A 72,089-nucleotide genomic window follows, 5' to 3' on the forward strand; every position below is an offset into this window, starting at 1 on the left:
TGGTTTTTCAACAAAAAAATGAGATGTAATTTTTATTGTATAAAAAGATCATTGCAAAAATTGATATGTGTTTCTTTGTGTCAATATTTCTCCATAACACCTATTGTATTTATTTCATCGTGTATGGGCTTATGAGGAACTATTGTTTATGGGTGTCCAAGCCTTTCCTTGTTTTTGTGTAGTTTGTCGCCACATAGTATATCTCATTGTTGCTGGATTAGAATTCTCCCACAATTGCTTTCTTCTTTGTCTCCTCAAATATTGCATTGCTTTATTAATTTCAAATATTGTTAGAGCTTCTTTTCTATTAGCTCTATGGACAAACTTTCTACAAATCCATTGGTGTAATTCTTCTAAACTGTTAGCTTTCTCTACTCCTCCACCATGTCTTTATATTTGAAATAGCCAGTACAAGCTTGATAACGAGTTTTCTTTATACCTTGAGTTAACCATATCAATAGCTACCATATTCCTTAGCAAACCAGGGGGTGTGATTATATATAATCTGTATATAATGTGTTGTCAAAGCATAAGAAAGGATGGCAGATTAGTACCACACCTTCAATCAAGTGATTATACAAGTTTATCAAAAATTATGAAAACAACAAACCATGTAGTGGGTAATGTATCGATCTGTCCATGCACTAACCATTGACTCGTCCAATGTTGTTTCAAATCCCTAATAGTCATGTGAGTTCCATATCCACATGTCACAAACTTAAAGATTATATCTAAATATTTTTAAATGTTCTCCTTACGTAATTATACTTCACCACTATTAGCACAGTCTACAACCACATTATGGATGCACTTCCACCTATTGAATTGAATTTTTTGAGTGGACTGTATTACTTAACAAGGATCAACTGAGAGTGGTACATGTAAATATCTTAGTGCTTTCACACCTCCAATGGAAAGTTTCTTTGGCATGTCTCTACCATCCTTTGAAATTTTCTATTTGTAGAATATCTCTATATTCAAAATCAAAATGTTCTATTATCATATGGTACGTTATGAATACTTTATGAGATGGAGGAAGAAGTAACAAAGAGCTTACTTACCTCAATGCGTGTATCCATCTCTTAATGCCACTACTTCTAACTTCATAACTTGAATATTTTGAAGTTTCTTGGTTTGCAAACCCCCAATATTATTTCTTTAAGCCTCAATTGATCTATTTGTTTCTTCACCTCTAAAATAGTATCCTTGTTTTGTTACAATGTGTATTTGCCTATTTTTGAATTAAGACTAAGGTCTAGGTATATGCAATAGGAGGTAAGTCAAGCCATGTAGCCACAAAAAGGGTTGGATGCCCAAGGGGGACAAGAAAACCTTAACCTTAGAATTTATGTATAAAAGAGATGAAAAATAATAGAGCAAGCTATTCATGTGTGTGTAAACTTTATCTTCTAACCTTCTTACTACTCTACTGCCTTGAGTAAGAGTGAAGAAGAGGAAGTATGAGAGTGTACATGTGGAGTAAGGGATACAACAATGAGAAGCTCCTTGCATATTTTCCCCTTCTTCTCCAGCCCATCTTCTTAATTTGTGAAAGCAAGTAAGAATGTGTGATTTAAGAGTGAAAGGAAGTAAGGGATGTGATTCCTGATACTATCTTTTTCTCTTTATCTCCTCAATCTTATCATTGGCATCTTCTCTCTTTCAGGGCAACAATGGAAGTAAAGAAAAGACCAGAGATGTGCACATGTGGATGGAATATGTCACTTGTCACATTTACATGGCCAATATGTTTATGCCATATTTCAATGTCTGCAATCACACCTAGTACCTTTAGCATACATAACATAATTGAAACAAAAATTCCAGTATCCAAAGTGAACATATAGCCAACTCTACTTCCTTTTGCAATAAACTTGTACTTGTTATTAAAGTCTTTCATAAAATAGCCCTTTTGCAATCAATGTGTACTAATTGTTAACATCTTCCAAAAAGTAGCCCTTTTTATTAAATCTAGGTTGTAGTCTTTACTCTACCATCTGACCAATAGACACCAAAACTTTTATGATTGTGGATGGAAAATGTAATAGATCCAATAAACACTTTGTATTATCATCATATAAGGATAAAGAAACTTTTTCAACGTGTGAATTTGGGTGGTATGAATCATCACCCATGTCTACATAACTTGGACTTAATAAATATTGCATCTCTCCAAATGATTCAATATGGCTTGTCATATGATTAGATGCATCTCAATTAACACACCATGTATCATCACTTGTCCCCTTTTTAATTAACAATATTCATCATATGTTGCATGACAAAGAGATGCCCATTCTTATCATCATTTTGTTTTGGGGATGATAAATATTTTCCTTACATACTTTCCTTGCAATTTACCACTGCAAATGGCATCCTTCTTGTCATGAAAATGTGATGCAGTATGACATATTCTTCCATAGTAATAATAGACAAATTCTAGGATTACTTAAACCTCTATTCTTCCATCCACCTCTTCCTCTAGAGTTTTCCATGTCTCTAGAATTATCACAATCTCTCAAAATTTGTATGTCACCGAATTGTTGATTTAACTTGCTTTATTGGTTACCGCTAGTATGTCCCATACCATAATCTCTTGAAGAGGATCTACCACGTTGCCTTCTTGAAATTGAGTAGAATACAAGACCTATTCACCACTTCTTTCTGGTAATTCACCCTGCATATTTATCTCTTCAATGACCATGAGAGATACCCAACTCATCAAATTGTGAAATGGCTCTTGTATATACACAAAAGTAACAAAAGTTTTAGGGGTCTTTTCATTGTTAAGGCTATCAAAAGTAAACAAAACCAAATCATTATCATCTAGTATTGTATCAATGGCTACTAAGACATCTACAATGCACTTCACCTTTAAAACGTACTCATTTAAAAATATCCTTACTTTTTTAAAGTATTTAGCTCTTGTAGACATATTTTTAAAGGTTGTCCAAGTTGCATGTGAAATTTCTATATTGCTGATATACCATAGCATAGTATTATATATGACTATAGATAATCAATACATTATTTTTTTATCTTTTGCATTCTAATTTTTCCCTACCTTTAATGCTTCTATAGTCTCAGGATCACTTAGGTCTGGTTCCTTTTCTTTCTCTAAAACAAACTCATACATGCCTTTTCTAATAAGAAAGTTCATCACATGAAGCTTCCATGATGACGAATAGTTGTTATTGACTAGCTTCCTAATAATAGCCTTTCTACTATTCTCATCCATTATGATAAAACTAAGTATCAAACAACAAGCAAGTCTTCTACAATCTTTTACAAGAAATGCATAGCGATAAACCAAGTAGCCTTTTTCACTAATAATTGCTCACATATAATCCACAACCTATTTACAAATAAACCTTGTGTTTTCTTTTGACAAACACCTCATAGCTTACAAATTTGAAATCTATAGCATGTGCATATGAGAACATCCAATACCATCAAAATTGCAATATATCCAAAAACAATGATTTGCAACCTTGTGGATATAAAATAGGGGTTCCAAAATAGCATCACATGGTTAAAAACACAATAGAAAAGCTCTAAAGGGCATATTTGTAGAACATACGCTATTCTACTTGCACAATAAACCTCACAAAAATCTAAGATGTTTACTCTACATTGATTCTAATACCTCCACATTCACTATCCCCAAGGGAAACAATATGAGAATGGAAAAGCTTCTCATCCATTGCTTGCTTACTTGAATCTTTTTTTATTCTCCTTCACTTCAATCTCTAAAACCGACCTTTTATTAGCGATGCAACTCTAATACTAATTCACGAATCGCCTAGAGGGACTTGCTTAAATTGTTGTCAAAGCACACATAATACATGCAAGGAGAAGTTCATTCAAGAATACAACAAGTGAAATGAAGGCCAAAATGTTTTTTTACTGGTTCTTTTTTCCTTACACACACTATACAATATATACAAAGTATAGATAAGATACAACATAAAGAAAAGTAGCCTACTAAGTCAAACAATGCATAATTTATTGTATTAATTAGTTGGTTCTATAACTATTCTAGTTGTAGATAGATGTAACTAACCAAATATAATATAAGTGGTGAGTTAGTGGGGCCATGTGAGAATCACAATGACTACCAATGTGCTAAGTGTAGACATGCATATCCATCTAACGAGGCAGTCCATCATCAATATCCATACATGTTGAGCTTGTTATTTAACAAAGCAATCCATCATCAATGTCTTTACGTGTTCATCTTGTCATCTAACAAGGCAATCCATTATCAATGTATGTACATGTTGAGCTTCCATCTCAACACGGTTGACACAATCAAAATTACAGTACAACTGAAGACTATTGTACACAACCTTGTGGAGTTAAAATGAGCCCAAACATGCCCTCAACTCCACAAGCATTATTCAAGGAAAAAAATGAGAGAATGTGAGAGCTTCTTACCTATTTCTTTCTTACTTGAATCCTCATGTTTTCTTCACTTCAACCTCCAAAATTAGCCTCTATATGTGGTGCAGCTTTGATACCATGTCACAAATCATGTGGTGGGGGGATTTGCTCAAATTATTGCATCAAACACACATAATGCATGCAAGGAGAAGCTTACTCAAGAACACGAATATAGATGGAAACCAAAACATTTTATTACTAGTTTTCTTTCTTCTTTCTCTTACAATACAACATGCACAATGTGTATATTAGATACAACATAAAGGAAAGTGGCCTTGTAAGTCAAACAATGCATAACTAATTATAGTAATCAAATAGTAGATCTAACTAACCAAATAAAAAAAGTGATGAGTTAGTGGCCATGTGAGGTCTAATGACCACTGATGTGGTAAGAGTGAATATGCAGACCCATCTAACTAGGTTATCCATCATCAATATCCACATATGTTGAGCTTACTATCTCAACAAAAAGTTTTCTTGCTCGATGTTAAAGCATGCACCAAAGGCAAACAAGTATCATTGTAGAGGATATTCCAAATGCCACAACTCTCAATTTGCAAACCTGGTAAGCGCTTGGCCTAGCCATGTCCTATGAGAAGTTGGTTTTCTTTCCGTACAATCCTAGAATGTTAGAGGGATCAAGGGTCAATGTTGCAAGCATCTATCCATCAATTAAATGAAATCGACTATTCCATCAAAGAGTTAAGTAATAGACTCTACCTCAAGGATCAATGTTGCAAGCATCTATCCACCATCAATTAAACGAAATTGACTATTCCATCAAAGAGTCAAGTAATCAATTCTACCTCAACCACCATGATAGCTCAATTAGCTCCATATCCATGATCACCAATAGAGCAACATGACACTGTCTCATCTATACAACATAGATACATGGCCACCAATGCCATAGAAAACCAACCAAGGAAACTCAATGAAGCACATCAAAAACCACCATGCTCTAGAGAAGCAACCAAGGAAACTCAATGAAGCACATCAAAAACGACCATGCTCTAGACATGCCTCTAAAAGTGCTAGATACATGGATCAAATTTCAAAGCTCAAAATATAGTCAAAGCAAAAGGTGAAGAGCCTACAATTAAGAATCAAAAGTCAAGTATCTCCAAGCTCAAACAATCAAAGAATAAGAGTTAGGCCATGGTGATTAGGTCTCAAGCAAATCAAATAGAATAATAATACAAAAAAGCAATGATATGTAAGGTGATAAGAGATATCCAATGATAGAGATATCTAGGCCACTTGTGGTCAATTAGTTTGAATAATACAAGAGTCCCACAACTCAATCACACAAGCAATCAAAAAATGCAAAGACTAGCATAACAACAAAGTGAGAGTAGTAAGAGATCAAAACCACATACACACAAGTCCCTCTCTTAATGTGAAGAAGAAAATATGAAGTGTGAATATATCATATTAGCAAAAATGCATGTTGTTACATCAATCGTCAAAAATGCAAGATCCAAGAGAGGTTAGAGCAACAAGTAATGGGTGTAGGCGACAACAAATACTAGCCCAAACATCACCCACAATAATCAAAACACAAAGTTTCCAACTCCATGAGCAAGGCAAATAGATCACTTAGCTCAACGAACAAGTCAATCAACTGATACGCAAGTGGTCACTATAAGACCCCTTTGAAGCAAGGCGAATAGATCACTTAGCTCAATGAACAAGTCAATCAACTGATGCACATGATTTGCTTATTGTCACATCCACGTACCTAAATTATGTTTGAAGCAATCACTTGAACACTTGAATAAGTAGATTTGAATAGGACGATCTCAATCACTTGTTTGAAGCAATACAATCAAATAAGGCTTGGATGTTGAATCATGGCCCTCTTGCATTGGGAGATGATATAGACTCCTCGTGCAATATAAGGGTTCAACAAGGTGTTGTTTAATGGTAGGCTTGACATAGCCTATGAGTTTGCAAAAACAATCTTGAGAGTACCTTTAGAAGGATATTAACATATGCCTTAATATCATGCCATATCCTTTTAGAACACAAAGAACTTAGTTATGCTAGAAGTTATGTCCAATTACCTACACCAAAACCTTAGACCCAAGAGCATTTTTGAGGTGACTACAAAGAGAGGAATACTTATCACAATTCAACTCTCTTGATGTGATTATGGCATTAAAGCAACCATAACAAAGCATGCACGCATGCACATGCACCAATGCAAGACAACCTAGGCACTTCAAATCAATACTATAAACTTTTTTTAAAAAAGATACCATGACATTACTTGAATAATGAAAAATAGGGAAACTAAGATTTAATACAATTCCAAAGTAACACATCACAACATGATGTGGAGAAGGGGGTATTAGTAGATAGAGAGCTGATACAAAGCACCAATCGAGTTGCTTTATATCATTACTCTAAACTTTAATAAAATATATAATAACATATGCACATACTACAACTATACTATAAACTACTTTGCATTGCCTTTAAATAGGGAAACAAAGATCAATAGGGTTTCTAGAGTGACGTATCGCATGACATGGATAAGGAAACGGGTGTTATGTATCCTAGAGACAAAAGGAGAGTGAGACTAAGTGACACTTCTATTTCTTTGGACTTCTATTTATCGTTGATTAACATTAGCAAATTATCCATCTCATATCTCACATTTGGAATAACCTAAGTGGCTAATATCAGTACTCACTACATTGGGACATGAATGGCCTCTTATTCAAGTCGAGAGTGAGAGTCGGCCAAAGACGGCATATGTGCAAAAATGTTGTATTGAACTTGTTAAAACTTACTCCTTCCAGTAAATTGACCTTATTGCTTGGGAGGATTCGCATACTCCGTCCAGAAAATTAGACTTATTGCTTGGAAGAATTCCTATATCCAAGATCCCTACCAAGTGGAAAACAATTGCCCGAGTACTGGCCATTTTGCTAAGGATATATATAAGGACAATACTTTCCATGCGTTCTAAATTTGCAAGTGTATCAAAGGCTGGCGCTTGGATAAAGATACACAGGAAGGATCGTCAATAAGATTTATTGAAATGAAATATTGGCATTTATCCAGGGGCCTGTTACCCCTTCAAGTAGTTTGGGATACCAAGAATGGGGAGGTCGTTGGTTCTGCTGCTGTGGAGTTGTTATCTCTAAATTCAAATTTTCTAGTTTTGTTTGGTTTAAGGCATAAACGTTTTGCTTCACATCTCTTGCTTCGGTTGAAGAAAATACGTGCTCACAATATAAAACGACATACATATTTCCTTTATCACAAGGCCGTCGAGATTCGCATTGAACTACTCGCCACTGCTACAATCAAGTTTGCTTTCTCTAGATGATTTCCCTTCCATCTTCCTCCTTATGGTTCGACTGGGCCTCTTAATACTTATACCTCCTGGCTGATTGACTAAGCCTTTACATCTCATTATCTATCGCTTTTATACATCTTTTATGTATTGGCCCTAAGAGCATGATACTGTAATGGTAAATACGCACCCAGCAATTCGATTGCATCAAGCTGAGATTGTCAGTGACTAGTATGTATATATATGTATGTATAAATTTTATATATATATATATATGTATATAATATTATATATATATATATATATATATATATATATATATATATATATATATATATATATATATATTGTACTCTCTTCCTCCTCACTTGGATGTGTGAGTTTATTCTTCTTTCTATTCAAAAAAAAATCCAATTCGTTTGGAAGAAAGAATCACATGAGAAGATCCAAGAAACCTTCACAACGTTGAGCTTTACAAGCTGGTCCAATTTTTAAAAAATAAGATGAAAAACAGGCCTCTTTTGTATCATATGACCGACAGGAGGCGTCTTCTGCAGAGATCTACGAGGCTGATGCCTTGCAAATGGGACACTGGTTTTTTTGCCGTAGCCACTGCTCGATGCAAGAGGCATGATGATTGTGGCCACAACTGAGAACACCGAGCTCAATCCCTTCCTCAAATTCTTCCTGCCAACAACATACAGAGAGTTCTCAGATGGCCACACAAGGACTGTGATTACGACCAGACATTCTCAGATGGCCACACGACATGAGTACTATGATTATGACCATACATTGGATATCACAGGTAGCTACTCAGGACACAAGTACTGAGATCATGATCACATTAACTAGCGCATGAGGCCACACGAGTCAAGCCCTTGCACAGAATGCAAGCAAATTGCTAACTTAGCAGCTTACTTGGCATATGCTGCACTTGATGCCATGGTCCTGCTGTGCAGTAGACGTAGAAGCCATGTCTGCAAATGAGAAGTTCTTTGTCTGTAGACACCTTGAGATAGCATCCTTCTCTAGGCCTGTGCTTACATTTCCAATGCTCTCCTCCAAAGCAAGGAGTTCCTGCAAGTACACGCAACAAACCTTAGTCGCTGCTGATATAAGTCTATTGCCAGGTCACTTTTGTGCTTCATCCATACCTCATATGACATGTTGTCAACATCAAGTCGTAAGTCTCTGTGTTGATCATGCAAGGCTAGGCCACCAAGAAGCATATTCGCCTCCATCATAAAAAGCTGCTGTTTTGGAAGAAAGAGACTTCAGTATGCAGCTTGATGACTGCTTTCTACTAGCTCAGACAATCCATCAAAATATCAGACTAAACTCAGGAAGCAAGTTATCAAGAGAGGAACAAAAGATCACTTAACCTCATAAGATATTTCATCTCTCTCGGCCCGCTCTCGATTCGATAAAATCTGCAAGTAAGAAACCATGGAACTTTGAAACGGTGCCATTTTAAAAATGCAGACACAAGTATCATATAGCAGGTGAATCATACAGTGTAGACCTTTTTTACAAGCAAGAAACAGCATGAAAGTTCTGAGCCATATTCTTTTAGCTACCACATTTTCCTTCAAGTACTCTAGATTCTCTATGTGAAGAATACAGAGATCATCAATTTCTGTCACTATGCAATAATTGTACACAGAAATCAACCAGTAAAGATGAATTGGTATACCTCAGAAAGACCTCCAAAAGAGAAAGGTGGTTGAATTTGTTCAAATGGACAAGGTGGAAAATGGCGGAACGGTCTGAAGATAGGAGTCTCAGTGGCACGCAAGTGATGACGACGATTGTCTGGAGAAGAAACTGCTCTATTCAAATTAGGACTCTGAAAGGTGCTTGGATATGAACATAGTGTGTCGGCACTAGAGAACTGCACATCGGGGCTGCTCATATAGGATGAGGGAGATGAGCTCGGCTCAAAATGCCTTCTGTAGTGTGGTGTTTCAAATGGAGAGGGTACTGCTGGAGGCCTAGAAGAAGGTACACCAGAGAAAATAGAAGAGCTTGCATTATGACTGCCATGTCCAAACACAGTCGTTTCACTGGATGATCCAGAATCCACCCAGAATCCAGAAGCATTTGTTCTATTCTCATCCATTGTCCCTGACTGACTCTGCAATGAGCTTAACCCTTTATCACTTCTCCCTCTACTTAGCTTCAAAGGTGGTCCTTCATTATTAGTGCTCCTTGAACTGCCTTCATGCCTATGAATAGAAACTCCGGCACATGCCCTAATGCCATCAGGACCCATTGAGGACTCCCGTACAGCAGCATTGACATTCTCTGCTGTGCTCCTTGAGACCAGAGTATCTGCCTTCATAGAAGCTCGCCTCATAAAGGAAAGCCTTCTGGCTTTGGATGCTGATGCAAGAGCCTCTTTCGATTGTACATGTGACAGTGGACTGCGTGTCGTGCATCTGCTGTTATTTCCTGCCAAGCTAGCCACGCTCCTCAAGCCATTATCTTTATGCTTGGAGCTGCAGGTCTCTGTCTTCTGTTTGTTGAGCAAATGACCTGGTGTACCATTTGTTAAGCAATTTGTGATGGAAGGAAGAACATCCCCAGATGATATGCAGCTGAAGTTCTTCAAAGAGGGTTTGCCACTGCCCTTTCCTGCCCCTGTTGCTTTACATCTTTCATCAGGCTGATTACTTTCATTGATCTTTCGACATCGCAAGCTTTGAAACACCGTTCCTAAGGAGCCATGCTTAGGGGCTACACTTCCCTCAGCTGAACAAATGTTATTGGCACGAGCAAAGCAGCCAGAACCAAGTGCAATCTTGTGGCTTCCAGCTTGTCTGCTAACACTCTTTTGGGAAACATGCACGTTGCCAGATTCTGTTTCTCCACCTTCTTTTCCAGCCTCCATACTGACAAATGACTGCCCGCCATGTATGACACCATTTGACATTCGATCTAGCTCCTTGAAGAGAGATGGTCTGTCTCTGGGAACATGTTCTTCTCTGACATCAGATTTGAAAGATCTGGACCGCCTTTCTTTCTTTGCCTTGAATAAAGCTTTGTTTCGTGTCTTTCTACATTGATAAGTTTCATCTCTTTGCCATTCATCTTCACTTTCACCATGGTATGAGGCCCCAGCAATAGGAGTAGAGTAAGACTTTTGACCAACTCCTTGGCAATCCTCTTGCCCAAGCCCCTCAATTCGATCATGAATGTGCAGTTCTGCCTCAACCTCCGATTTGGGCTCATGAAAACTATGAGACATATAACTTGAAAGGTACCTGAACTGGTCTGCTGACAATGATGATATTGTCGAATAACTCTGAGTTTTTAATATTCTTCTGTTTATGGAGGGCTTACTGTACACTGCTCCCATGCTTGTGGACCTTAAACCTCCATGGTCAAATTTCCCGAAGCTATGACTAAGGTCCCTTTGATGTGATCCAGCAAATACAGATATTCTTCGAGTTTGGTCTTTCCCATGTCGGCGAGACCTGGGCCACTGTTGCATCTCGACTGATGAAAAGCTGCAGTCTTGACCCTTCATGCAGTTACTCTAGAAGGCACAATCATGGAGTAGCAAACCTGTCACACCTGTCACATGCAATTGCTTTCAATCTGTTAGGTGGCACAGTAACAATCAAATAGCTAAAGGATAATGAAAACATTAATTAGGAATTTAGCATTCCCTAGTAAGTTTCATGAGGAGCGCATTATTGGCATTTAACACTCCCTACTAAGTTTCACACAAAACCACAGAGTCTGAGCTCTTACTTGCTGCATAGACTGAGCTAACACTTGCCAAAAGACAGGGTGCCTACATACAGCAGGCAAGACTGCAACGCCATTAAAAACTACCCAAAAAAGTATGGGTGTCAGAAATCAAGTAAACCCAAACCAGGAATTAAACATTAAACAAAGAACTGACTTACAAAGGATAGAACTCCTAATGCTCATGGCGGTACAAGTTGTACAATATCTCCTGATTGTGAGCCCTACCACTCAGTGAAAGACATGATGGAGCTCTAACATTTATTGTCTGTTTGTGATTCTTCAGCTATGGGATTCTTCAGCTTTTGAGTTCATGTCTTCATTTCCTCTTTCACTGCCATTCTGACATGGTATCAAAGCTCAGGTGCCAGCCATGGCCTCGGGCTGAAGGTTCAATCTTCATTGCTATTGCCTCACGAGATAGAGTGAGCACAACACTGTTCCTCAGGATCCTTCCCCGCTGCAGCGTCTGTGTTTACTGTCATGGCCTTGCACGTGTACAGCAGACGATCCCTCTCACCCTCCAACCATAACATCTTGCTGTTGGCAACTCCTGCAGCCTGCCAGATATTGCATTTGGACTGCTATACCCTCATCAGCAGCTGTGTTTACTCCTGCTGCTGTCATCAGAAGCAGTCAGCAGTCACATGTGGCTTATTGGCTTGAGTTTTGGGAGGTCGGTGTTTAGGGAGGGACGGATCATTGTTCACTCAGACATGCTCTACTGTTATGAAGGTGTCAGCTTTAAGTTGAACATAGATAGTACAAGTATGCTGCTTCATCAACAAATATTCTCTCTTGGAAGCTTCATGTATTGACATGGAGATATGGTTCCCACTTCACATGAAGCTTCCATGGTCTTCTTTACTGGGCTGCAGACAGGACTTCAGAGGGGAATCTACACCCACCCTTGATAAGTCAATTTGATGGATGTCTACCCTGTAAGCTTTTGGGACTGTCTTGAATGATGAGCAGTTTTATGTGGTGTTTTCCCACATCCTTGAGCCATCTCTTCTGATCAACCCATCAAATGCAAGAGTTTGGCATGCTTGTCTTCACACATGGATAAAGTTCAGTACCTTTCCCCAAGCGATGGGTTGCAACCGGTGTGGCTAGACAAGAGTGGTTGAGCCTCTTCTTTTATGAAGGTGATCTCAAGTACAAAGGGGAATACAAGGATGCTGATTGGAAGATCTTATTGAGGCTTGGTTGTATGGATTACACCTCAGGTGGCAGGTGGATAAGTGTTGAGCCTTGCCAATGGTACATGATTGTTAGATTCAAACCATGACTATGTGTAGAGAGCCAAAGCCAATATATAAATGCCGGTGTGTGAGCTAGTCAGCTTCACCAAAGCCAAAGAGCCAATGCCCCATACCCGTGCCTGTGAGCCACAGCCAAAGCCATAGACACAATTCCCATGTCCGTAGCCATGCCTTCACCAACATCGACAAACCTTTTGCCCTTTTATATCCTAATATTTCTCTTTTCTAACATGCAATGACTTTGGCCAAATTGGTTTACCTACATGCAAGATTCGGCTCATCTTTTTTGTATGGAGTAACAAGAGGAGAGCATGGCTACCTTATCTTCTTCTTCTCAATCAACATGGGTGGACTTTAGAGATCTTAATTTCCAAGTACTAGTACTTTTAGCCGGGTTTGACTTTCTTTGGAGATCATCCTTTGAGCATCCATTGTTGGTGTATGATCGAGGGAACTCAGCATTAGGCCACAGGACAATAGGGTGAGCTGTTCCAGCTCATAGCCCTTGCATCTAGGGCAGGGGCAGAGTCATTTCTAAATGTAGGTGTTGATGCTTTGTGGCATCCTCATTTTGCAATGTCTTTAGCTTATAGCCATCTCTCAATGACCAACTAGACCATTAGGTTGAGGGTTACCAATGGTGGTGCAAGTTCACAAGTTTCCCTATGTTTCCTTTGCAATAAGTAGCACTACTGGCCTTTTTAAGGAGGCGACCCAACAGTTTTGTTTCTATCTAGAATATGTCCTTGCCACTTGGTGCATGCCCATGAGCACACTTGATGTCGCTAAAAACCTCTATTCATTGCTTGGACTTAAGATTCCAATTTGCAAAGCACTATTTCCCTCATATTACAAGTGGTCTAACCATACCCAATGAAGATGTTAAGCTTGGACTAGTCCAACTTTCCCCTCTTCAAACTTCTCCTTAGGAGCATCTAGATAAGTGTCAATCAAAAAGATAAAAACGATATATTGACGACTTTCTTCCAAGAAAAGGCTCGTAGGGAGTCATGCATGCAACAACAACGATCTAGGAGCGGTAGCTTTGTGAAGCACTATTTCCCGCCTATTATTGGTAGTCTAGCCATACCCAATGAAGATGTAAAACTTGGACAAGTCCAACTTCACCGTCTTTAGACTTCTCCTAAAGAGCATGTAGATAAGTGCCAATCAAAAATATAAAAGCGAGATACTGACAACTTTCTTCTAAGAAAAGCCTCGTAGGAAGTCATGCACATAACAACTACAATCCGAGAGCAATTGCAAACACAAACCACAATGGCCACATCCTCAACCCAAAGAGAGTAAGCCAACCCACAATGCCCAAGCATGGACATGCCATCTTTAATGGTATCATGTTTTATCACTCTACCATACAATTCTCTAAGGACGTGTTAGCATTGACAAGCTCCATTTAAATGCTATGAGAAAAAAATATCGTCAATACTCCTATGTGGTGAATTTCACCCTAATCTATTCTCATAGTTCGAGAGTGAATTGCCCCTCTATCATGCTCCCCCAATCACAAAAGTTCCAAAACACCTTCGACTTAGCCTTCGAAAAAAAACCCCATACGTATTTTAAAAAGTCGTCAACAAGGGGGCACTCCGTATCACGATCACCTCCCAAGGGTTGGCATCCCATACAACCAATCCACACCATCACAATGTACCAAATGTGTCAGCCAACGGGCCAAGAGTTGCGATCACGCAGTGAACATGCACAATAGGGCCTTGAGTCCTATAAAGGGGACTCAGCTGCCCTAAACCCAAAGTGCCCTTAGTGCATTCACACTAAGTCACTTCATGACCTCTCTGACCAATGCTAGTAGTGCCCATCCAAATGTCTAAGGATGTAACACAATGAAATATCCTCCAAGGATCCAACCTGCATATGAGACACAACACAAGCCATACCCGCAAATAAGAGGGACTAGACATCAAGCTCACCTCCAAGCCATAGAGCCAAACGAGCTCACCCTTGAGCCTGGGAGCTAGCAACACTCTGGGTCACCACCATATCCCAAGGGTTGGCATCCCATACTACTAACCCATACCATCCCAATGTATAGGTACATTGGCCAACGACCCAAGAGTCTAAGAGTGATGATCACATAATGAGTGTGCACAATAAGGCATTGAGTCCTATAAATAGGACTCGACTGCCCTAAACCCAGAGTGTCCTCACTGCATTTACACTAAGTCACTTCATGACCACAGTGACCAATGCTTTAGCATCCATTCAAATGTCCACTAATATAACAACTTGCCTTATATACAACTCTAACAAGGTGATAAAAGGCATATCCCAAAATCTAGCAAACCTTCAATCAAATGCACACAGTTAGCCATTCACAAATCCTCATAGTACAAGTGGCCATAAGAAGCATGCCATGCAAGACCCAACTCAAAGGATGACCTCACCACAAAGGCCAATTGCCACCATGAGCTTATAGAGCCGCCCATTTGTAAATTGGTCTATAGAGGCTCAAGGATGGCCTCATCCTCAACCTAGCATATCATGGCAAGTGAAGATAATCACGATACCTAGATATGCAATAGCATAGACAAAAACGAAGGAAACCCCAAATCTAAAGCATAAAGGACCTCATAAAACTGACATATCGTTCTTGATTATTAATCATAAGCGAGCTACTCACTGGACAAAACTTAAGCTCAAGGTCTATTTAATAACTTAAGTGTCCTAAGTAAGCTACATACTGGGTGAAACTTTCAATATAACTCAATTATGCAAACTTTCAATTAAATGAAAATTCTAGGTTGCACCTTGTTTCTTTTGCACTATCTTTGCACCACATAGTCTATACACTTATCCACTACATGCCTAGTGTGAAACCCTTCATAGCCATTGTTGATCGCCATTTAAAGAGCTAAAGATACTAGAATCAAGAGTTCATTTTAATCAATTTATTAACTCCATTTCTCATTCTAATGAAATAAACATATCTTGAAAAAACTCTTAAGTGTTCCCAAGAAGGTATGAAAACAAGTGAAGATCATGACTAAAGTGATTGTTAATCAATTAACAAGTGGGTCAAAAAATAGGAAAGATTAAACTAAAATCCTCTAAAACAATGCTCAAATTCCCTTAGACAAGGTTTCACGCCAAAAACATGGGCGAAATGACCAAAAGCAACCAATAACAAGAACCTAACAAAGTTTCTAATGTTCCCCCATTGACTCAATGTAGAGCTCACAACCAAGGGATCAACATTCCTCCCCTATCCTTTCCCTCCTCATCATCATCCACATCATGCTCTCCAAGGGAACTCAAGCCAAAAATATCATACATGACAAGATCTTTTTAGCATTAACTAAAGAGACATCCACATACCCAAACAAAGCTTCAAGTGTTCCCTCATTGACTTTAAGTAGGGCTCACAACCAAAAGATTAACATTCCTCCCCTCTTCCTCATTAGCATCCACATCATCCTCACCAAGGGAAACTTGAGCCAAGAATATCATGTTAAGCGACAAAGGGTTGATTAACTTTAACTCCCTTTTTTAAGCTCATTAAATATCCCCAAAACTCAAATATTAAATGTATCTAAAGTGCCATATTTAATGCAACTGCCTCAAGTGTCCAAATGTCATCCAAGGCAGCCCACACACCACCTTGGTCAGTCATTCAACTAATGTGTCCATAAATAGGGATCCGTCCAACCACTTTACACACCCCAAATCCCTTTTTCATCCTTCACCGTCATCTTCATCAACCTCCACGATTGCTTCAATGCTTATTCAACACAATCTAGCTATAGTTGCCATCCTTTCAATTGCTGCATTTGTTATCTACTATCGCCAACCCTTGAAGGTCCTCGACTTTTGTGTTTGCTTCATCCTAGAGTCCCCCAACCTGCTAATCACTTATGCAACCTATCTCCATCATCTAAATAGGGATTTGTCCAACTACTTTGCACATCCTGAATCCCTTTTGCCATCCTTCACCTTGATCTCCATCAATCTCCATGATTGCTTCAACTCCTGTTCAATACACTGCAATTGTTGTCGCCATTCTTCAAATTGTTGCATTTTGTTGGGTATATTGTCACATCTATGTTTTCTTAGTGCAAACCCTTGCATATCTCCACATATCATATAGAACGAGAAGCTCTTTCTAACGTTATGTTAAGAAATGTCTGCACTTGAAACCTGCATACTATTCCTAACGTTTACAAATGTTTGCAAGCATGTAATATTCTAATCAAACACGTTTGAATGCGACCATGGGCCCAGATTTCTACTCTTGGGCTTCAAATTGGTAAATGCACCAATAATCTTCTTATTCATAACTAGATTTCCAAGCTTTTTAGTAAAGTTTTCCTTTGTTATTCTTGATAACATCCTAATGTGTGATAAGCTTGTACCTAGCTATAATCATATAGTAGTCATGCATGTAGCAATTGAAGAATACATATATCTATACTCCACAATAACATGGCTTATCAAGAGGAGCACAAGCAAGAGTAAATAAGGCACTACTTGTCCAATCATAAACCCAACAATAGTTACAAAATGCACACAGCCAAACCAACCATGTTAAAATATAGAAAACCACCAATGTTAATAACTTTTTGACTATCTACTAATCCACAACTCTAATCGAGAACTATACTATGCATGCAACTTTGAGGTGGAGATAAACCATAGAACACTTGTTGGAAAAACGCCCAAAATTACTTATACATACATCAAGATGATTCCCATCAATCAATGACTTGCAAAAATTCATACATGATGATTCACATCCCTATGTAATAGTTGAGTTTCTTTGAAACACTTAGCTCTCAAATTGCAAAGTCGTTTCTCCTATTTGAAACTTCTAGAGATCAAAAAACTTTTTAAAATGAACTATCCACATGTTTGTTAGAAATCTCTATACCTAGTGCTTGTTAAAAACAAATAGCCTGAAGAGATGAAAGAATTGATGGCAAAAAGGATTTGCATCTCGCTCTACTTGTCCCTCAAAAAAAAATAACAATATATTGAAAGCTAAAATCCTTATTGGCTCCATGATTTGGAGAGTATGTATTGAGCCACTAAAATTAGGGCTAGCACTAATCTAAAATTACAGTGCATTAATCCCTACTGTATTCTGCTTAGAACAGTCCCCTAAAGCTGCCTGCTACATTTCATCTTCTACCAACCAAGCAAGTTGCTCAACAGCACTTTCCTCAAATCTAAAAGGCTGCATTTTGATCAACTGCTGCTCCTTTTCACAGCCAACCCATCAGAGAAGCTGTGAAACACTACAAGTGTATGAAAATGACTACTACACAATGAATTTAAAAAAGGGCACCAAAAAAAAAAAGAGATTGAAGCATGAAGGAATGCTGAATGAATGAAGGGAAGAGAGACAGTTGAGGGAGCTCAAGGAGCGGAGACTGTCCAACAGCCATTGTCTTTTGTGGAAGGGGGCCAAGGGAGAGTGCAAGAGATTCGTCTTCTGTGTATGGATTTGTATGCAGCAAATCAACAATGTCAATGAAGAGGGATGTTAAAGAGCTGAGGAGAAGGCTGGAATCCTGCCTTGAAACACAAAATGTAAGTGCAAGTCACGAGACTCCGAGATAAAGTTATGCCGAATCTGCTATACACTGATCAGAATGTTTCGAGCTGAAATATGAGAGAATACTCAGCAGGGTGTGAAACTAAATGCAAAGACATATGTCGTTAATGGCTTAAAATGGCACAATCTGATGAATCACTAAATCAGCATGGAAATCAGATCATACAGAAAAATACTATATACTGCTGGAAAGTACAAACAAGATTCTGGAAATGTGTAGGAAAGCAGAGTGTGTGGTTGGCACATACATCATTCAAACACTTGCAACAGTTATTGTGATGATGCTCAAAGAAGCAAACATCCCAATCGGGACACACACACCCCCAATCACTACAAAATCTACATCCCCTTCATCATCCAAAAGTTAAACATCATGAGTCAAGACCATCTTTCCAATGGGACCAGGCATGCATGTCCCTTCATGCAATCTACAAGTAGACATGAGAAGTGCTTCGTGCCAGCACTCATGCCTGAACTGTAAATTCTGCAACCTTCACCATGATTACCAATGGCAGTAGATACAGGAGAAGGACGACAAGGCATTAGGGAAACCAAAGGACTGTGTGGAGATGGCTGGGAGCTCATGCAATATGCAGCCAAGAACAAAAGAAAGGGATTCACATGGTGCAGAGATGGCTGAGCACTCGTGCAAGAGGTAACGAAAGAGTCACATGGCTGGCAAGAAGACAGACTAGCCCGTATGGGTTGAACTGGCAGTCTATGGGCTGCCACATTGCTGCCAAGTCAGCAAGACTGGCCAACTTTTAGTCAGACTGGGGAAGTTGACTGCTGCAAGAGACTCTGACTCAATCCAATCACTATTGTGCACTTCTATGTCGTGTTTAAGTGAGGGATCGAATAGAGGGCCTATCAACTTGAGCTCTAGCTTGGGAACTCTGGGCATCAGGCTGATTGCTGCTCCTATTGACTGTTGCATGTGTTTCTTCTGAATGCAGCATGGCAGGCAGTTGAGACCAAAATTCATTGTTATGCCTCGCAAGGACAACATCATGGTGAGACTCAGGATGCACCACCACCTTCAAGCAGGGATTGACTGGGCCAATTGCTGCTCATATTGGCTATCACATGTATTTACTCTACATGCAGCTTTCCTCGCAACAACAACTCTGGTGACGATACTCTATAAGAACCACAACCATCAAGCGAGAACTGCAAGCCCTGTATATAGAGCCAGTCCACAGCCAGCAGCTGTGGTCCTGCAGGCTCTGCACTCTTGACTCTGAGTATCAAGAGCCCCCTCCACAAAAATTGCAGATGTATCAGTTTTTATGACATGATTGGATCCACTGTGGCACAATACCTTGACAAAGCAGACATAAAACATGTTATAGCTTACGAAGTGGAGTCTAGCATGGCTACATCAGTTTACTCCCAGTAAAAGAGTGACACTAGATGGTGTAATAGCTGTATGTTCAAGTTGGCATCTCTTTTAGAGTAAAGCACACTTTTCAAAGGAACAAAACTAAGAATTTCACAAATGTTAAACGTCAACAATACCAATAATTCACAAGCAGAGAACAACATTGTAGAGCTTAAGACACTTCAGTGTTCTTTCAAGTAGCGTCTCAAATTCCTGAACTGCATCAAAATGAGTTATCAGTTCAATGTGAGTTTCTTGAAATCTGCCTTGAAGAAACTACGTCAGGACTCCTTTTCTCTCGGCTGTTGTTCACCTATTGGAAACCAGTTTGAAAAACAGGACATGCTGAAGGTGGAGCAGTGACTATAACATAGCTGTCCGATATCAAAAGATTGTTAAGATCCAAATTCTCATCCAAAGCACCTGAGAACAGCTTCGGCCATAAGTATCACAGTCAGTGAGATAGCACGTCAGTACTAAGTGCCATTACAATAGTAATGACCGCAAAGAGAGAGTTGTTCACAAGTAACTGCATAGCGATGCCACATTAACAAGCTTTCAAGAATAACGTTGAGCAGACAGATTGCAGGCTTTCTGCATGGCTCACATAGAGGAATGTACGTTTATAGGTGCCTTATTAACATTATATAAGGTCTTTAAATTCCCTACATTATGACGTACATTTGAGAACTATTTAGTTGTTCAGACTTGAAGAAAGCATAGCACTTCACAGCTTAGAAAACAAAGCAAATTTGCTCTAACAAGATACTTGGCCTTCCTGTATTTTCAAGATCGCATCTTCCTTTTAGATCTACACAATCTAAACGAGTGTAGGAGTTGATATCAGAAGGTCGAAGGTCGAAGGTCGAGGTGTATGTTCAGACGAACAAGGAGACCAAATGCAGGATGAAGATAAAGAAGATCATACCCCGTCGAGGCAGAAAGGACACAACGAGCCAGGCCATGGAAAATGTCGCGGGAGGAAAAGACGGCCTGAGCCTGCATGAAAATGAAGTAGACAAGAAGGCAAAAAAAGAGTCTGGACTCTTGACGTTGATCGATGGAGGGAAGCGAAAGAAACTAAATTACATTGAAGAGAGGAGGTGAGAATGTGTGGAAGTATGGGGAACTGCATTGAATTGGGAGGGGGGGGGGGGGTTTGAGTGTGCGTGTCTGGTGCACAGGTGGAGCGTGCGTGTGCGAGAGAGAGAGAGAGAGAGAGAAAGTGACAGAAAGATGGAGAGAGTCTGGGAGGGAGAGGCAGAGGGAGAAGCTTACCTGGAGACCTGCGATCCGCCATTGCTTGTGGAGGAGCTCAAAAACTGGTCATTCCACCAGGACTGACACGGAGAGAGAGAGAGAGAGAGAGAGAGAGGGAGAGTAGATGACCAAGAAAGCAGACAGAGAGCTACCTTGTTTTGTTGTTTCTCATTTTTGCTTCCTTTTGTTTTTTGGAGGGTTTGTTTGGTTGGATTGCGTTTTGAGCTTGCACGGTTCACACTTGCACGGTGGACAAAAGGGTGAAAAATCCCCTTTTCCACCCAGCCACAAGGATTTCCAAAGAGTTGTCCGCCCTCTCATTCACATGAGTGGTGGACAAGGAAAGGAGCGAAACGGACAAGGAAAGGAGCGAAACGAGCATTTTGCTCCACTGAACGGAGCGTTTCGCTCCTTTCCTTGTCCACCACTCCGTTCAGTGGAGCGTTTCGCTCCGTTCAATGGAGCAAAATCTGCATAAACCTGTAATCGGCTTCGTGATCTCTGATCTCTGAGTACTCTCGCATCACAATTCGGCACATGTGCAGCCTACGACTATGAATCCTTCTCACATGTTAGCTGGCTTGAGCTTCGACAGGTTTCCTGTGCCATGGCAATGAATCGTCCCGGCTTATGAATAAGAATGGTTCCTACACTTCAGTCGATGCGTGCTGCCGCCTTCTGCAGGCCTGTGCCAAATCAAAAGACCTCTACAAAGGTAGGCGAATCTATTGGTCGATCTGTACAAACGATGTCGCGCTCTCTGATTCTCTGGCAAGCCGCCTCATCCGAATGTTTGCCGCATGCGGAAGATTACCTGAGGCTAGTGAGGTCTTCACCAAAGCCCCCAAAGCGAACACATTTGTCTGGCATGCTGTTATCTCTGCCCACACTAACTCGGACCACAACCACGAGGCCGTCAAGCTCTATTCTCAAATGCAGCAGTTCAATGTCGTGCCGGACGACTATCTCTTTGTCGCTGCCCTCAAAGCATGTGCCAAGGCAAGGCTCCTTACTTCTGGTAAACTCATCCACACTGACATTGTTAATAACTGTCTCGAGTCTGACATCTATGTCAGGAGTACCCTTATTGACATGTACGCTAAGTGTGGGAATCTTGAGGATGCCCACACCTTGTTCAATAACCATCAGATTCGCGACATAGTGACATGGAATGCCATGATTGCTGGATATGCAAATGTGGGGTATCTCCATGAGGTTCTAGTTCTTTTGGGCACAATGCAAAAGGAGGATTTGAAGGCTGATAATGTCACCCTCTTTAGCATTCTCAAGGCATGTTCTAGGACATCAGCCTCAGATACGAGAAGACAACTAAATGCTTACATTCTTGAAGCTGCATTAGAGTCAGATCTTTCCCTGAACAACAGTCTCATTGATATGTATACAAAATGTGGAGAACTCAAGGACACTGAATATTTGTTTGGAAAGTTGCCAGTGAGAAGTGTTGTAACATGGAATGCAGTTATCGCAGGTTATGTTCAGCAAGGGCTTTCTGTAGAGTGCATTCAACTTTTTCAACGGATGCACCAAGAAGGAAGAACACCAGACAAAGTGACATGCATTTGCACTTTGAAAGATGTTGCCAGTTTAGCAGCTCTAGATGTTGGTAGGCTGATTCATGCCTACATTATTGAAACTATTCTTGAGTCTGATGTTGTAATTGCAAACTCTCTATTAGACATGTACACAAAGTCTAAGTCTCTCAAAGATGCGGGCAGTTTATTTGGCCGGTTGCTGAGGCGGGATGCAGTGACATGGACTGTAATGATTGCTGCATATGCTCAACATGGGTATAGCCAAGAGGCACTTCAGCTTTTCCAAGACATGAAACAGGAGGGAATGGGTTTAGACAACATTACTGTTGCTGGTGTACTCAAGGCATGTTGTCTATATCAGGGCAGAATGATGCATGTTGGCATCCTTTGCAGCCACTGCAGGTTTGATCTTCTTATTGGGAATGCCCTTATTGACATGCTTGCTAAGTGTGAGAGTCTCATTGAAGCAAGAAGAGCATTTGATCAATATGGATATGTGCAATATGGATTCAATGGCCAGGAGGCTTTGACACTTTTTGAGCAGATGCAGCAGTCTAGAGTGACACCTAATGCTGTTACGTGTGCTAGCATCTTAAAGGCTTGCTGTCTCTCAGGTGCTCTGCATCAGGGCAAGCTTATTCACACGTGTTGTTGAGAGTGGCTTGCATACTGACCAAGTGATTGGAAGTGCCCTTATAAATCTTTATGCTGAATGTGGAAGCTTGGAGGATGCTCATGGAGTGTTTGAAACATTGTTCAAGCATGATGTTGTCACATGCAGTGCAAGGATTGCAGGATATTCGTTTCATAAGAATTACATTTTAGCGCTGCGGTACTTTAAGCAGATGAGACAAGAAGGCTTGAACCCAGACAGTGTTGTCCTTGTCTCCCTACTTTCTGTGTGTAGCCATTTGGGTTTGATTGAGGAAGCTTATCAGTGCTTCTGTTCAATGGAAAATGAGTTTGGGTTCAGGCCAAACCTTGAGCATTATAATTGCATGATTGACCTTCTTGGTTGTTCAGGTCGCTTGCATGAAGCTGAAAAACTGCTTCAAAGCATGAGATTCCAGGAGAATATGGTAGGCTGGAGATCTTTGCTAGGTAGCTGCAAAATATATGGTGATGTAGAAGTAGGAAGACGCTGCTTTGATGCTATCAGCTTACGAGATGCAAGAAATGCTTCTGCTATAGTTTTGATGTCAAATATTTATGCTGATGCTGGCATGTGGAAAGAAGTGGACAAATTAAAACAGCTTCGTAAACAGACACAAGCCTGGAGGAAGCCAGGACATGCCTTCATTGAGATTGATATTTGTAACTTGTTACCTCATTTTTATTTAATATTTCAAGGGGTGATTGTTGTGAATGTTGGAGCCTAAGTGTGTGAACGAGTCTTAATGTTGGATCTGCCATGACATTACCTACAGCTCTGTGCACCCAAAATGCTCCTGCTGCCATGACACACTGTTCTGCTGCTACAGATCATGATGCTGTTCTCGACATCCAAAACACAGCTTCTACTGTTGTGGCAACTACCTGCGGTCCATGCTACTACTCCAGCCTGCCATGCAGTATCTGACTACCTAAATGCACCTGTCTGCTGGCCAAATTGCTCGCTACTGCCCATGCTACAGGTTCAGCCTGCAACATGCAGCATCTCACTACCTAGACACAAATGTCTGCTGGACCAAAGACAGCTGCTGCTACCAGCCAAACGAAGAATTCCCTTCATCATCAGCATTGAAACACAGCAGCTGCTACCAGCCAAAACTGAGAATTCATTCATCATCAGTATTATTGCCTCATCAGTCCAGCCAAACTCTTTAAAGGGGGCCAAGAGGGCACCACATTTTATCACCTCATTGACCTTCAGTACTGTCGTCATCTTCATCACCATACCATCAGTGACTGCCTACCTAGGGCAACCTCCACTGCCTTGATAACTGTTGTTGCTGCTGCAACTCTTGTAGCTCACTCTACATCAGATCTTGTTGAGAAGAAGACAAGATGATTCTCAAGACAATGCTCCATCATGACAATCATCCCGATGCCTGATCACTTCCTGATCACAAATTCAACCTCACAAGAAACAAAATGCCTTGCCACTTTTAAACTCTTGGACACAGTAAAAAAGTCATAACTTATAAATGAATCAGCCAACTCGTGTTTTGTCAAATTTAATGCTCTTGTAGCTCACTCTACATCAGATCTTGTTGAGAAGAAGACAAAATGATTCTCAAGACAATGCTCCATCCTGACAATCATACCGATGCCTGATCACTTCCTGATCACAAATTCAACGTCACAATAAACAAAATGCCTTGTCAATTTTAAACTCTTGGACACAGTAAAAAAGTCATAACTTATAAATGAATCAGCCAACTCATGTTTTGTCAAATTTAATGTGGTGCCATGCCCTTAAATGTGGTGATTGCTGACCAGGCAAAGATCTATTGCAGTGATCTACTAACCCTTGCAATTTGTTGCCCACTTACTATACACTCAATCAATCCACCTGCCATGCTTCCTGATTATGTCAATTCTTGGTTCCAAATTTGAACCAAAATGGTGCAACCAAAGTGGAACTTGAATCCAAGGATTTACAAATTGTCTTGCAACATCTCAGTGGCTACTAAAATTCAATGTAAAGTGACAGCACCTCCAAGTGTGCCACTTTTGCTGTTGCATGTGCTGCCTCAACATGCATCATGAGTTCTTTGTACAAAGCCTCTATGGTAGTGGAACCCTTGTATCACTACTGTGGAAAAAAGCCACAAATTTGAAATTCTCTAACTCCAATCGCTCTCCGCCTGACTGTTGAGAGTTGGCTTGTTTTTGCCTCTAGGTTCTCTTATCTTTCTCTTTAGTTGTGCGTATAGGACCTAGTAGTGTCTTACAATTGGTATCCTACTGATATACCATTAATTTTGATCAGAATAACAGAGTACACAGAAAAGAACAGAAATGAACATGTAACAGAGTATTATAAATTTCAGAGAATATTTTTAAAAATTGCTAAGCAGATTTGTACAAAGTTGAATCTGAATCTGTAGATTTATATTGTAGATTACTCGTCTTCACCTAGATGCTCATCTTCACTATCACCAAAAACCATTTGGATGTTTCTACGACAATGCTCCTTATACATTACTCGAGCCAAATTGTCCCTGCGTTCAGTACCTCTACCCATATTGTTGGTCTCTACATCATCCGCTTCAATTTGTGCTCGATTGACCACCTCCGCTTCTGACATTGGTAGAACTGCACGAACTTCAAATAAGGTGGATGTTGATGTCCTTGTGGTCCCTACCTCAAGGTTTACTGATTGCCTGAGGGTTGTTTCAGCATCCCTTACCCAATCCATGTCAAAGGTGTCACCATGTAGTATGCAAATATTATGCAACACAAGACATGCAGTGACAATGTCAGGAACATTAAGCAGATCCATGTCTATGCGTTTTAGGAGAATCCGAAACCTTGCCTTCAGCATTCCAAAAGCCCTCTCAACGGCCATCCGTGTACTGGACTGGATGAAATTCCAATAATACTTCATCTTAGACAAGCCTTCCTTGCTTCCTTTAAAAGGAACTAGCATGTATGGTTTTGCTGTGTATGCACAATCACCTACTAAGCAATACTTGCCAAGGTCACCTTTGTTGCATCGGATCCCAAGTGCACTGTTGCCAAAGTTCACAGAGTCATGTATGGACCCGCACCAACCTACATCATAGTCCCAAGCAGTGCAATCAGGTGCAACTGTCAATTGTAACAAAATAGAGTGAAAACCTTTTCTGTTATAGTAGTCTGCTGCATTGTCCTTAGGTGCTATGATGGGGATATGTGTTCCATCAATGGCACCAATCACAAAGGGAATGCCTCTGATAGCTTCAAATTGTTCGGAAAGCTTTTGCATTCGAAACGGTGTTGGCCAACGTATATATGTATCCTTCAATCCTGATGCTACCAATGCTGCACAAAATTGTAGCACTATGTGACATGCTGTACCTTTCCCACATCCATAGAGATCTGCAAGAACTTCGAGCGGAGTTCCACTTGCCAACCTATGCAAAGCTATGCAAATACGGGTTTGAAGTGGTATGGCTTGTCTCATGCGAGTGTTTTGCCTCCCAAACACAGCAGACAACTTGTTACAAAGATAGTGGAATGTATCCCTGCTAACACGAAGGCGTTTCTTGAACATTTGGGCTGTGTATGATCCCATTAAAGTGGCTTGATAAAAATTTTGGGCGCGTGGATAAGCCCAACATCGTCGAGTAAGGTGACCTCGACAATGATTTAGGGTCTTTGCCTTCATCATCTTGGCAACAACTTTTGCCTCATAAAGCCATGCCTTTGCAATATCATCAACTTCCTCCGATATACAATCTAGCATGGCTAGCATCATAACAGATATCACCCAAGCACAATACAAAGCCATCTCTCTACTACATGCCATAGACTCTGCATATACAAAATCTAATCAAAACTTGCTAATCCTAAAAGACAAATTTGAAGATACACATATGCTAATCCTAAAAGACAAATTTGAAACACATTTTAAGTTAGTATACTTTTGAAACCAACATATGCATTTTTGAAGACACATATAGAGTCATTTTACAGTGTTGAGATTGGAACACCAACATGAGATTAAAATTAATCTTCAAACTCCCATTACAACTCAACATTACTACACTAAGTAGGCTTCTTAGCTAGCTCTAGAAATGCCACCATGCTACCATGCATGGCTTGAAATATATCAAGTTTGCGGGATTCTATTGCATCTCGTCGCTCAGATGAATCTTTTAGTTGTGAGATCAGCTCTCGTCCAGTGTTAACCATTCCAGATAGATAGTCATCAACGGCAGGCTTGCGACGTGTGCGATTAGATCCCAATATCTTTTGTGCATTTTCTATAGATGTACTACCTTCAACATTCCCTAGGGATGCTTCTCCCTCTACATTCAAGTTTTCTTGGGTGGAAGAAGCATGGCTGATGCATGTGACATGAGCTCGGCCATGCATGTACTCATCCACTACATCATACCACTTACATGTTATCTTCCTATCATTGCCCGAGATTGTGTTATGTGCTTTATCTTGCTTGTATTGTTGATACACACGGGTCCACTTCTTCCTGCAAGACTCACTGTCCTTATCGAAATCAGAATACATGGAAGCCAACTGTGTGGCAATTTTTCCCCAAAGATCAACACCTTGTTTTTGAGGCTTGTTGAACTGGTCATTCATACTACCACGAGCATGAACTAGCTGCTCAACCCAAAAATCCTTCCAAAAGTTGTTCTTTTTTTCTTCTCCATTCTCCTCATTGTCTATGTCATTGGTCATGGCTTTCTTTCCCTTAGTCTTGCTCTTCTTAGGGAGAGGAAGGGTAAGTGACACATTATTGGGTGCCACTACACGCTTCTTTGTTCCTCGAGAGTTTGGAGGTCGTTGAGGTAATTGCACACTTGCCTCGTGATGGTCCAGATTCTGACCTTGGGTAGAGAAGGGTTGAACCCCTTGCATATTGGTAGCTTGAGGTGTTGTGTAATGCAAGTGTTCAGAATAGGAGCTGTCATTAAGCATAGCACTAAACCCATGTGGAGGCATTCCGAATTGCATACCCATTTGTGGAAGATGCTGCAAATAATACGATGTGTTTGGGAGCAAACCTGAAGGACTTGAGATTTGGCTATCCAAAGAGATTTGTGGCTGTGATTCCATGACAATGTCATCTTGAGAGTCTTGCGTATATTGGCGGAAAGCCATTGCTGCAAGCCTACAAAATAAGACAATCATTTGATTACAGACAGACATTCACAAATATATAGAGAAAAGAATAGCAAAATTGTACCTAACTTTGTTTTTTTATTTTATCCTGCTCCACACACTTTCTACCACATGTGTGAAGGCTACAACAAATGAAAATTGAGTTCTGATGTACACCAATGAATGCTGCAAATTAAATAATGTTTTGCTACAAAATTGAGTTCTAATATCCGTCTACAAACCAAGGCTCGGTACTAAAAACAGTACTTTTACAAATTTCTTTTCTTTTTGAACGTACCCGAGTGATCCCTTTGGCTAAGCAATGATGCCAAGTGACGCGAGATGAGCAGGTGCTTCGACGTAATAGAGGCCTGATAAAAGCTCGCATGATGGCAAAAAACGAAAATTAGGCCAATTTCAACACAAATCCAATGTCTAGACTTGATTTATTGATCCAATGCATAGAGAGACACAGATACACCCAATTTTTTAGTTCAACCATGCCTCTTTGGGAGTGGAGACAGAGAGATGCACCGATTCAGATAGATAATGCACCTAATTGAGAGAGAGAGAAATCAAGCAAATTCTGGTCAAATTGTGCACACATTGAGAGAGAGAGAGAGAGAGAGAGAGAGATGCACCCAACTATTACGGAAAAAAAAAGAGACGAATACGATTTCCATTGGGGAGAGAGGGAGAGATGCACCCGACACCTGGGGAGAGAGGGAGAGATGCACCCGACATCATTGTGCCACAGAGAGAGAGAGTACCTGTAGATTGAAGCTCGAGAGTTTTGCGATCGAAGCAGCACGTATATATAGCGGGGAGAGAGAGAGAGAGAGAGTCAGAGATGCACCCAACTATTACGAAAAGAAAAGAGACAAACACGATTTTCAATGAAGATTACATGCCACTGCGGAGAGAGGGAGAGATTCACCTGACATCTCTGTGCCACAGAGAGAGAGAGAGAGAGAGAGAGAGAGAGAGAGAGAGAGTACCTGTAGATTGAAGCTCGAGAGTTTGATGATGTGATCGAAGAAGCACATATATATAGCGGAGAGAGAGAGAGCTCAAGAACTGCAATGGCAGTCTTGAAGCTTTTGCTTCATAGGCAAGATGGAAGGCGCCAAAGAGAAGACATGGCGCGAAAGAGATATATCCGTGCTGGCCAGGCCGGAAGAGAAGAGCAAACACCTGACCGTGACGTGTCAAAAAGAGCCCCTACTTTTTTTGGGCTTCCACCATGTGTGTGAACGTTCACTTGTCGATGCTGAAATTTGATTGGTCAACTTCGTTTGGGACGCCCCTTTGTCTGCCGAGTCTGAACCCACCCTAATTCCCTTCCAAACCAATCGCTTTCGCATTTTCTTTCTCGTTTTTTTAAAAGGCGCTCCCTTTTCCCTATTTTCAAGAAAAAACACCTCCCTCGCTTCATTTCAAGTTGATCCAAACGCATCTCGATTCTCTCTCTCTTCCTTTTGTCTTTGCCAAGTACAAAAGCATGTTATGTTCCGCTCTCACGGGGCATAACATGTGTTATCTTATCTTATCGATGAAATTTGAATGCTCATGTACCTCCCTCACGAAGCAATACGCTAAATGCTCATGCTCTTTAGGTTTGATATAGCCTATCCCACACATAAAACGATAGACTAAGCTTGTCATTGGCAATGTCAAGTTGCATCCAACTTGCAGCCGGCGAGTGTAGAAACAACTGCTTATCTGTGCTTCAAGAAAGTTATCACAAGCATGAAGCAATAGGTTGAGGTCATTCTTGGCAAAGGGTAAATGTCATGCTTGAATGTGATGTTCTAAGGTGCAATCCACATGTTCCACCAAAAAAAATTTACTTGTCCATTCCTTGAGAAATGCATGAACAAGTAGGTTGAGCTCATTCTCAGCAAAGGGCCAATGTGATGGAAATTCTATGTTCCAAGATGCAACCCGCGAGTTCTAAAAAGCCTATTTATGAAGCACCATCTGATAGCTATACAATACTAGACACTCCACGCCTAGATCCTCTCAACCCTACGCTCCAAGGTTTGAAAGCACATTTTATGTGGCAAGGGGGTTTGTGGCAAGTTGATTTAAGGAACATAATTCGAACTTCTAAAGCTTTGGCAACTTAGACTAATATAATCTTGAATGCATTAAAAATTATATATGGGGGTCTGGCACTCGCTAACATATGGGGAGTGGAAGAAAAACATTAATATGATCGATCTTAAACTTTATCTCCAAATAACCCTTAGGACCATTTTTCAAAGTTTCTCAAAGAAAAACACATTTAATGGTGATTTCTATTCACATTGAGCCTATCATGGCATACATATTATCTTCACACATTGAGCATACTGCATTACATAAATTTGACAACCCATAAACTATACTTTCTTCTTCTTCTTCTTCTTCTTCTTCTTCTTCTTCTTCTTCTTCTTCTTCTCTCTCTCTCTCTCTCTCTCTCTCTCTCTCTCTCTCTCTCTCTCTCTCTCTCTCTCAAATAGTAATTAATAACAAATATGCATAACTATATAAGTATAATATGTTAACTAAAATACAATTGTACATCTTTTATTAATAATTAATTAATAATACCTAATCACTTACATTATTGTACCATTATACATGTTAACAAGTATATCAAAATATTAATAATAATAAAGATATTGCAATTATCATTAATATAAATAATACATGAATAATAATTGGTTAAAATTAAAATAAATTAATCAATATTATAGATTATAGCAATATATTAATGTTTATATATAATGCATAATAAATATATACTTTAACCTACATGAATGATAATTAAACATCATAATAATTAGCTAAAATCAAAATACATTAATCAATATTATAGACTATAGCAATATATAAAAATTTATACATAATGCATAATACTTATAGACATTAGTCTACTTATAATTACTATACATACATATGTTATACATCTTTCATTAACAATTAATTAATATGTTAATAGCTAATTATTATTAATTAATTTATTTATCTATTTATTAATAATTATAAATAATACGTATATTATTGAACTAATTTAATCAATAATAATACATATGATATAATTATATGTAACATAGTAATTTTATTTATTTATTTATTTATTTACATAATATTATATATAATAAATAATAAATATTATATATAATAATATTTAAAATATATATAAATAATAAATAACTATATATTAAGTATAATTTACATAATAATATTTAATAGTTAATGATAGATAGGCAATCAATTACATGAGCATATTGATAATTATAATTAATATTTATATTATTGAATTAGTATATATTTATGTTATATGTATATTAATTATCATTATTTACACACACACACACATAATAAAAGTATTAATTATTCATCAAGTATAATCTACTTAGTAATATTCAATTATCATAAGAGTACAGTATCTTAAGGGATATCAATTATAGGTCGAATATAATTTACATGATGATATTTAATTATAATAATAGTACGATATTTCATGGGGGAGGGGCAAGGAAGGGGAGAGAGAGAAAGAGATGGGGAACTATTGAGGATATGCGGAAAAAAATTTATCTTAGAGAGAGAGAGAGAGAGAGAGAGAGAGAGAGAGAGTCTCCTTAACTTTTTTTTCTTGGGGGGGTAGGAAAAATATATATATATATAGAAACAAAGAAGGTTTTGGGAGGTGATGAAAGGTTGCCATGAGACATCCTCAAGTCCTTCGAAATAATAAGTTTTGTGTGTGTGTGTGTGTGTGTGTGTGTGTGTGTGCGTGCGTGCGTGCGTGCGTGCGTGAGTGCATGTATATATATATGTGTATGTATGTATATATGTATGTGTGTGTTGAATACGTGTGTGTCTAATTATGGGATCTCATAAATGCATGTTCTCTCTCTTGCGCTCATCATTTTTATTTTCTCTTCTTTCTTTTTTTTCCTCTTGTCTCTCATCTTTCTTCATCTCATTTATATGCATGTTGTATATGCATATGTGTGTATGCATTGCATGTCTATGTTTTTGTATGGATGTGTGCGTCTGTATATGTGTGTGCATATATTTGTAATTGTATCCACTCTCTCTCTCTCTCTCTCTCTCTCTCTCTCTCTCTCTCTCTCTCTCTCTCTCTCTCTCTCTCTCTCTCTCTCTCTCTCTCTCTCTCTCTCTCTCTCTCTCATATATGTTTACGATTGTATGAGCATGTATGTATATGTGCATACATGTGTGTATATATACATACATGTGCATATATGTTTGCACGTGTGTGCAACAATCAGAATGAAAAAAATAAAAATATGTATGTGGTTCCACAAAAACAAAAGAATGCATTACCATTTGATTTTCATCACTCTCAAGTTTGCTTGGATTCCGTAAGCTAATTGATGTCTCCTTGATATCCTTGAGCTCCTTTACATATTCTAACTCCTCCCTTCCGAAATTGGAGATTCCAAGTTTCTCTTGAAATTGGTCAAACTCTTTGTCAATAGCCTGTAACTCTCTCTCAACATCTTTAACCTTGCTTAAACATAGGGAAAAAGCATTTGATGCATCTATAAACTTATCATCAGACATTTGAGTATCTAATTTAAGTAAGTCCTCCTTGGACTCATTTTCAGCATCCACTATGCCTTTTGCATCTACAGATGCCTCTCCAATAACTGCCAAGCAATAATCTTCTCCCAAATTGAAAAGAATTTGGAGATCGACAATAATATATACTCCTTGTCTTTAATTGGGAAAGTAGGCAAAGATGAAACGATAAGGCTTGAAGGAGTGTCAGATGGCTCATCAACCTCTATAGTGGTCTCTTCAATCATTATCTCTGCTTTGAATTCAGCAACATCCAGGTCCTTTGCAACTAATGCTTCCATCTAGGTGTGCAGTTGCTCCTCAACATCAACTTCATCTACTATCTCTTTAAGAAGGCAACATCTAGATAATTTTGAGGTTTCTTGTGTGTGTGTGTGTGTGTGTGTGTGTGTGTGTGTGTGTGTGTGTGTGTGTGTGTGTGTGTGTGTGTGTGTGTGTGTGATTTTAGAGCATGTGTACATTCCAGGATATGTTCGACCAATAGAATTATTATCTCATCCCGTGTATTGAATTTAAAAAATTAGCTCTTTTTTTAATAGTTTATGTGCATTTGTGGATGTTTTCAAAATATGTACACATTGCATGCTTGTTCAACCATTAAATATCATATCATTTCATATGTCAAATTAAAAAATAAATTCATCTCTCTCTCTCTCTCTCTCTCTCTAGGAAAAGACGGGAGAATATCAAACTTTTTCTCATTGTGCCACATAGACTTGGAGCTTTTTGGTTCGTTTGACATCCCCAAAGCAAAGCTCCAAATAATATACTGAATAGATTTGCTTCTCCTAAAGAGGTACTTATAGTTACATAAACAAGCTTGAAATGGACAATCTTCTTAGACATTCAATTTCGAACATGTTAATATTTGACTAAGTCACCTTGGGAAATTCCATTTTCATGATGTTAGGATAAGCCTAATAGGTGTATTGTTTGTATGTATCATTTGTCCATGAAAATCTATCAAAAATATATGTGCACTAAGTGTCCACATCTAAATTTGAACTCAAATCTCTAAGTGTATGCTCTAATAGTCCCAAATGTGATGACCTAGAGGTTCACTTAAGCCCACAGGCACGAGATTAGGGATTGAAGTCTTGCTAGGTGCCTCATTTACTAGACACCTATGTTCATATGGTTGATCCTCTTCTTTGGTAGCATCATCAATGAAGAGGGTCCCAATGCAATCAAGCACCACCACTCATTCAACTTGCAATCTATTCTTATCTTCATATAAAAATAATGCTAATGTGGCTCTCGGCTACTGTCTCACCTGATATCTTGCTCTCACTTCGAGCTCCATTGTTTAGTAGGCTTGCAAGCTATCCTAGCTACCCTTTAAGAACAATGCCATTGTGGCTCTTGGCCACTCTATTGGCTAATATTTGGAGGGAAGGCATCCACCTTATAGTCAATCCAATGTTTGTGATCTAGAACACATGAAGCATCCTTATTAAAAACATATTTAAAATTTTAAGGTATTTATGTACTATGTGCAAATGAAGACTATATACTTGAAATCACTTGTTGCTTGTGTTGCAAAATGTGTCTTAATTTAAAATGTGTTTAACATATTTCAAATTTTCTCTTAGTTACATTATGCATCATTTATAATTATTTTATTTAAGCACTCTTGTGGCATGCTTTCAAGGCATCAAAAAGTAGTACAATACCAATCCAAAAGTTTTCATAATATGTCTTCTACCCTTTAACCTTGACAATTTGCATGAGCCAGGTTTTAATGACTTTATAAGTTGGATAGGTAGGTCAATCAAATTAACACACTAGCTTTGGGAAATTTTGGTGGTCAAGATGTAGGTCAATCAAATTAACACACTAGCTTTGGGAAATTCTGGTGGTCAAGATGCCAATTAGCTAAATGATTCACATATTCCACAAATTTTCCCTTCTATTACATGGCACATGCTACTCTGATAATGGAAGCCAAATGATTCACAATGCTCTCATCTTGACTACTCTAATCAACTCTAGAAACAATATGTTAAGCACACAATTTTTAGAATTTCACATGCATTGATAATGCTTTTGCCCTAGTTCACTTGGTAGCTTGGCTGCCTTTTGCAGACCTAATGATCCTAAATCGATGTTAGCAACAATTACATGGACTTTAGTAATTCAACATTTTGGTTGTCTCAAACAGTCAAGCCATCCTTCGAATTGTGGGGTCATCTTTTTGGATCTCTAATCCCAACCTCTCCATCAATTCCAAGCAAAGGATCCTGTATCCACAATGGCATGGTCCACCAATATACCATCAATATAAACTAGCACCCTTGGGCAATGTTTTTCAGTATGCTCAAACCAATCATCACCAACATGAGCTATACCCAATGGTTTGACAATATATCCAATGTGAAATATCTTCTTAAACTCCCTATGCACTCTTGGGGATAGTTTAATTAGTTGTGCAGGAGGTTAACATTAGGCTTAACCTCACAAAAAGAACTTGTTGGATCAAATTCCTAAAAGTTAGTAGCAATAGCTCTCACCAAACCATTCACTCTCTTGGTCACTTCATAGGCCAAGGTGCCTCTTTCTTGGCCTTCACTTTCTTCTTCATCAGCTTCTTATTTAGGTCTGCTTTGCCATCAACAACAACCTTCAAAGGACCACCTTATATGTCACGGGGGGCTAAGGATTTGTTTGCCCTTATCATCTTCTTTAGGGATTGTCTCAATAGATTTTGCATTATCTTTATCTCACTCTTTGGCCTTTTTACCTCTTGTGATTGCTCGTAAATCAGAAGTATTAGTGGCATTAACACACACACTGCTTCAATAAAGCTTACACCACTACCACTAGGTGGTTCTTCCACAATCGGCTTTCCTCTCTACAAAACTTGCTTTGGTCCCTCATCTTGTTGAAGATTGTTTTCTTGTCCTTGGTGATTAATAGGACCTCGCTATCTACTTCCTTGCTAAAGGAAACTAATCTTGCTCCAATAAGTGTTGGCTAAGTGGTCGGACTTCCCGCATATGTCTCATTTAACATTGGGACAACTTTGAGGGAAGTGTTGACTAACACACCACTTACAACTAAATCTTGATGGACCCGCATCATCTGGCTTCCTAGTGCCCATCACATTTTGTTGATGCTTTAGGAAATTGATATCCACAGCAATCTACCAATATTGTTCAATAATTATGTTGATGTAATGTTTCATCATGTCCTTAACTTTCTTAACAATATTTGATGCAAAGAATTTGTAACCAATGGCATCAAGGGCCACCCCCACACTAGGTTTCATGATCTATAAAGGGGTTAGTGGCTACACAAACCCTTGGTTTATGTTAGGATCTTGCATGCTGCTCATAGACGTCATCGATCCTGGTTGGGCCCTACATGTGCAGGTAATTCAAGCAACCCTTGATTTAAAGTCCTTTGACTTTGACCTATGATATTATTGGGTGGTGCAAGTATTGAGTTGTATCTTGTTAGTACTGCATTTGGCACCATCCCAATCATTGAGAGGGCTTGTCCTCTTTACTGTATAGGTAGCCCAAATTCTTAACTCAATTCCCTCTACTACTATTATAGCCACATCTAGATCACTTAGTGTAGTGTGACTCAAGTGCTATTGGATCGTGAAATCCAACCCTCTTAAGAAGAATTACAATTGAGTGGCAAGGGGTAATTGGATGGTATTACCCAAACAATGAAAGACTTCACATAGCTTTTGGGTGTATACTTTCACACTCATTGAATTCCTATCGAGTCTCAATCAGGACATGTAGCCAATATTGGATCCCCTTTTTGGGGGGAGAACTCTCTACGAAGAAATGTAGAGTAGAATGCTTGCATAGTGGCAATCGAATTTTCCACAAATCGGTAGTAGTACTGGGCTGCATTACCCTTCAAAGTTATGTTGAAGAACATCAATGATGTGATCCCTCGTCAACTTGATAGTTAAACATAAGTTTTTGGAAGTCTTTGGCGTGTAACTTTGCATCTTCGTTTGAACTTCTGCTAAAGATAGGTAGTGGGTACCCTAAAGTGGGTAGAGCCAGTGTACCTGCTAGAATTTGAATCGCTTGAGGGGGGATTAAGGGCGGTGGCTATGTCATTCCTATAAATGTGGGTGTTAAGCGAGCAATGATCGAAGACAAGCCTCTCTCACAACCTTATAACGAGATGTTAAGGAGTGCTGGTTATGACTTTGTTGACTGATGTTACACAATGATAATTTTCAACGTTTAATAAACACAACACAACCAGCACACAAACTCAAACAACCAAATATGCCTCTTGTAGGTCAAAAATCTTCAACAGTATACTCTGGATAGGGCATCAAACACAAACTTCAAAAAAACAATTGCTAATAATCCTCATACCTTGCCAAAGGTTGTTACAACACATTGAAAACCTTGTGTCCATGAACTCTTCAAATTACATTCCAAGTCTTCACTTATTTGCAAGTGACCCTCCACTTACTTCTCACAAGAAACAAATTTGCATTCAAGGGATGGCAAGGGCCCCTCTCAGCCTTCACACTCTCTCCTTATATAGGATTTCTTTGCACTACATTGAGTTGGGCTTTTGAAAAGCCTTAGGGCTTTTCAATCATTTTGTTCTTCCAATAAAGCTTAAAAGGTCTTAAACATTCTAGAGAAGTCGAAAGCCTTAAGGGATTAAAGCATAAATCTTATTTCTAAGCTTTACAAAAAGCTTAAAACGCTTCTCCTCATTTTCTCATTCATTTCGTTATCATTGTCGATCATCACCCTTAATCAGTGTTTTGATCGTGCACCTCACACATTCATTTTTGTAATAAGCCGCCATCTCTCCTCTTGACCTCGGCAATGATTTTAAAGCCATGGTATCAAAGAGGACTTAAATAGAGGCAATCCTTTATCGGTCACAAATAACTGTTTCGTTGCCTATCAAGAATGTAATTATTTCATCAAAAGTGTGATCAGAGGAGAAAACTTCTGCATCACTGTCATCCTTGCAAACTCTCTTTATTCCAAAGCAATATTATGATCAACCTGATGTTCTAACCAGTTGAAGCAACTGTTGGAATGGCAGCCTTATCCTCACTATGTATGGCCGTTTTCAAGATCAAGCGGGTCGATGCTTTCAAGATCTTGCTCCAAAAACTTTGTATCCATCTACCTCATTTTGTATGCTTGAGCTGTCATACAATGCCTCCAAATCATTTTCAGATCTATGCTTCCATGAAGAGCTACTATTCATTTTCCTAAATGCCTCTCAATGTAGTCTTTTGATGCATCTACATAATCATTACCTTGCAAGTTTTCTAGATCGTCTAGTTAATTTGCATCAATTTTTTCCAACTTCTTTGGACTAGATAATAGTGAACAACAAAGTTTGTCATCGAAGATAACTTTTTTTCATAACTCTAGAATTTTGTGACTCAAAACCCTTCTGGACATTAAGCTAACAGTCCCTCTAGCACCGCGAATAGAATCATAACTCCGTCTTGATCACTGTGATTGGTAAGTTAATATCATGGGAATGCAATCAAAGTTCCATGAAAAAATAATGCTCCTAAACCAAGTATTTGAACAATTCTAGTCCATGAAAATTGCAAATTTGATGATGCCCATAATTGATCCATACACATGACATCTATTGGTTCAATATCAAATGTAAGCTGGACATCCACCAAATCTTGCCACATTAACTAAATAATGATACTTCATCAAGGAGCCACATGACTTTACTTTGGAAAATATGCCCTTCCTTTAACCTTCAAGCCTTTAGGACATTTTGTTTTCTTCGAACATACATGCTTTGACACAATACAATGTCTTAGCAAGAATATGTTGTTGAAGAATAAACTTCGTGCTCAATCATACATGACTTGAAGAAGTGAAAAGTTAAATCCATGCAATGCAAATAAACAAACAATGCTTTACAAGAATAAAATGGATGAATTGGAAAAAATAGTGCCTAGCCTATCTACATGTGCCCATGCATCATGCAAAATGCAAACATAGTTCCTTGATTAAATTAAGTTCTTAACCTCACCTCTCAACACTCAAGAAAATATTGTATACTGCTCCACCCACCCAAAGTCTCACAATCTCTCATCAAAAAATATATGGTTCTCATGATGTTGATAAAAAAACAACCCATCTCACAACTGGCAACATCCTTCATGACCCTCAAACTCACCTAATTACCTTTCCCACTCAACTAGAAATTCCTATCAGAGTGATGAATATCCCAACTCTTGTGTGCGCAAAAACAGTGCGTCCACAATGAAAAGTGCTCTCTCAAGTGTGTGTGCATCTAGAATTTACTACATATAGCTGCATAAGGCATCATGCCATGCTAGTGTTCAACGATGGTGCAAGCATGCATAAACCCAACCCTTGGCATGAAAGTATTTGATAAAATTAGGAGACAACCCCTGAGTGTAGTGTATCAAACAAGTGCAACGTGAAGTGCTCATGAACCCAAATTCCCCATGATGTGCAAGAGTCTCGGCAAGAAATCATACATGTTTCAAATTGTTTAGCAACTACCTACAGACTTCAACTCCAATTTGTCTAGAAAAACTCCAAACTTGACCAATGCTATCAAGTTTTCACACTAAAAAATCCAAAAAAAAAGGTGAAAACAATTCCTAAGCTAAACAAACATAAAAATTCAACTACAAAACTACAAATCAAATAACCACACAACATCTAAACTAGTAAAAAACTTCCTACCTAAAGTTGTTCTAGGGGTTTTTTAGTTTTTGCAAAAATGCTTGATAGTGGGGAATAAGCCTTGTAACAACTATAGGGCTGCTTGTAGTAGTACTAGGTAGCGGCATTAACCCTCCACTATGGCTAGTCCTCAAAAGGATAGATCACCCAACTTTAGGTGTTAAGAGTAAGTTGCCACTTTTGTATGAGCTAGGACTACCCTTACTATAAGGGGTTGTAAGGCCCCTAACTTTAAAGGATACCTGACTAATACGATCCAAGGAGTATGTGCAAAAAGTTTCTACATATTTTTGTAACCGTTCTTCACATTGCTCTCATTCAATTTGAGAGATCTCTAGCCTGCAGTCATGTTCTTGCCTTAATAGCTATTTCTCCACTTTCGAGCGGAGATTCATACACTCAAGTACTAAGTCTTAGGCCCTTATGGAAATCCTAAAGACTTTTGACAAATGCACCACCTATCAAAACCTAAAACAAGCCCAACACTAGCTTTCACAGCTCTAATCGAGCTCTTAAACACGCTAAATGACCCCACATGGCCTAGCATAGGAGTGTCTAGGTACTATAAATGATTCTTCTAATAAGTACTACATTTGTAGATGCAATTTGGGTTGTAGCCTAACTAATTGTCCCTCCTAACTCTAAGCAAGGGAGTTTCCCACAAGTAGGTGACTATCTCACCTCAAATCACATACATAAAGGGCACCCCTTAGTCTATTGTTGTGGCCCCTATGACTTTTTTACATCCTAAGGATTGGCCCAAGGGTGCATTGTTTGAAACATATAAAACATTGTAACATACTCCTCTCTAGATATTTATTGTTCTAAGAGACTATTCATAACCTCACATAATCTTTTCCCCAAGAATAAATGTGCTAATCTATGGCAAGGGATCTTCTTCTACTCCATGTGGGTCAATGGGTTTTTTTCAAGCAACTGCTATGCGTCTAGGAGGTTTATTCTGATACCATACTTTAATGCTCTTTCCATGCAAGATGAAATGCTCTAAAGTGCACAAACAAAAGAAAAATAGCATTGTGTTCCATGTGCACAAGCATATATTTTCATGCTTTTCACCATACATACTATAGCAATGTAGAGGATAACCCCAAGAAAATCACGTGCTACTATTCTCTTACACTAAAAAATATGACATATACATATGAAAAAGATAAAAAAATTAGCACATTTAATCTCATTTTTTCATTCTCATGACCCCTTATACGACAAATTTTGCAAGCATTGTCATATTCTTAGGTATGTAGTGAAATGAGAAAAACCGTATAAGAATGCACATTAACACACAATACATTTATTATTCACAACATTGGGATCTATCTAATCATTCAATCCTCTTCAAAACTCCATTTTTTGTAATTTTTCTCAAATTTACTCATATGAACGCCTTTTAAACACCAATTATTATTACAGAAAGAATGTTGATCAAGCATCTAGAAAATATTTTTTTGATTTTCTCTGAGTAAGAATGCTTTGTATGCACGTACACCATTCATTTTTTCATTTTCAAATAAAAGGAGACTTACCATAAAATATCCATAAAACTACTTTATTTTTTAATTGTTTCCAAATTGTTCAGGTAGCTCGCTAATGCTCCACACAACTACTAAAACCACTGTCACACTCCTTCACTCCATTTCTTGTATCATACTATGCATCAACACCCCTTTCCCCTCTCCTTCTCAGCCCATATGAACATCCATTATGAGGAGAGAGAAAGACTAGATTTCCATTTTTTTGCATAATGAATCATTTTATACGATTCAAGTAGTGATTGGAAGCAAAGAAAATCAGAAATCCATAGCCAAGAGTACTTATGCCATCTTGAACAGTTGCAAATTGCCAAATTCATGGGAAATGAGGGGGTGCCAAAAAATAAAATTATATATATATATATATATATCTCTCTCTGTCTCTGTCTCTCTCTCTCTCTCTCTCTCTCTCCCTCCCCATTGTGATGATTTTTGGGCTTTTTAGCCTTCTTAAGCTCTTAGTTAACAAATAATCGGTTCACTTCCTATGCATTTACAATGTTAGTAAGTGGTTTCTTTAAAATCGGAGGGCAAACAAGCTTGGAATCGAGATCTGAAGTTACAGCTACATTCATAGTGTTGTTTTCTACAAGGTTAGCCTCTTGGATGTTGTTTTTGGCCTTTGAATCAAGTAGTCGCTTTGTAACACTAAAGTTGCACCTTTTTAAATGGGCCATCTAACAAACTTCAATCGACAAACGGATGCTTTAAACGTGTTTTGGGCTACATGCTTTTGCTTAGAAAAGTTTGACACCTCTTCATTTTTACCTCCTTCAAATTTGGCACTTAGTTGCACCTCTCATTCTAAGATCGAAAGGAGCTTGAAAAGAGGTGTTGAAAGGAGAAGGACAGTTCACAATACTACACATGGCCAACAAACATAGTATAATTTGTTTTCTTTACTTAAAAGATAGTCATTCATTTGAAAGTCCTTATAAAATGTCATATTCAACTAGTCAAGCAATATTAGTATTACAAAATTCTGAATGTACATAGTTTGTTTCATAACAATGTGATTCTATTGCTGCATAAACTGAATGCTTAAGTTTTGAATACTAAACTTTCAATCACATCTGGCCCAATGAGAAGCATGCATTTGACACAAATTCATCCTTTGTAGACCATTCAATCTATTTTTATATGGGTGGTACATTTAACATAGTTTGCATGTATAAATTTGCCATTGCTAAGACTTTGCCCCATCTTATATTGTGCTAATGGTGTCTTTCTATTATACATATAAAGGGAACAATTGTTGTGGCCTCTATGGCAAGACATGAGTTGTAACTTAGTATTTGTCATAATTGTTTCGAAACATGGATCTTGAGCAATGTTTACCTATGGAGGTTTGAACTCATGGACAAGAAGTATGATGTCAAAGACTCTTACTCAAGTGAATTAGGTTCCAAGACTAATTAGCTTGGACTCATAAACACAATCTTGAGTAGACAGAGACATAGATTGAAAGTATAAAGTACAATAGCATTGTCTTCAAATGATTATCAATACACTCTTTTATAGTTGCAGGATGGTTCCACTTTTCTTCACTGTGCCTATGGGATAAAGGCAACTTCTCTTAGGCTATTCCATGTCCCTTGCCCTATTGCTCCATACAAAGCGGTTGTCTTAGGAGTATGATTGCGTGAATTTCAACACCCCTCCTCAATCACAACCATGAAAAGCACTGAGTATATAGAGGCTATTATGAGTAGAACCTTGCTAAGTGTAGACATGGAAAAAACAACCATAAATACTAGAGGCTGTCACAAGGCCTCACTAAGTGTGTAGAGGCTGTAGTGCATAGGTTACATGAGGGTTACAAAGCTTATTATTGGAGCATTAATGCAAGTACATAAAAGGTTTAAAAAAGTCAGTCTGAATAGTGGGAATAGAAGGCCTAATAAGGCTTGTCCTTCTGCTCTTGAGTGTCTTCTTCTTCTTCTTCTTCTTTGTGGTCTTCTTCTTCTTTGGTAGTTGGTAGGTAGGCCTTCTATGATCTTTTCCTAACATGACAAAAATTTTCAATGTGTCATGTACTTTTACAGAAGTCACAGACTGTCTTTCTACCCTTTGTACTTGTCATGGACATAGGGAACAATTTATTCCTTTGAAGTTCTTACTTCCTCTTTACCTTTGAGCTTCTTCTCTTCCTCAAGGAGTGATGCTTTGATGTCTACCAGCTTTGGATTTGGCATATTAATTAGTGTGGTGGAATCATTACCAAATTTTGGAGGAAGACTCTTGAACAAGATTCCAATGCATATGTCTTCTTCCATTTTAAAGTTAATCCCTGCAAGTTGAGTTTGCAAACTTTCCATATAATTAAGGTTAGTTGCAAGGGATGTATTAGTCTTCATATCCAACTTGAAAAACTCAATCAACAATCCATATCTTGAAGATTTATATTGGGCACCAAATAGTGTGTCCAATTGTTCCCAAGTGGCATGAAATGTATCACATGTGTCTACATGGTGGATATAATTGTCATCAAGCTCAAGCTTGATGATGGCTTTGGCTTTGTCATCACTCCTTTGCCATATTGCTCCAAGAGCAGTATCTCTAGGTTTCTTCTCTTGGCCATTGGTTATTGACCAAAGGTTTTTCTTCATTAGGATCAACTTGATCCTTGTCTACCAAGTGTGGAAGCTCGTTTCCTTGAAGCAGCATGACGATGAATCTTTCCCCATATTAGATGGCAGGAGTAGCAACAAATTAAGACCAAAAATCCTAGATCAGACTAGCAAAATATTTGAAATGACTTGTATCAAAGGACACAAGTAATGGCAATGTCAAATAACACTATGTAGTATCAAAAGACACTAGCTTGAATCTTGATGTTGTTGTTGATTTCTTTCCTCCTTGTTGACTCAAAGTAAAAATCTTGCTGGGAACTGAGTTTAGGCTTAGATCAAAGTGGTAGATACTTGAGTGAGCTCAGAGGAGTGAGAAAATAAAGTAAAATATGAGCTTTAGTGAAAAGTGGCTATGGCTTCTTCTTTAGGGATTTTGATAGGGCCTAATTTTCTAGTCGCAACAGCGTGTATAAGCGATCATTACTCGAGATATTTGTTTGAGAAAGAAGCGACCAATGTTGAGGCCTATGGTGATGAGAGACAATGCTCTGAGTTATGGAACAACTCCCCAGAAGAAGGCTAGTTGAGATATGGCTTGTATGAGGAGATCCAAGAGCTCCAGAAGAGCAGGGTGCTGGCTAGCTATGGCAGTCAAGAGAGGTAGAGTGAAAATGAAGTGAGAGATGAAGTCATCTTGTGACACTAAGCTGACCGGAGGTTGTGGGGAGCTAGAGGAACACTATACTAAGCTAAACCGAGCTCAGCATGGCTTTGATACCATGTTCATAAACACGGATCTTGAGTAAGTTTTTGCTATGGATGTTTGAACTCATGGAAAATAAGCATGATGATAGAGAATCTTACTCAAGTGAATTAGGTTCCAAGATTAATTAGTTGTGGGGAGGTGGAGGAACATTGAGCTAATGAGCTCACCATGGCTTTGATACCATGTTCAGAAACACGGATCTTGAGTGAGGTTTAGCTATGGAGGTTTGAACTCATGGACAAGAAGCATGATGACAGAGACTCTTACTCAAGTGAATTGGGTTCCAAGATTAATTAGCTTGGACTCATAAACACAATCTTGAGTAGATAGAGACATAGAATGAAAGTACAAAGTACAATAGCATTGTATTCAAATGATTGTCAAGTACACTCTTTTATAATTGTAGGATGGTCCCACTTTTTCTCAATGTGCCTATGAGATAGAGGTAGCTTCTCCTAAGCTGTTGCATGTCCCTTGCCCTACTGCTTTTTTGTAGGCACCATACACTTCACACATGCACATACATCTTAGATCTCTTGGTCATCTTTGTACATACATATTCACTTTCACTTCACATGCACAGATTCACTTTACATGCACACAATAATCCTTCTTGATCATATTTGTACATTTGTATATAAGAGCTTTGGTTTTTCCCTTGTGCTTCCCTAAGGGTTTTTTTTCATTCGTAACTAGAGACCTTTGTTTGAGTGGGGGTGTTGGAGCTATATATAGGTCAACCTATCTAGAGTAGGTCTCACCTATATATATGTAGATTGTGATCAATATGAAATAGTCTTTCGAAGTGTACATGTTGTGTGTGTGTGTGTGTGTCTCTCTCTCTCTCTCTCTCTCTCTCTCTCTCTCTCTCTCTCTCTCTCTCTCTCTCTCTCATCTCTACATATATTATCTTTCTACATCTCATCCCTGTTGAGAATGAAGTGGGAGGGCTCATTGGAGTGGGGAAGCACTACTCTTCTTGGATTGGTGATTGTTCAAGGGTTTCCTCTACTACTTCTCTTCCAACCTCCCCCAAGGCTTCCTGGATTATGGTCATCAACAATACCCCTTCAAACCCTACAATCGACATCTTGGACACTAGTTCTTTCCTCTTTGACTCCATTGTTGGAGCTGGAGACTCTCCCCTTACAACCCTTGGTGTTGTCGCTAGCATCTTTGCCAATGCTTGGATTGTTTTTTGGATGTAGGCATTCCAATTCACCTCATCCTGTGCATAGCATAAATCTTAACAATAATATTCATGAGGGCATCTCAAAGAGGCTGTCTTAGGAGTGTGATTGCATAAATCTCAACAATAATATTCCATAGAGATTTAGCAACCAATATATATTGCATCATGAGGGACCGTAGTGGATAGTGCTTATACAGAGAAGTAGAATTACAGCTTTTAGAAAAAGCTAGGGTTTCACTATTTGCCAATTAAGAGATAATTCACATGAAAAATAGAAGAAGTACTAAAATGTCATCATTTCTACAATGCCATGTCTAATCTCAAATCTGGATCTCATTTAATGTTGACAAATTTTGCTTATGTTAAATCATGTAATCAATATTAACAATGAATTTATTGATTAGCAAAAAGAGCAATCCTATTGAAAATTTACCAATGTTAAATGAACTATTATTACTTGGGTGATTCTACTTGCAAATTTCCCTTTTATGCTAGGTAATGTTAAGCACTATTATTTAGGTACTAGTACTTGTGAATTACTTGATAATAGGAGAATGAGAAACACTGCAATTGTGAGTTACTCTTGTGGAGCTAGTCAAGCAATTAGGACTCAACAAAGAGCCCAAGCTATAACCCACTCCAAATTTTAAAAATCCCTCATTGTTATTTCATAGAAAGAGATTACAAAAATGCACAGAATCTCAAGCTATAGAAAGGACCCAAGATCTACATCTAAAGTGTAAAACACGTGCCTTCTTAATGAAATATGCCAAAGAAATCTATATCCTTTGTAGGTAACATGAGCACAATACCTAATTGTACATAGAAGGGTGCAACAATGTGAGGCCATTTGCACTTGTGTGAAAGAAACCTACATAAGGGGATGGAATGATAGCTTTCATACTAGGTGTTGTGACAATGGCAAGAGGGTGAAGCAAGAACATGAGAAATTAAGGAGTAAGGTGAAGCTTATCACTCTATTTTCAAATGAATAAAAGGAAGAAAAGAAAAAACATGAGCATACTTCCCAAAAATGAGCAAGAGTAGGGCATATATAGGCCTAAGGAAATATCTTGCTTAAGGAGGGAAAGACTTGGACTACCTTAAGTGTTCTCACATCACTTCTATATTATGTGCTACATCTTTATTATTCATAAGACCCAACCTTGATCTTATTTTTTGTTTTTATAAAACAATTTATATCTCTCAAAAGTGGGTCTAAAGAACACAAAATGTAAGAAGAGATCAAACTAACACTCAAACATTAAAGCATAAGAAAATAGTATTGCTAAAAAGGCTAATTGTGGTTTTGGATGCCTTGACAATTCTTAGTTTAGCTAACCAAATAAGCAAAGAAACTAAGATATCTACATATATTCTCATGATATTACTTCAAAAGTATAAATTACTATGTCAATAGACCTCCTCTCATAGTCAAATACCCAAAAACATCCAACACAATACATAGTAGGAGACATTTTTAAACATGCAACATGGGTATTTGGGTGTATGTTTAAAGATATCTCTTGAATGTACTAGGAAACACAAAACTTGACCCCACATGTACTAGATCAAACAAGATGACAAATTAGAATTCCTTCAAGATCTATGAAAATGATCATTCAAGTGTCTAGATGTATTACATGCTCTTGATGTTGATATATCTTTTAAACTTGGCAAGCCTCTTTACACACAAAAAGGGAGTAGGTAGACATTGAAATGTGTAATTTGTGACCTTGTCATAGCCATTCACTACAATAGCCTACCTATATATATTCCCAATAATGGCCCCACAATTGGCTAATAGTATTCATATGTAGCCAACAACTTTGAGAAGTAGATTGAGCATAATTGACATGCTTACAAAAAATTCAACTTCTAAGGATTCTTATGCAATGGAAGTCTAGAAAAATTGGACACCCCCACACATGCCACACTCTATTAAAAAACATGTAGATAATAATTAAAGAAAACTTGAAATTGAATAGTCTCAAGGTCTTCCCTTATATGAGGAAAATTTGAGTGTTTGAATGGTAATGTGACATGCTTACCTAACAAATCTAAGCCATATGGTCATAATGAAAAAGGTGTATGATATGCAAGGCTTAGAAATATCAAAGTTTTTGCAAAAATTGAATGTGCTATTGATGTGGAAATACCATGCCTTCCAATATCCTTTTATGGCTTAATTAAGTTTTGAGCAATGTACTCATACCATTCATAGCCATAAACTTATACATGCATTGGTTTGAGTGAAGTGGGGTTTACACTTTTCCCCTAACTAAGAAGTAATGCAAAAGTAAATATAATCAAATTCCAAACTCTATAGAACATGTGCTACAAGCACTCTCCAGAGCATATCTTCATGATGGATACTCATGATTGTTTCTCTTAAGTTGTGCTAACTTAACTCTCTCCCTCTTTTTGTCCTTGTTATAAATCAATGTGGTGTCACACATGCCATTGAAAAGTGGCATTTTGTCATTTCTTCATTTTCCCTTGGTAAAATGTGACACTTTCAACATGCATGTTGTGTGCCATGTTGGGGTTGATGAATATAATTGTGGGGCTAGAGAACCTTATCCCACTTATGTGGGGTACATGTGATTATATTTCTAAATATTCACTTCTCAAAGTGCTTACTTTATACATTTCTTCAAATTTATTCTATGAAAGTTTGCTATGTCAACAAAGAACATTTTCCATTCACTTCAAAGTCACTTTCATGATAAGTTATATATGGCTAGTAAAGTAATATACCAACAATTAACTTTTGCTTTTCCAAACACACACTCAGTCGACATGATTATGGTTTTGAAAGTGCATTTGTTTGAAAACTATGCTAAGATAATATGGTCTCCAATATGATCACAATTTATATACACACTTCAATACTCACTTCCATTTGCGAAGAGAAAAGTTGTCACAAAGCATGATTATATACTTTTGAAAGCAGATTTGTTAAGAAAATATACTAAGATGATATGTCTCCAATATGATCAACCTACATCATTAATAAATATATTGTCAATTGTGCACTTAAAAAGAAAAACACGACTAATCTACATAATGCACAATTTAGTTATTTTCATTTGGGAATATAGTAAGTTGCTTAACTATGATTAAAATGAGTAACAATGAGTTTTGATGTTTGAGGCTCAATTGTTAATAGTGCTACACATAACTATCCCATTTCACTCTTCTTTTTGAATTGAATGCACCCCTAGGTAAATATGTTAAAATGTTAATGTGTTTCCTTTTATTAATGTTGAGGAATTAGCTCCAAAACTTGCATAAGGTCTTATGTTAAGGTCCCCATTCTGTCTTAAGGTAATTGTTTGAAATGATGTAATTAAAGATCATATTGGCATTATATCTTGTAGTTCATTGTAACAATATTTTATAGAATAAACATAACACTTTGAACAAATAATTACACACACATTAGTGCTATTTTATTTTTTTCTTTAAAAATGACACCTTTTGAACTCTAACCCTTGTAGTAAAAATCAAGGGAGAAGACAAGTTTTAAAAAGAGCACATGCTATAGAGATCAATTAGACCCATGATGAGTAGTTCCACTAACTACTAAGAAGCTCACTAGCTTGTGTTGCAATGATTTAATCCACCAAGTAGCAACCTTGTCACAAAACATATGTGTATACTAAAATAATGCAACACTTACCTACCATAGTAAGTCTTGTCATGTCAATATATAAAGTGGGATTTATGTTGCATTTCTTGTTTGATGGCATATTTCTAAGTGATATATTGTTGATAAAACAAGCATATCTCACTTAATAATATTTACCTAAGTTAAATGAAAACCAAGCAAACAAAATGCATAAAGTCTTGTTAGCATCATATAAGCTCTCCATAGTTAAAATGAGAGATTCAAATTGAATAAACCCCTACATCTAAAAAATACAATGCTAAATACATATAAGCATTGCAAATATCTTTATCTAATAGAAGCAATAGTTGAAGAGGCATATTACTTGATCAAGCATAAGTAGAACCTCAATATCTCATAAAAATTGGATCTACTTTTAATCTAATTTTCTTGAGATATTTAATATTGTAATGCTCCTCCTTTAGCAAATAGTATTACATGATTTTAAAAAAATAGGTTTTTCTTTTCTAATGGTAAAGTGTAGAATTCCAACATATCTCTTTCCAACTATTTAGATATTTCATGACACAACATGTTCCATACGATCTATAGTACATACATAATCCTAAAAGTATGTGAAATGATGATAATGATTAAATAATAGGGTTGAAGGATGACTAAGACTATTATTAATGCCATCCTCACTGGTTATTTGTATAAATATGTTTAAAAGGCTACTAAATAAGCTATTAGTACCAAAAGAGTACTCACATTGCATGCCCTTGACTTTGGCAAAGTCATGAAGATGCACATGATTTAATTATTGATGTGATTTTGTAGTATGTAGTATGTTACATCATAAAATATAAGTTTTAGAGGCCTTTCCTCAATTCTTGTACCTTTTTTTAAGGTTTTCTCTTAGATTTTCATGGTCTTTTTCTAAGCATCCAATAGTTGCAACTTTTTTAGATGTATATGGCCTAATCCATCTTCTTCTTAAGCAAGCAAAGGGTGTTCTTATGTGAATGTGTACAAAATTTTAAAGATTTTGTTCAACTAAGAGCAAAAAAGAGAAGAAAGTAACTTTGTATCTTCCCTCTAGACCCTTGTTCGTAAATGCATATTCATTTTCTATCTTATGTAAAGGTGTTATGGCATAGTCATTGTATATATTATGTAAAGGTGTTATGGCATATTCATTGTATATCTTATGTTAAGGCCTAATGGGAAACAGGTTGAGTACTCTTTCAATTTTGTGATTCCAATTTTCTTATTTGTTTGTAGTGAGATCGATTCATATTAGCTAGGATGTTTATCTTTCTCCAATGTCACATCAAAATGCCATTTTTTTTGGACCATTTGAAAAGTCATGCATAAGGAGTACATGCATGTCATATTTCATTACATTAAGCATGCATTGTCTATCATGATACTATCATCAAGGCCATAAGTCAACAATCTTGGTGATGGGAGCTTTATGGGATGTATAAATATTATATTATTTAATAGTAAGTGGTGAATGGCACGTTTCTTAGCACAAAAAGTTGAAACAACAATGGTAGAATGCATGGTTTTTTATACATGCAAGTTTACATTTGAAAAAATAATTCATCACTATGGTAGATGTGAAAGCCAATAATTCTATAGTTTCAAACATTTTTAGGAATTCCAATTACTTATGTTTGAGGTGCTTAATATATTGGCATTGCCTCATATTGCTGTAACTTTTGTTTCACAACATAAGAAGCTTGAGAGCTTGTTGCATATATTCCTTATTTTAGAGAAGTAAGAAGCTCATTAGAGGTTCAAGTAGACTACTAGTGATTTGTATACACTTGTGAATCCTAGATGAATCTAAGCACAATGGATTTGGTCATTTGATCTCAAGATATAGTTGAGAGCACTTAAGATTGTAGAGCATTTGAGAGGATTTCAAGGTACTCTCACTTTTAAAAAAAAGTGATAGATTGCTTGGTGGCATATGAGGATGGTCCCTTTTTGCAAGAGGCTAGTATCAAATTCATGCACCCTTGCTCATAGCCATGAGCATTAACCAGCTTGGATATGCCCCGGATCTCAAATTTCAAGGCACTCGTTGGGAGTAAAGTGTTGTAAGCTACTCTCTAGTGTTACTTTTGTTTTCTGGCTCTTGTCATACTACCAGAGTCATGGGATACATTTTGTACTACTATGAGTGCTAATCCTCTTAAGGATGGTTTTAAATTCAATGTTGTACAGAGTGCTTCACTTACTAAAGAAGTAAATAGAAAGAACATTGATACAACTCGCACTTCTCATGCACTTATTAGTAGAGGTAGAAATGGTAATAATAATTGTGGTTTAGACTCATACCCCCAAACAGGGGCAAGTCTCAATCTTGTGGTGGCGATCCCATAGTAAGTCCCATGGTTGTAAGTCCTCTTGACATTGCATTATTGTGGCAATAGGATCACATTAGGTTATGGTACCATAGTAAGTCCCGTAGCGCAATAGCACTTGCGACCTCATTGCTCATAGGGCTAGGAGTCAATCAGGGCTTGAAGAGCCAATCGAAAATCCTTGTCACATTGCTAAGCAGTTAGACAAGTACTGATGCCAGAAGGCATATTCCACGGTGGATTCCATGAGGTTTTATGGTGGATTCCGTAAACTTTGATGATCGGGGCTCATACACAAAGTGGATTCTTTGTGCGAGAAGTTGATGGGGACGCCTGTCCTTTTTGGGCGTTTCATTAATTTAGTGTGTACATGGGTGATTCCATAACGGGTGATTCCGCAAAATACATATTAAATTAATAAACGTTTATGAGTTTAGAGTGCGCACTCATAATAAATTAAGGTTAGGATTTATTTCTAACCAGTTGATTTATTTGTGTAGCTGAAGACTGCTAGGTATTCACTTTTGTCGGTTTAATTGTATTATTTTACTAACGATTGTGAATGCTTCAGTTGATGTGTAGAGATAGCAGCAGTGGCGGAGGAAAGCATTGGAGTCTAGCGAGTATTTGACCTATGGATTATATTTTGATAGGCGCCACGCCTATATTTTGTCATGTCTATTGAGGCATTGATTATTTATTATTATTTTGTATGCGCCTATGCGCACAGATATATTATTTCTATTTGGACATTGTGTTGGGCGTGTCAGACTCTTTGGGCACCGTCCATTAGCTTTATTTCTATTTTTGTAAAAGCAAACTCAAAAGCTAAAAGCTTGTCATATTTTTGTAAATTGGGCTATTATTGAGCATGAAGATGGAATATACATAAAATACATGCTTTGTGAAGCGCTCACACAAGGCATGGGGGGAGATTGAACCCAATTGGTCTCTGGCTCTTGTCGTTCATGCTTTTTACATTGTAATTTGTGCAAAAAGGTAGAGTTCATTGCTCTTGGGGACCTTCCGGGATTCACTACGTGAGCATACAGCGACCGATCTGCGCACCAGTGGTATCAGAGCGGAGCTGAGATCAAGAGCTTCCAATCGCTACCCATTTCGTGCGAAGGCTGAGCTCCTGGAACGATCGTGCTCTACGGTCAATCTCGTCGCGAACCGTCGATACAGGCAGACTTCTGGCGATCAAGAACCCCTGTTTCTGTCATCAAATCGCGAAGGACTGGGCTGTACAGGCGGAGGACCACTCATTCATCTCCATCATCAAGTCGTCAAACAGAGAGAGATAAGCTCATAACCTCCATATCTAATTTCCTTCAAAAGCTTAGTATTAAAGCTTAAAAGCTTAAGGAAGCTTGAGAAGCTTCAAAAATCGTCATCGAGGTGTAGGAGTATCTTCGATTTTTCCGCGTGGCGGAAAAAACGCCCCGCCCCCCCTCCCCCCCCCCCCCCCCCCCTCCGACGAATCTGTGCCGTTTTCTTCATTAAGGCCCCCCACTAAGCTTAATCCATTAAGCTTAATCAAATCAAGCCAGACAAGTTATCTCCTAACTCTGCAAGTCAACAACTCCATGTCCCGCACCTCAGAGATCAAGTTCTGCAAGTCATATGTGATCAAGTTCTGCAAGTTCACTAAGTCGGCTAAGTTTTGTAAGTCTGCAACTCTGCAAGTCACATAAGTCTGCAACTCTGCAAGTCAGACTAGTCAACTGGAGTCAGAACTGACTTGTGCTCAAAACTCTTAGAAGAGCTGTTCCTGTGCAGAAACTTCGAACTGCAAAGTTGTTCGTTGGAAGGTATTCTACCCATATGCAGGTTTGCTGAAGCATTTTCAGCATACGAAGAAGGAAAAATTATAGATTTTTTGAAGATTGAGAAAGAAATACCGAAAAACACATAAGCCTTGTAACCCCGAATTTGAGCTACGCTCATCCCGCTAACCTGATTTTGAGTGAGAAAGGTCTTTTGAGTTTTACAGGATGACGGAACCACATATGGATGATCTCATGGCTAAAGATGACCTACCTGAGCCTACGATGGAGCAAAAGCTGGACTTAATCATGATGCAATTGGAAGAAAAACGAAAGGCTAGGCAAGCATTGCAAGCGCAATTGGCAAAATTACAAAGAGTGTCTACCGACAAAGAAGAACCTCAAGCTGAAGATTTGATTCGACGTACCATCGATGCCACCCTTGAAGCTCAAACCATTCGCAAGGAATCAAAGATAAGTAAACGAAGTTTCAAATTTCGTACTTTCAATGGCATACGAGAAGGAAAGACTGTTTTAGCATTCATTAGTCAGTTTGATGACTATTTCCATGAGGAAACCTATCCAGAAAAAGATAAAATCAAGTGTGTTACTAATCATTTGGTAGACAGAGCATCACTTTGGTGGACTGTAGTACGCAAGAGCATAGAATGTCCTGCTACTTGGGAAGATTTCAAGAAGAAGTTCATGCAGAATTTCCTTCCACCGCAATTTCATGAGAAAGCTATTAAGCAATGGGATCTACTTCAACAATGGGATCGTGAGCCTATACCTCAGTATACAGAGCATTTTTGGAATGCACTCCTCCAGCTACGCATGCTTGAAGACGTACCAGAGACGACACATAAGCAGAAGTATATGTCTGGACTTCTTGGGCATTACTACGCTGAAGTTAACATGTTCAAGCCTGCTACCCTTGAAGACGCCATTTCACTAGCTCACGACACTGAAGATAAGCTACGTGGCAGAGACAGACGACCACAGCAATTCCAAGCCAATGGTAATTATGGATCTAAACAATTCAATTCCAATTTTAGAAGATTTAATCCAGGTCGTTTATCTTCATCATCTTTCCGCAAGAATTGGGCTAAACCACCTGCATTACCATCCAATGTCAATCCAAATCCTAAGCCTATTCCACAGCCAAATCCAAATGTACCTAGACTTCCCGCCATTGCAAATAATGTAACTAAAGCCAAGCCAATAGTATGCTATAAATGCCACCAGCCTGGACATCTAGCAGCAAATTGTCACTCAAAGAAGCCACCAGCTCATATCAACTATCTTGGAGCCATGGACGAAGACGAACATGAGGATATGCTTGATTTCACTGAAGATGAGGACGACACTACTACTACTTCCGATACTTTACCAGGTATGCCTACTTCACATTCATTATTGACTATGAAATGTTTGGTGCATGGAAAGAAAAATACTATTTTGCATGATGACGGTAGTACTCATGATTTTATTTCAGCAAAATTAGTAAAATAATTGAAATGACAGATTGTACCTACACATTATCGCATAAAAGCTGCATTTTTAGGCACTAGGTATAATGGTACACAAGAAGTGCAAGATTTAGATATTCAAATTGGTTCATACACTGAAAGAAGATTTTTCTTAGTTGTTCCATTACAGTCGAGTGACATTATTTTAGGTATGCCTTGGCGACACCAGCATAACCCAGATATAGATTACTCCACACACACAATGAATATTAATTTTCAAGGAAAATCTATTACATTATATGGTATGCATGCATCTAATGTTTTTCCATTGCTTTCGCATACTCAAGCTAAACGTGCATTACGTAAGAGTAGTAAATCCTATCTCATTTGGGTGAATGAATTGCAAGTAAAGGAAAATCATATGCACCCTAGGCATAAGGAATTTCTTGCATATTTTAAGGACTGTTTTGCAGAAGACCTACCACCAGGTTTACCTCCTTCACGTCCAGAAGACCATAAGATAGATTTGATCCTTGGCACACAATCATCTTGCAAAGCACCATATAGGCACAACCAGATAGAGCAAAAAGAAATCCAGAGTCAAGTTGAGGAATTACTAAATAGAGGTTTGATTAGACCTAGCAGTTCTCCATTCGGTGCACCTGTATTGTTAGTCAAGAAAAAGAATAATACTTATCGTATGTGTATTGACTATCGAGCTTTAAATAAGATCACTGTAAAGAATAGGTATCCTATTCCTAGAGTTGATGACCTTATGGACAAACCGCAAGGATCTTCTATATTTAGTAAAATTGACCTTAAGTCTGGTTATCATCAGGTGAGGCTAGATAAATCTGACATATTCAAGACTGCATTCAGAACACAGTTTGGCCATTACGAATTTTTAATCATGCCATTCGGATTGACTAATGCACCTACTACCTTTAGTAGAATGATGAACTGTATCTTTTTGAAATATCAGTATTGTGTAATTGTTTTCTTTGATGATATTTTGGTGTTTAGTCAAAATGAGAAAGAACATTATGAGCATTTGTCATTGGTTTTTCAGTTATTGAAAGAAAATCAACTGTATGCAAATCTTGAAAAGAGTGAATTCTTTAAGACAGAAATTGAGTATTTAGGTCATATTGTATCATCTGATGGAATTAAAGTTGATCCTAAGAAAATTGATGTAATATTGAATTGGCCTGTTCCTAAAAACGTGCATGAGTTACGCTCATTCCTTAGTCTTGCTAGTTTCTATAGGAAGTTTGTACGTAATTTTTCATTACTTGCTTTACCATTAACCAAACTTCCCAAGAAAGGAATAATTTATCAATGGACCGAAAATCAACAGAAATCCTTTGACTTACTAAAACATGCATTAACCAATGCCCCTGTTCTACAGTTGCCTGACTTTAATAGAGCATTCTTTCTAGTAGTGACCGATGCTAATGGATCAGGAATAGGAGCCGTACTTATGCAAGACAATCATCCTATAGCATATTCTAGTTGTAAGCTGAAACCCTCTGAGCTGAAATATTCCACATATGACAAAGAACTATTAGCAGTTGTACAAGCATTAAGACAGTGGAAACACTACTTAATGGGTTCGGAATTTATGATAAAGACCGATCAACAAAGTATTAGGCATTTACTTAGCCAGCCTCAAATCTCTGACCGTCATATCAAATGGGCTTCCTTTATTCAAAGTTTTCATCCTATCATTCAATACCAACTTGGAAAAGAAAATGTAGTGGCTGATGCATTGAGTAGAAGACCTGCCATTCATAATATTTCTGTCATATCTTTTGATTCTTTGATTGCTATGAAAGATACATATCACCAGGATATTACTTTTCATTCTGATTGGAATAAATTAGTTCAAAATAATTTCATTCCTGTTGATTCATTGTCCTATAATGATGGATTTATGTTTTATGAAAAGAGACTGTGTGTTACAATTCCATTCCGATCTTTTGTTTTGAATGAAATTCATTGTCCCCCATATCAAGGTCATAGAGGTATCATATCTACATTACGTATGTTAACTGAAGATTTTTATTGGCCGCATATGGATGCTGATGTATCTAACTTTGTTTCTGAATGTTGATTTGTCAAAGAGTTAAGAGACATCATGGTAAACAGTATGGATTACTTATGCCTTTGTCTATTCCATCTAAACCTTGGGAACAAATTTCTATGGATTTCATTACTGGTTTACCAAATACTAAATCTAACCATGATATGATTTGGACAGTTGTAGATAGATTTAGTAAACAAGCATATTTCATTCCATGTAAGAAAACTTTAACAGCATCACAAGCAGCACAATTGTTTTTGAAAACTGTTTTTACTAACCATGGATTGCCAAAAGTTATCATTTCAGATCGTGATTCTAGATTTTGTAACAACTTTTGGATTACTCTATTTGCTAACCTAGGCACAAAGATTGATTTCTCATCTGCATTTCATCCAGAAACTAATGGACAAACAGAAGCCACAAACAGCACTATTCTAGATCTTTTACGTGCATATACTATATCTAAACCTCAGACATGGGACACTCATTTGCATTTATTATAGTTTGCATATAACAATACACCGCACACATCTACAAAGAAAGCAATGTTTGAAGTGATTTATGGATATAGATTATCTACACCTGTTGCATCTTTGTCTAATAGAATTCAGAGTGCTGATGATATTGCTAGTATGCATAACAGTATATTTGATGAGGTTAAAGATATGATTGCTAAAGCCCAGCAATCATATACCAAACAAGCCAACAAGAAAAGACAAGCCATGAATTTCAAAGTTGATGATTATGTTTGGCTAAGAATAGAAAAACGTAGACTGCAAAGTGTAGATAGACATCCAGTTGTTAAACTAGCTCCTAGATTCTATGGACCATTTAGGATCATTCATAAAGTTAATGACAATGCATTCAAGTTAGAATTACCATCTCATTGGAAAATTCACAATACATTTCACATTAGTTTATTGAGACCATTTAGAGGCCAATTACCTGTCCACCCTGTTTATAAAAACCCACCTTTATCAGAGGAAGAGACTAAAATACTTGAACGAGAAGCTATCATAGACACTGACTTTATGACCACTAGAACTAGCCGAAGGTATTCTAGATATCTAGTAAAATTTAAGAACCATCCTGTAGAGAAAGCACAATGGATGCACGCTAGAGACTTAAATGCTTTCCCCACTCTGTTAGCTCCACATTGAGCTAATAGCAATTGAGGTCAATTGCTATCCCACCCTGGGGGTATGATGCCAGGAGGCATATTCCACGGTGGATTCCGTAAGGTTTTACGGTGGATTCCGTAAACTTTGATGACCGGGGCTCATACACAAAGTGGATTCTTTGTGCGAGAAGTTGATGGGGATGCCTGTCCTTTTCGGGCGTTTCATTAATTTAGTGTGTACATAGGTGATTCCGCAAAATACATATTAAATTAATAAACGTTTATGAGTTTAGAGTGCGCACTAGTAATAAATTAAGGTTAGGATTTATTTCTAACCAGTTGATTTATTTATGTAGCTGAAGACTGCTAGGTATTCACTTTTGTCGGTTTAATTGTATTATTTTACTAACGATTGTGAATGCTTCAGTTGATGTGTAGAGATAGCAGCAGTGGCGGAGGAAAGCATTGGAGTCTAGCGAGTATTCGACCTATGGATTATATTTTGATAGGCGCCACGCCTATATTTTGTCATGTCTATTGAGGCATTGATTATTTATTATTATTTTGTATGCGCCTATGCGCACGAATATGTTATTTCTATTTGGACATTGTGTTGGGCGTGTCAGACTCTTTGGGCACCATCCATTAGCTTTATTTCTATTTTTGTAAAAGCAAACTCAAAAGCTAAAAGCTTGTCATATTTTTGTAAATTGGGCTATTATTGAGCATGAAGATGGAATATACATAAAATACATGCTTTGTGAAGCGCTCACACAAGGCATGGGGGGAGATTGAACCCAATTGTCTCTGGCTCTTGTCGTTCATTCTTTTTACATTGTAATTTGTGCAAAAAGGTAGAGTTAATTGTTCTTGGGGACCTTTCGGGATTCACTACGTGAGCATACAGTGACCAATCTGCGCACCAAGTACTAGCCAAACGATGATCCCTATGGCTTCATAGAGCAGTTTGAGCAGGTTTGTGAGACCAACGGCCTCATCGATCTCACCCAATGCTTGCAGGCCTTCGGTCTATGCTTAGCCAAAAATAGCTTAGATGCCAGAATATAACAACTTCAACCATCTCAAGAACCTCTTCATTAAGAGATTTTTGGAGGCACAGTACTCAGACAGCCTAATCGTACAGCTCATGAATATGAAGTAGAGAGATAAGGAGGATATCAGGGATTATGTGACCCATGTGAGGAGTCTCTTTAAGAGAATCATGATAAACGAATGACCCACATAAAGAGTGATGTCCACAGTCTTCATCAATGGACTACTAAGTGAGGAACTCTACAAGGCCTTGGTAGGCAACTCAAGCTTGTAGCAAGACGCGCTAACTAGGGTCTTTTAAGAGGCCATTTGAGTGGATGACCAGCTCAAGGAGAGGAGCTACAGGAGCTCATGACGAACTAAGATGAGGCTAGCTCTAGAACCTTAGAAAGGGCAACCACATCCAACGAATGGTTGGTCTCCAATAGCCAGGATAAGGGAAAGAGTACTGATCAGAACTAGGAGCTAGCTGAGATGAAGATGGAGATAGCAAGGCTACAAGAAATGGTGAGGAGACTAATGCCCCCACACATCCAGTGCGTGTATTGTGGCAAAAACCACTTGTCGGCCGAGTGTTAGGACCCTAGGTCCTGACCTTGCGGCGATTGCGGTAGGTTTAGTCATAATGCCATGCATTGTAGACTACCGAGATGACTCCCATACTCGTAACCTTGCAACTAGCCTTACCTAGGGAATAGGCCGCTAAACTTTTTTAGGAGGGGAGCCCCATCGGCTCTCCCAGCACCTAATGATGCTAAACTAGCCATTCCTAGGATGGACATTAATCCCACATGCATACCCCGACCAACTTGACCTTTCGTAACCCATCCAGCAAAGCGACGCTCTAGTCCACTATGTGGAGGAGCCGAATGATGATGAGCCCTATGTGAACCCTTATGTCTTGTACGATGAAGAGGGCAATCCAATCCTCATGGATTATTGACCAGTGCTAGTGATGGTGCTAGATAGAGGCAGAGGCCTAGGGGGGCAGACACAAGAACCGATTTCTTGTTGGAATTGTGGTCACCCAGGACACATCTCCTCACGCTGCCCCAAACGGGAGTAGGCTAATCGAGAAGATCTTAGATGCCTAGAGTGTGGAATCACTCACTTGTTTGCCAAATGCCCTAGACAAAAACCACCCTCTAGTGAGGTGAATGAGCCATCGATACCATTGGGGCTATTTGGAGTTGAGACATTTGATGGAGAGGACACACTTGTCCCTTTGCATGTGATGACTCGGGCACAAATGAAGCAGGCCGACATATCATGACTTGGATCCAACAATCTAGGTGCAACCTTAATAGGGAAAAAGAGCCGTAAGCAAATAAAGAAGAGGACAGAGGTCAAGGTCATGCTTAAAATGGAGAATGCTACAACATTGCCCATAGGAAAGAAAGTCAATGAAGTAGAGGCAAAGACATCTGCTCCAAGGATTGTTGAGAAGGGGAGTGCTAGGGTGGGGGAGTACCCCAACCCAAAATGCCAGCATAGAGAAGGTCAAGGAGTGGGTGAAAGAGGCCCAAGAGCACCTTAAGGACACTGAGCCCATCTTGGAGGATGAGATAAGCGTAAGCACACTAGCTTCGCCTCCATGACAAAAGTCGAAAGATGTGTCTGCACCATAAGCAATGCCACTTAGATGAAGTCTAAACACTACGGGCTAGTAGACTAGTCAAGGCCATTGGCCAAGGAACGATGGACTAGAAGAAGAGCAAGAAACTAGCAATCTTCTTACAATGTTAGTGACCACCCCAGTGACTCTAAGCTTAGGACATCTTCTTAGGCAACATCCAACGATGTGGCAAGAATTGAAGTAGTGGGTTGAAGGACCGATGGAGCAAGGGAAAGCTGACCTACATGATCATGATGTAGTAACTTAGATACCCAGTCTGATGTTGCACTCAACAGTGCCCAAGTCCCTATAGGTTAATGCTTTTTGGGAGGGCATAGATACTCTACCAATAGGGAAACTATCAATTCATATAAGAATCTGAGTGATAGGGTTGAAGGTAAGAAAGTCTCCTCGATAGCCTATGTTGGTTGCATCATATCCATACATCCCATTGTTGGTGCAAGATCTTGGTCATGGATCATGGCATTCTATTAGAGGGTGGTTATCTCCATAGTGCACAAAATGGATGTTGGGTCTCATAGGACTTCCTTTCATGACCTCTTGGAGCTTTTTAAGCTTCGTCTTAAGATTTGGCACCTATTGAGAGTATGATGAATGAGGATGAGAGGAGAGGGGAGAATGAGAAAAATAGAGAGAAAGAGAGGAAGAAGGAGAGAGAGAAATACTAGAAGGGGAGAGAGGAAGACAAGGAAGGAGGGAGAAAGAGGAAGGAAGCCATGGAAGCTGAAGGAGAAGGTGAAGAGCCATTTTTTGATTATACGTGGATACACTGAATTTGGTCTCTTACACCTTCTATACTCCAGTCAGTATGATTGGGTATCTAACCCCCCTAGTTCCCATGCACCTCGCTCATTATTCCATCCTGACCTTGAAATTTTTTTCCCTACACAAAAAAAGGCAATAGGAAGGACTTGTTAGAGTGGCTAGTGAGTGGGGATGTGAAGTACTACTTTGATCAACATTACAATGAGAAGATTGGATGGGGGAGGGATGTGCATCTAAGGAGAATTGAGGCATACGACAAGGTAGAGCTAACATGCATGATATGGGCATTGTTGTAAGGGAACAATGCCACCAATTCCTTTTAATTGAGGGCATGAAGACTATGGACAACATATTGACCACCATAGGCTTGTTGAGGTAAATCTATCATAACTTTTGATAGGCTGCTCTAAATGGGACATGACACATGTCAAAATAGAGCTTATGATGAGCACTTTTAGTTTATGTATGAAGCGCATGACTTAATTAATGCAAGTACAAAAGTTTTCTAAAATAGTGTATTGTCTATAGGCAGTGTGGGGTCAAAAAGGGGCATATCCATCTAGTCTTTAGCCCATTGGGCCTCTCTCGAAGGTAAGAAAACTCTTTCACAATAGTGGCTAGGCACACCAAGAGGTTTCTTCCAGGGGTAGGCCTTGCCATTTGATGAGGTATTCCTTGATGGATGGAGATCTCAAGTTTTTATCTCACTACCCAATGATTGCCTCAAGGATATACTAAATGATGTCTTTTTCATCTATGGAAGGTAGCTCTTCCACATAGTCTGGGTGGTGGGAGGAAACTCTAACTAGTAAGACAAGTGACCATCTCTCTTGAGGATTCGATAGGGGCCATAGAAACAATGGAACAACTTGTTACTGCTACCCTCCTTATGGAGCCACACATCCCAACTGTGTTATACATCATGGCAAAAATGTCTGAGGTAGAATTCAAGCCACTTATTGACCCTTTTGGTCAGACCATTTGTCTTTGGGTGGTATGCAGTGGATGGAGCAAGCTTGGTGTCCATAGATGTGAAAATCACTTGCCAAAAGTTGCTCATAAACTTGGCATCCCTATCATGCACTATGACTTATGGTAACTCGTGCAACTCAAACACATGCTCCATAAACTAAGTGGCCACTTGAGATGCAATATACTGAGTTTTAGTGGGAATAAAGTGGACAACCTTAGTGAAGCAATCAACTACCGCATATATATTATTCCATCCTTTCTTAGTGATGAAAGACATGCTAGTAATGAAATCCATAGTGATATGAGTCAATTTCCCTCTTCAAGAATAGGTAGGGGTTGCAAGAGACCAACAAGTCTAAAAGTGATGTACTTATTCTCTTGGCATGGGATATAATTGGCCACAAAATCCTTGACATCTCTCCATAGATCCTTCCAGTGAAAGCTCTTGGCAATCCTATCACATGTTTTGAAAACACTGAAATGACTAGTAGTGGGGCAAGAATGCATCTCTTCCATGATCTTTCATGTGAAGAGAGAAGTGTGGGGAATGACAATCTTGCCATGGGACCATGCAATACCATTTTTGAGCTAATATTGAGAGTTTTCATCCATTAACTCATATTATAATTTTTAAAATATGTGGATGAAGTCCTCATACAACAAATAGGCCTCCTGAAGCTCCTCAATCCAATCACTATGCAACTCTGAAATGGAAGACACTCTACATGCTCACATTTGTAATAGTGAGTCAACCACTATATTGTCTTTGCCCCTAGTGTGAGAGATGTCAAAATCATAATTTTGTAAAGTTACCACCCATCTCCTCTGCTTAGGAGTCAAAGTAGACTGAGTCAGGAAGTACTAGAGGAGGCGATGGTCACTCTTCACTCTAAACCAGTTGTCGATAGGTAATGGTGATGTTTCTTACGAACATTAAGGATGTCTATCTCATAAATATTCATTTGCATCTCCTTTTCATCAAGCTTATGGCTCTCAAAAGCAATCACACCATGCTCTTGTAGTAGTAAGATAGCACCAATATCTTGACCACTAGTATCACACTAAATGGTAAACTCTTCGGAGAAGTTACGGCATATAAGGATGGGGATTGAAGTAAGCATTTTCTTCAACCCGGTTAGAGCTATGATCATCAATAACATCCCAAAAGAATGATTCCTTCTTTAACCAATTTTTCAAAAGGGATGGCAATGGTGGCATAATGCTTGATGAAATGTCTCTAAAAGGAAGAGACCAAGGAAACCACGTAATGAGGTAGTGATGTGGATAGTGTGGGCCAATCCTTAACACATTGCACCTTTTTAGGATTAGTATACTCATTTTCACTAACAATATGCCCCAAGTACTCCACTGATGTCTGCATGAAGATGCACTTAATTTCCTTAGTAAAAATCCTATGCTCTCTCAAGACATTAACACCCTTTTGACATGTGCCAAGTGCTCCTCTCGTGATTTGGTGTAAATGAGAATGTTATCAAAGAATACGAGCACAAACTTGAAAAGGAAGGGATGTAAAATTTTATTCATGAGGCTATGAAATGTGACAGAGACATTAGTTAATCCAAAAGGCATAACTAGAAAATGATAAAGCCCACAATCAGTCTTGAAAGTTGTTTTGACCTCATCACCCTCTTGCATATGTATTTGATGATAGCCAAAGTGCAGATCAATCTAGTGAAATATCGTGCCCATTTCAAAAGTCATCCAACAAGTTATCAATCTGTGGGATAGGATATCGGTTCTTGATTGTGATCTTATTCAAGTCCCTATAGTCAATGCGCATGTGGAAATAGCCATATTTCTTCTTGACTATTAGGATTGGAGATGCATAAGGTGAGGAACTTGATTCAATAAACCCCATCTCAAGTAAATCTTTGACTTGCTTTACAACTTCTTCATATTCACACACGTGGAGAGTCTATAAGGTGGCTTGTTCATTGGCTTAGAATGAGGCTCTAGATCGAGAGGGTGGTCCATTTGCCTCTTAGGGAGAAGCATTATAGGTATCTGAAATAAATCATCATATTCTTCTAGTAAGGATTTCAAGGCTGAATGCTTAGATACTTTGGAGGGCTGATCTGAATTTTCCTTATTCAAGTGCAAGACAAAGATTTGTGAGCATTTTTTAAATGCCCTTTTGAGTTTCTTTGTTGTAATTAGCTAAAAATTAGCATTATCACGAACTCCCTCTAAGCATATGAGCTGTCCATGCATCATAAACTCCATGTAGAGTTGAGAGAAGTCCATATCAATTTTACCCAAGTGTTTTAGCCAGTCATCACAATCCAGCAAAGGAAAGTGGTAGCCGATGGGGGTGCAGTAGGGGTGATCAAACTAAGATCATGAGGTGGGTAGCCACTTGGGTTAAAAGGAAAACCCATCCACTAGATCATAGAACTACTCATGGTCCAAGTCCTTCACATAATCCTCATTTTTAGCATGTGTAAAGTTATTTGCAACATGTAAGGCATGCAATTCCTCCTCCTCATTGTGCCAATATTCCATTATGTAGATGCTTTGAACTTTGACCTTTGCTTTCTTGTAGGGGTATTTTGGGGCATGGTCTGCCGTACCACACTTAAAACATAGGCCTTTTTCTTTCCGTTCCTTCACAACATTTAGGGGGATGAGAAATTTTGACCACTTGGACCACTTGGGATTGATGCAGTTTGGGTTTTGGTTTTAGTATAGTTACCCTCACTATTAGAGCTAAATGTTGTCCCAAAAGGGCCCTATTTTCTTTCAGCATTGAAGGGGGGATAAGTAGGTATTTTGGGTTGCAACTAGGCATGGGTTTGCCTCTAAAAAAATCTCCATAGGGTCTTGGTCTTAGTGGGGTGCAAGCCTATCTAAAACCTTGTTGAAAATTCCCATTTTTACGGTACTTCCTTGCATATCTTTCAGCCAATTCAATTACATTGAATAAGGTAGAAGGCTTTTGGACCATTACATTAACCAACAAGCTAGGATCTAACCCATAGATGTACTTGTGAAATTTTATATCATCACTATTACTTTCAACACACATGGTCAAGTTCATGAACTAATTTGTACATCCTCGCACTGTGAGATTACATTGGTTAAGCTAGTACCATTGTCTTGCCAACTGCTCTTTTTCCGCCAAGGATACAAAGACTTGAACCATATGCATCTTAAAGTCTTTCCCATAGATAAATTGATGGGCCATTTTCTTGCTCACAAGATTAATTTTTGAGATCATCTAATGATGATTGGTAACCATGTCATTGTGCCTTTCCATGTGATATATCTCTTGCTGACAAGGGGTGTGATTGAGCATGCTATAAGGGTCTATTCATGAACTTCCTCTTGCATCTCACCATTATAATCTTGTGCCAAGATGGGTTACTCATTTATTGAGGCCTTGGAGTCTCTAATCTCCCTCTCGACCTTCTCGCGGGCCTTGCCTTTGCCTTTCTACCTTGCCATCTGAGTGTAGTCCATAAGATCCATTGCTTGTAAGATGAACATAACTTCAAGTAGAGAACTCCCATCAAGGAGATTTTTGATTCAAAATAAAAGGGAAAAATACCTCTTAGAGATGAGCTATTAATCTTGGTGATAGAAAATGATTAGAGAATTCTACAATTGAATCAGTGCAGCGGTTTGCACCCTATCCACACAGTCACCTTAGTGCACAAAAATGGGCATATCTTTTAGAGCGTGACTTTGATTAGGGAGATTTTAGATTCAAATCAAAGATTAGGATGCCCTCTTTGATGTGAGCTATAGGATTTACTCCTAGATGCAATACAAAATTTATTGCAGCAAGATTTCTATAATTGTCACTGAATTCTTGCAACTAAAACATTGCATGTGTCCTAGTCCAAATTCACACTGTCTGAGTGGCTCAAGGGTTGAGGAGCCTAAGAACCATAGTAACCAACATAAATAGTATACTAAGCATGATCCCAAGTATATTTAGGCATTATTCTTCTCTGCCATCATTGCATATGGAAGCCTTAGTGCCATACATCTTGGATTGACTACATACATGTCAAGTGCCATATATGGGTGTCTTGATAAATGAAAGTGCTTCATATTAGGGGGTATCTCATCCAAAGTGGGGTGATCATGGAGTATACCTACATTTGAATAGAAATATTAGGCTCTAGATCATCAAGAGTTAGGCAAAGTTTCCCTGAGCCAAGTTGTGTACCCCTTTAGGGTCTTAAGTGGTAAGGGAGGGTCACCTCTCTTTTGGATTACCACCTTACCTAGCATCAGCCTTTTTCCTTAGTTGGAGTATACATGGTAGACATTCAACCAGCATGAGATGCATGTGGGAAAATAAATATTGGGCCTTTTCACTCATGAAAGATAAGAATTGCATAAGAGCTTGGGTGGAGGGCTTACCTTGGTTGTCCAGTGACTCACTAGCTACCACTTACCCTTTTATAATGGCTTATTACTCTCTTGGGATCAATTCAACACACACATGACAAGATAAGTGTTAGGGTCAACAATAGCTAGTTGGGTAGAGTTATCATTGTGCATTCGAATGAAAACAAACTACTGATTCAATGTGGGCATCATGCATTCAATGAACGCTCTACTTGTAAGGCAATATGCACCCTTAAATATCTTCAACAAGAGAATTGAGCTTAGCAATTGTATTAAAATGAGAGATTAAGGTTTAATTAACATATCTCTTCAGTGCTTGAAGTAGATGAATGAAACATGATCCAACAATGGCTCAAATCCTCCATTAATTTAGCTCAGGGAAGCAAAACACCTTCAATGGGTACAATATTCAAGAATTGATGCTTGATTTGATAGTGGGGGCTCTCGGATCTTGAGCTTGCTCTTCAAGAGTTGAAAGCTTCAACTGGAGCTTTCATGGCTACCCATGAGAAATCTTTGCATGTAAGCTTCATATCTTCAATCTGAGCTAAGATGGCCAAGAATGATTGAAGCTTGTGCTTAGGGGATTAGACTTGATGCTTGCTCTGTTGGGGGGAAGATTGGATTAGGGAGAAGGTAGTAGGGGCATCATCACAATATGTGATGCATTTTGTAGGTTATTCTCTATTGTCCATGTGGCTCTGATGGGGGCACAAATGGTGCTTGTTGGTAGGCTTGAAATCAAGTAGGGAACAATGTGGGGTAGCTTGGAAGTGAGATTAAGGGGTGCTTGCAGTAGAAGGGAAGATTTGGTGGTAGTTCACCATGGGAACTTGAAGGGAGAGCTTGTGGGAAGAAAAGAGAGGGGCCTGGAACAAAAAGTAACTGGGGTTTTGCTCCTCTAACTCTTGAGAATCCAACTTTGTTCTAAAACCCCTAAAAGTTGCATAGGAAAGAGTGATAAGCTACTAAATTAACCATTTTACCTCTAGATGCGTCAAAAGCTCTAGCCATAGCTCATGCTTGCCTTCAAGAAAGCTACAACTAAATGTAGTCCTCCTTACTATACCTGTACTTGCTGCCTGAGTAACTAGAGTTTTTAGATTTGAAAAGGAAGATAGATTGAGAGAAAAAAAAGGAAAGGGAGAGAGGGGAGAATTAGAAGAGAGAGAAAGAGAGGAAGAAGGTGATATAAAAAGTAGAAGGAAATAGATGAATATAGGGAAGGGGAGAGAAAGAGGAAGGAAGCCATGGAAGCTGAAGGAGAAGGTGAAGAGTAAGTTCTTGATTATACATGGATACCCTAAATTGGGTCTCTTACACCTTTGATACCCTAATCAGTGTGATTGGATATCTAAACCCTAGTTTTTGTCACTCATTACAAAGAGAGATCTATTCCCTTCCCTTTTCCTAAATCTTATGGCCTTTCCATATACATATTCTACTCTATCATGTCTCAAGTTGCTTGCTAGAGCTTTGTATAGTTTCTCATTTTTCATCCCATTCAAATGAAGACCATATTTACAACTTGCTGATTGGATCTTTTTGTCACTAGGATTCTCCTAAAAAGACTATGTATATAGTGATGTAGTCTCAAATTTCCTCTTTGTCCTTTGGCTCACATTCATGAGTTTCACAATAAGATTATATGTATATCTTGCTTTAGAGAACCTCTTTATAAACAAGTTTTTGATCACATTGAATTTTTTCTCCTTGATATTGTCAAGAATCATAAACCAAGTCCCACCCTTCTCCTCTAGACAAACGCTAAAGGCTTGTGCTCTCTTTTGAGCATCTTAGAGGTTATTAGCTTCACAGACCTACTCAAACTATTCAACCAAACTGTATGGGTCATCTCTACTCTATACTTATCAACTTGTTTCATGATGATTGGAGTTTTAGATTGGCCCCTTGAGTCGAGTGCTACTCCTCAAGATTGAAGCAACAAAGTGGAATGCTGTTTTTTTCCATTTATGTTGTATAAAGTAGTCACTTAATTAGTAGTTTTTAGATTGTACCATTTGTATTTGATGGTCCAACACTCTTTGCTTCTTCCTAGGTTTAAGTCCTCTTGCCAGGTCTAGGATTCATTGGATTTGTTCTATTTTTGTGTCCTTCCTATGTGTTTCAGACTTTTGTGCATTAGTAAGCCCAGCCGATTGCAACAAAAACTCCCTACATAGTCTTTTTTATGTTGCCATATCTTCCAATATTTCTTCCATTGGTTTCATTACATGTTGTATTCTCATTTATTGTGCATATTATGTGATAATTTTTTGGATATAAAGTGGAAAATCCATGGGTTTCATCCGTAGATTCTCAATGTTTAAGCTTGTCTCAAGCATTGTGTTTGTCTCTTCTTAGTTAAAAAGGACCCAATTAGTCCTATTAGGTCAAGTAGAGAGGTGCAAGCTGCAATTTTCTCTCTCAAGGAAGACACTTGTACTTAAGTTTGGTTGAGATGGTGAGGCCTTCAACACTCAATTGCTATATTGCATTGCATTTTCCCCTCAATCGTGGTTGGTTAGGCACATCTATCTCTAGATTTTCTTGTGTGTTAGCTTGGGACGAGACTTTTCTCCTCTAACTATGCAATGGAATTTGCTTGTGGCATTGTTTCTTGGCATTTTTTTTTTTCTTTAGATTTTCCTTTTTAGCTTGAGTAGCATCATAGGGATGTGGTTGCTTCATGCTCTCTATTTGAGTTGTTGGCTCTTTAGACACCATTGGTTTTTCTTGTGAACAAACAATTGCCTCATGTGTTTGTACTTTAGTCAATGTAGGCTTAGGTGTCTTTTGCAAATATGCTAGTTTTGTCTTTTCAGTCTCAAGTATTAACTTTTCTATACCTAACTTGTTAGGTTGTCTCCTCAATTGACTTGGTCCATGACCCATATCAATATTTAGGCCTGGTTCTCTCTCCCCTTGATTTAGATAAAGCTTGAGTTGATCTCCATGGAGGCAGTTCTGTGGGTGGTTTATGTAACCAAATCCATGGATTTCTTGTATAGTATCCTTGAGACAACACTTTGGAAACTCATCATGGTGTTGTGCTTATTTCCATTGATGCTTCCAAATATATATCCTTGGTCTTTTCTACCATTTGGTTGAAGTTCTTTTCTTTGCAACCCTAGTGTTATTCTTAGCACTTTCATTTTGTCCCTTGGACTTGGAGGATTCTTGCTAAGGTGTTTCCTTTTCTCCTCTTGTGCCTTGAGCTGTTCATCAAAAACTTCCTTGTTGTCTTTTTTAAATTAGAGATAGGTTCTTTCCCTTTCCTTGTGATTTGACAAGGGTGCCTTCATTGAAAGCCGTTATTATCTTGACATTAGTTAGGATCAAGTATATTTAATATGCTTTATTTCCCACATCATATTTGGTGGTATACTTGAAATTTCTTCCAAGCACGACTTCCTTCCTCAAATCTTTTAATATAGTTGGTATGTTTCAGGTTTCTCTAGTCATAAGAAACTTTCACTTTCTTAGGAGGAAATTTGGGTGTCCTTTGTAAGGTTTGATAGTTGCATTTGTTGATATAAGTTTTGGTTGGTATATGATCTCAATCCATTCGTAATAGGTTAAGATGTCAAATTCCACTCCTTCATCAATGCGATCTTCAGTGAAATGCTATGGTTTTGTGATCTGTTTGACCATAAGATGGGTAGGTGGTATTGGTTCTTCATCATTGGGGTCAATGTTTTCTTTTTATATTGAGATGTCAAACATAGTAGTTCCTAATGGGGTGCCACTAAATGCCTTGCATTTGGGAAAAAATTGATACATGTGAGTGAAGTTGTACTCAATGCATCCGAGGTCCTTTGTATTAGGTTGGGTGGATTCTTGCTATTTTTGATACTAGTAGGCCACATGGCTTTGTTGAAGGTAGTTCCAACAAGTTATAATTTTGTGGTGTCATGTGGTAGATGATTTTTGGAGTAGCAAGTCATGAGATGACTACAAGACATCTACACCTTGTATAATCCTTTTAAATTGGTCACCTACTCTATGTAATTCAAATTGTATTTTCACCATATCTTTGTTAGGTTGGACAAGGACTTCTAGATTTTTGAGTGTAAGTCCTTTCTCTAAGCTCTAGTCATTTGAAGAGGGAGTGGTCTTTGGTTCAAAGTTGAGGGTGCTTGCATATCCAATCGAGGCAACCTTAGAGACCTTAGCACTCTCGCATTTTGATGGTGCATCTTCCTTATCCTATTGTTCTACGTGTGTTAGTTGGCTAATAAATTTATCACTCCATTTAGCTTTGATAGATTGCTCAATGAAGAGCTCATCAAGAGCTGCAAAGGATGACTATTTGCAATATTAAGACACGTGCCCCCATTCTTTCTTACTCGCCTAAACTCAGCCCAGGGGCTTGCACTTTCTTTGTATTAGTTTTAATGTTTTCAAGCTCATATACTTGCTTGAGACTTGTATCCTCAACTCTTTCTTTCTCACCTAGGCTTAACCTGAGGGCTTGCACTTGCTTTGTAGTAGTATTAAGGTTGTCAGGCTCATATACTTGCTCGATTTGTTTTGAGAGGCTATGAGTATTGTCTCCTATCTCTAGTAGGTATCAAGTTGCTTTGCTACAAGGGGAACCTTGACTTGATCTCATTGAGCTAAGAGGTCACCCATTTTGGTGGGTAGATTTTGGGCCATGTGTGCTCCTATAGTGAGCATATTTGTATGGTTGAAAAGCCTACCTTGAGATATGTCAAGGTGTTGTTAGACGACCCTACCAACCTTGTGCTTAGTAGTATCTCCCAAACACCATCAAGTTTTGCTTGCATGGCCACGAATCATTATTGTGTGTTCCAAGTGTAGTTAAGAATCTTACTAAAGGTGTTAGTGCCTTGGTTAGTTAATGCTTTGTTCCTCTCTTGAAGGCCCTTGAAGGTTTTTATCTCTCAAAAGTGCATCCCCCCCCAATTGTTGGTTCATTATCCTTCTCTTCGTGTGTCTTTCCTAGTTACCTTGTGCTAAGTGTAAGTCCTTGGCCTTTCTCGTAGTGCTCTTATGCTTGGGTATTTAACTCTCTCTTTTTGAACATATTTTACTATGCCACAATGATAGCAAAGTGCAATCTACAAAGTTGAAAGGACTTAAAAAAAACTCAATTTTGATGCATAGCATGCCTCATTCAAAC

The 72,089-nt window shown here is 38.5% G+C and overlaps 2 protein-coding genes and 1 long non-coding RNA gene across 6 annotated transcripts; 2 read left to right on the forward strand and 1 right to left on the reverse strand.

Annotated features, from left to right (window-relative positions):
- Nucleotides 1–8,125: 8,125 nt before the first annotated feature.
- LOC148038234 (uncharacterized) lies at nt 8,126–21,156 on the reverse strand. 4 transcript variants are annotated; one of them, XM_087670175.1, is made up of 7 exons: nt 21,021–21,133; nt 20,671–20,741; nt 9,447–11,329; nt 9,136–9,183; nt 8,908–9,006; nt 8,672–8,830; nt 8,126–8,437 (listed from the first exon to the last, which is right to left on the reverse strand). In XM_087670175.1, exons 3-7 carry the CDS (start codon nt 11,280–11,282, stop codon nt 8,312–8,314), a joined length of 2,268 nt encoding a protein of 755 aa, XP_087526301.1. In that variant the 5' UTR covers nt 11,283–11,329; nt 20,671–20,741; nt 21,021–21,133; the 3' UTR covers nt 8,126–8,311. The 4 variants fall into 4 exon arrangements, with proteins under 4 accessions (XP_087526301.1, XP_087526315.1, XP_087526295.1 ...); XM_087670189.1 differs by lacking the exon at nt 20,671–20,741 and having other exon boundaries at nt 8,908–9,003; nt 21,021–21,156; XM_087670169.1 differs by lacking the exon at nt 20,671–20,741 and having other exon boundaries at nt 21,021–21,156.
- A 476-nt stretch (nt 21,157–21,632) lies between these two features.
- On the forward strand, nt 21,633–24,495 carry LOC148038235 (pentatricopeptide repeat-containing protein At2g33680-like). The gene is made up of 3 exons (XM_087675231.1): nt 21,633–23,134; nt 23,184–23,922; nt 24,037–24,495. The coding sequence occupies exons 1-3, from the start codon at nt 21,633–21,635 to the stop codon at nt 24,493–24,495; spliced, it is 2,700 nt and encodes an 899-aa protein (XP_087531357.1).
- An 8,601-nt stretch (nt 24,496–33,096) lies between these two features.
- Nucleotides 33,097–38,084, forward strand: LOC148038236 (uncharacterized). The gene is made up of 3 exons (XR_015690448.1): nt 33,097–33,211; nt 33,596–33,722; nt 37,973–38,084. It is a non-coding gene; the product is annotated as an uncharacterized LOC148038236 (long non-coding RNA).
- Nucleotides 38,085–72,089: the final 34,005 nt, after the last annotated feature.

This window comes from Lygodium microphyllum, chromosome 3 (assembly GCF_053477565.2).
Source record: "Lygodium microphyllum isolate KBCC chromosome 3, Lygodium_microphyllum_v1.1.10, whole genome shotgun sequence".
Taxonomy (NCBI): domain Eukaryota; kingdom Viridiplantae; phylum Streptophyta; class Polypodiopsida; order Schizaeales; family Lygodiaceae; genus Lygodium; species Lygodium microphyllum.

Excerpts from the sequence above, each read along its gene's own strand:
- LOC148038235 (XM_087675231.1), top strand. The coding sequence starts at position 21,633 with ATGAATAAGAATGGTTCCTACACTTCAGTCGATGCGTGCTGCCGCCTT. Across the intron at positions 23,135-23,183 it reads GTGACACCTAATGCTGTTAC|GGCAAGCTTATTCACACGTG; the intron begins GTGTGCTAGCAT and ends GCTCTGCATCAG. Across the intron at positions 23,923-24,036 it reads AAGGGGTGATTGTTGTGAAT|ATCATGATGCTGTTCTCGAC; the intron begins GTTGGAGCCTAA and ends CTGCTGCTACAG.
- LOC148038234 (XM_087670169.1), bottom strand. The coding sequence starts at position 11,282 with ATGAAGGGTCAAGACTGCAGCTTTTCATCAGTCGAGATGCAACAGTGG. Across the intron at positions 8,831-8,907 it reads TTGACAACATGTCATATGAG|GAACTCCTTGCTTTGGAGGA; the intron begins GTATGGATGAAG and ends GTGTACTTGCAG. Across the intron at positions 8,438-8,671 it reads TCAAGTGCAGCATATGCCAA|GAAGAATTTGAGGAAGGGAT; the intron begins GTAAGCTGCTAA and ends TGTTGTTGGCAG.